Source organism: Lutra lutra, chromosome 5 (assembly GCF_902655055.1).
Source record: "Lutra lutra chromosome 5, mLutLut1.2, whole genome shotgun sequence".
In the NCBI taxonomy this organism is placed as follows: Eukaryota; Metazoa; Chordata; class Mammalia; order Carnivora; family Mustelidae; genus Lutra; species Lutra lutra.
The window spans coordinates 123,859,419-123,931,507 of NC_062282.1; positions in this window are offsets into that span (position 1 = coordinate 123,859,419).

Consider the following 72,089-nt stretch of genomic DNA (forward strand, 5'->3'; position numbering starts at 1 on the left):
AAATCTTGTTTCTGTCATTCATATTATCATATTATCCTTTGCTCTAATGACAAAATGACAAAAGGAAATGTTCGTTTGTTATACCGAAGGTCCTGAAAGATATATCAAGGTCGTTCAAGGGCTATGATGGAGAAAACCTTTGAGTCACATGTTCAAAATTGAAAATGTTATCTCTGTCTGGGCTTAAGTAGTATGAACCCAAATTGAAATATTGCCATTTTTATTAAAATACTTCTCAACTACCAGACATAATATAACCATTTCTTATCTTAACACTATATTATAAATTCTTCTTTCATCACTACTTAATGTTTGCTCTATTGCTCATGTGTCCTTTGAGTAAGGCACCACTCTTTACCTAAGTAATCTAGAATTCTAATAATATTCCATAAGCATACTATTTTACTTCTATAATTCACTGTAAGTACCTTGGTTCTTTATGCAGAAATATAATGCATAAATTTCTCATTTTAGTGCTATAGTAAACAGCTTAATAATGGCATAACTAGATATTTCCATACAAAGCACTCAGAATCCTGAAGATTATGCTTTCCACCTTCTTCCTCTATATGTTCATATGTCTATAGCAATCTTAAATCTTTTCAAACAATCTTAAATAATTGCCTTCTAATCTTTTAAATGCAGGTCTTATAGAGCAGTAGGCTATAGGGCAATTTTATCAGACATCTTAATGATACCATGGTCACTAATAACTTTGTGTCTCCTATTCCTCTTGGAGTCCCAGAACAACAGGGAGAGAACTTTGAATAATCTGAATCATTCCATTTTCCGATCATTAAATGACTCCAGTCTCCATGAAATCTTGGATGGTAATATGAGGATGAGAGAAAAAGACAATAATGTGCTATTTATGGGATACAAAAAGAGCTTGAACTTCTATTATGTCTTCATGATGAGTTGCAGATTCACTATTTAAAGACCTATCTGGCAGTTTCAAAGACGAATAAAATGTTGAACTGTAAAGTAATATTAAAAAAATCTTAATTCGTTTTGCTGAAATAATCTTATATAAATAATATTTTAGGTTGATAGCCTTTTATTTAATTATTGAATGAAACCAGTTTTTATTTCATCTTAACCTCATCTCCCTCAAAATTCTGTTCAAGGATAATCAAATATCATTAGGCATGTCCAGCTCATTTATGTGCCCTACCTTGTTTAAATGATCAATTTTAGAAATATTGTCAGTTAGAGATTGCTTCAAGCCAGCCGACTCATTTTGTGATTGATGATACTAGAAATGCTGATATTTTTATTCACTATTTCACCTCTTCATGCATCACAGAGGTTGTATGAATTCTATAAATCCTCATCACCGGTAGTGGAAACACTTTGAAATCAATGAAGTGTTTCTACAATCTCTTTTCCATTCTCTTACTATTAATAATAGCTTTGTTTTCTAATGGGCTCAAAATGGTGTGTGTTGGACCATGTCATAGAAGTCTTTATCACTGTCAAGTGTTTTTACCTTAGCAAGTAGTTGATTTCCTGGATTTGAACCATGGCTCTCCCTCTTCCTTATTGTGTGATGGTAGAGAAGAATTTCTACCTCTTTGTTTCCCAGTCTGGAATAATGGGAACCATAGTGATACTGATCTTAAAAGGGATTGTGAGGATTAAATAAATGATAGGTAAAAGGGTCTTAGAATACTGCCTTAGAATACTGCCTAATACAGTTCTCAATGATGTATGCTTGGAAGATCGTTTACCAAAAGAAAAAAAAAGAAAAACCCACCAAATAGCAACAAAACCTTCCTTTTCTAAGATTTTATTTATTTATTTTTCATTCATTAATTCATTCATTTATTTGTTTATTTTAGAGAGATAGAGAAAGAGTGCTTATAAACTAGTGAAGGAGCAGAGGGAAAGGGACATGAAGATTGCTGAACATGGAGCCCTTCTGAGATCATGACCTAAGCCAAAATCAAGTCAGATGCTCAACCGACTGAGCCACCCAAGCACCTCCAATATATATTTTTTCCTTATCCAACAACATTAATGAAACAACTAATACGTTATAAGCAAGCACTGAGTAGTACTGGGAATACATCTCAACGTAACACTCATGGCCTTGGCAGTGTGAATATTTAGGGTCAATTGAAAGGTCACAAATAGTACAACAATCACCTAATAGTGTGATCATCTTTTCATAGGGGAAAGTATAAGGTGCTAATTAACAGTGATTGTCTCCAAGTTGAGCATTAAGGGAGGGTTTCCTGGAAGAAACGGGGCAAATTAGAAACTCAGTATTTTTATTCCAAACAAACTAGTGATAAGATTTTTTTAACAATTGTTAATATATTCAGTAAAATTCTTCAAGACTTTGGGGATGGTGAATATCATACAGATTGTTGAAAAACTGCAGTTCTTACTTTTATAGCATGAGATCAGATCACCTCCAACCATTACTGTTGGAATGATCTACCAGTGCTGAGGCACTCTCTAGTTTGTTGAAGATTATAATTCTTGATTCTTTCTATATCTAACTCTATTTCTGTTGTCTTACCGATTTTAACATTCCCCTCTTCTGTCCTCTCCTGTCCTTAATCAATCCCTAAGTGTTCTTTCCTTAAATGATCTTGTCCTTCACCATACCCCAGCCACAAACCTCCATCATCATCATAAAGGCCTTTTTGTTACCAACCCCCAAATAACCTCATTCTCAACTGCTTAAAGCAACAAACCTAAATGGTAACACAAGCTCTGGTGGTCAGAAATCGGTGTACCTTTCACATGAATATCTCTGGCTACAAGTGTCTTATAAAGTTGCAAACAAGATGCTGGACAGGGTTGCAACCTTCTGGGGTTTCACTGGGGAAGCATCTATTTTTTTTTTTTTAAAGATTTTTCTTATTTATTTGACAGACAGAGATCACAAGTAGGCAGAGCAGCAGGCAGAGAGAGAGAGCGGGGGAAGCAGGCTCCCCACTGAGCAGAGAGCCTGATGCGGGACTTGATCCCAGGACCCTGAGACCATGACCTGAGCCGAAGGCAGAGGCTTAACCCACTGAGCCACCCAGGCGCCCCAGGAAGCATCTATTTATCTATTTTTAAACTGAGTCACATGATCGTTAGCAGTCTTCAGGTCCTTAGTGGCTGTGGATGAGAAACATCAGTACTTTACCAGGTGGATCCCTCCAAGGACAGCTCATACTGTGGCAGCTTGTTTTTCCCAGGGTAAGGGCTGAAATGGTTTAAAATCTGTCTCTTTATAACCTCAATTCACAAGTGACACTCCCTCACTTTTGCTGTGTTCTAGTTGTTAGAAGTCAGTAAGTCCTACTCACACTGAAGGGAAGGAAATTATACAAGCAGGTGAATACCAGAAGGCAGAGATCTTTGGTGGATACCTTAGAGATTATCTCCTATACCTTGTATTTTCTCACCAAATTTCTAGAACTTACTTTTTTTTTCCCATTCTCATTCTCCTCTCATGATCTTCATTTCCATTTTATGAAAAATTAGGGACAGTCATAAAAAACCTTCACGTGTTACCCCCATATTATCTACCTGTCTTTATGTCTTGCCAATATTTTCTTTCTTCTTCTTGTTGCTAAGAATGATTTGTCTTTCCACACCTAATCTAAGGCCACGCTCTGCACCTGGGCTCTAGAGCCCAAGCAATATTGCACAATTAAAGATACTGCTCAAAAAAATCTTCTGTTTTTTTCTACATCAAATTTTCTTTCTTGATTGGATCATTCAGGCTACCTTGTAATTTCTTTCTTTCTTTCTTTCTTTCTTTCTTTCTTTCTTTCTTTCTTTCTTTCTTTTTTAAGATTTCATTTATTTACTTAACAGAGAAATCACAAATAGGCAGAGGCAGGCAGAGAGAGAGAGGGAAGCAGGCTCCCCACTGAGTGGGGAGCCTGATGTGGGGCTCAATCCCAGGACCCTGAGACCATGACCTGAGCTGAAGGCAGAGGCTTAACCCGCTGAGCCACCCAGGCGCCCCTCCTTGTAATTTCTTAAACTCTTGATTTCGCATCACTTTGTAGCCACTGCCACATTTCTGTGTTTGCCTTCTTAAACATAACTTGAAAAGATGGGTTCTATTTTGTATTCCAATTCCTCTCTTCCTATACCTTTAATGATAATTATATTGCATTAGGAATTTTTCCTTGTTTTAGGGGTTTTCTTAGTAGGAGAAACTTTGTTTCAATTCTAAATACAGCATACAGAAAACAGATGAATATGGGTTGAGTAAAGAATTTGAAAAAAATAAAAGGTAGGGGTATATAATCTTTCTTAAGTGTGTATGGCTTCTGCACGATAGCAAATTCAGTTCCTAAATTAGAACCCTTTTAGTTAACCAGAGACAAAATATTCTTTGGGTAGTAATCAACCCTGTCCATTGGTGGTTCCAGTCTTTGTATTTCATGATGTAGTAACAATTTTCTTTTTGAAATTTGTTTCATTCTCTCCTGAAAAAGTTATAAAATTACCAACTAGAATTATTTGTGAAAAAGTCAGACCCCTTTTCATCATGGAGTGATGAACGTATTCATTCTTAAATAACACTTTCTAAGCCACAGTGCCATGGTACATCCACATCCTTTATGTTGTGTTGACCAGGAATTGCGATGGAAGTTATTTAAGGCTGGGACTTGGTCTGCTATTTTAAAGGTGTTCAGATAGCTTCATTTCTCACACGATCAAAGCAGTCTGTCTATGGTTCAGACTGATGTTCTTCACTCAATATGCATGACCTCCAGAATTTATATGTCCCAGACGACCTTATAAATTTTCATTTAAATAGTGTTCCAAGGCAACAAAGGCAATTCCCATTACTGTTCTAGCTGTTAAACCTGGGTATTAACAATATAAGTTTCAGTTTATTTCCCCTGTAAAATCACAGATTTCTTATTGTTTAGCTTGCCAAGACATCCTTCATTTCTAAAAGGAGCAGCCCACACCTGAAAGAGTGAAATGGACAATTGAGAACTCGTCAGTTACAATGATCTTCTTTTTATAGCATTCCTCCATGCCAAAGAGTATCTTTCTAGAATTTTGATTTCTCACTGCAGTACTTTCAGTCTTGACCCATATGCTATGGTTTGTGTTGCAGAATTGCTCAAGACTGCTGAGATTTCGGTATTAAGAATTAAATCATTTTTAAAGGCCCAGGAGGATCTGTTCTCCACTGAGAAAAATAAACACTTGAAGGAAAAGCAGAATGCACAAAAACATGGCAAATAGATGTAAAAAAATAAGCACTAAAAAAGAAAATCTAAAATTTACCACCCTTTGCAATTTCCCTTCAACCAACCTCTGTGGACTGGTAACGTTTTCTGCATTTTGAAGGACTATTCTTTGTTTACAATGGAGTTCCCCAAAACATTAGGAGGATTTTGTTTGCTGTGCCATGACTTCCAATAAGTGCACTTGTCTCCCTATTTTTTGTGAATATTGATTTGCTCAGACTCAGCTTCTAAATTCAACTGCTGTATTAAATCCATTACTCAGTTACTTAACTACTAGTCACTCTTAGTATTTGCCAATGGAAACATTAAGGCAACGGGAATAGGAAAGGCTGAGATGATGCTGAATTAAAATGTTGTTTAGTTAGTACTTGAGTAAAGACACCAACTCAGCATTCAAGTAAAATAGAAAATCTTAGCACAGTAAATTTGAGTCTTTTTTAGACACGGGTGTTCGTATGTTCTTCCTTTTGGTATTTGTGTTATGTAATATTAAAATAATACTGTATTCCATAATTATGGTCAGAAATGAACTCCTTGTGTCATCCAAATCAGACTGGTTTACCATATGGGTGGTTTCTTGATAGAGTACTATTGAAAAATAATGACTAAATAAATATTTATTATAAAATTATTTTTCATGAAGCATCATGGGGCATATACAAACAAATTAGTTATAATTAAGAAATTTTTCCTCAAAATGAGACAGACTTGAAAGGTAATCAGGAAATGCAGACTTTTTTTTTTTTAATTACAAAAAGCAGGAAGTGGTGTGTCATAGAGAATAAAGAAGAAAATTTTTTCTGAAGTGGTGTTCAGTTGAAGTTCTGTGAAGATGGTGGGTGATTTTGAGATGGGCCTTCAGTGAGTGGATGGGAGGTGTTGGGAAGGCATTCTAGACATGGAAAATGCCAGAAAATCCTGAAGACACTAAGACTTAGGGCATGCCACAAGATTTATTTGGTCACATCATAAGATGGGAAAATTGATTCTCCATAAGTTAATTCTAGAAAGTTGAGTTGAAGCCACATTTAGTCAGACCCTGAAGACTAAACAGAGAGGTTGGACTTGACTCTGTAAGCAATTTCAACTCTTGAACACTTGCCTTTTCCAGTTTCTTTCCTAGCTTCCTAAGGCAGCATCTGTGAGTGGGCCTAACCTGGGTCCAGACTCCACCTTGCTCAGAGCAGGAGTCTATCAGCTCTGTCTGCCCCCACCTTTTGGTAGGACTGAGGCTCACTCACACTGTGTTGCTGATCAAATCTGGCAACTGATAGGGTTGGTGTGTTCTTGGGCTTGCATAACTCCCAGTTATAGCAGTCCTTCTCTTTCCATGTTGCCTTTGAGCTGAAAAGTTGGAGGTGGTACAGAGCGTCAAAACTCATAAGAAGTCTTTGCAGTTGTCTAGATATTTACCTCACTTTCTGATAATACAGACTTTTTGCTGGATTGCATTATGGATTTGTGATAACCTTAAACTCTCCTGAATGCTGGTAAGGCTCTTTCTCTGGAGAGGTGAGATACTACATCCCATACTTCTGGTGAAGGCAGATGACATCCTATATAAAATCCAAGATTACAAGATATGTTAACATAATTCTGTTGCTTTAGGCAGATAATATTCCCTACCTCTCCAGCCTCTTAAAACATCTGTCTAAACCTTGCTTGAGATTGCAAAATTTCTGGCATTCTCTTTGGGGCTTTCCAGGTACCTATCCTAAAGGCTGTTTGTGGGACTGGCGTTTGCAGGTCCAACCTTTGCTTTTTCCTGGGATTCTTGGCCCCAGCATGCATCATGGTAAAGATGATAGGCACAACATTCTGCATACCTGATTGTGTCATAGTATCTAAATGATTTTAAGTAAGAGTTTTTAAATCATTACTACTAAGAAATTTTAGGTATACAAGCAACAAAGATACACATATATAAATAAGCAAAGGAAACATTTACAAATCTGAGCAAAGGGGATAGTTCCGGGCAAGAAGTAGCACCTGAAAAATGTCAACCTGTGTCAACTATGGTGAGTCATACATATCTACAAGAATTGATCCCCAAAATTACTTTTTATACTCTCTGCAATTGTAAAGAATTATGTAGAAGATGGTTCACTTTTTACATCAAGTATAATTTACTCTCTGGGCAGATTTCCTGACATAGATGTGCCTACTGTTTATATCTCTGAGTTTTAGTTATTCGGAGTTTTTTGTAGTGAATTTACATAATACTATTTTATTTTTTATCAAGAAGGAATGTTTGAGTTCATGGCAATGATCATTCCTCATATGCTCGTTGAGCAAATTCTGTAGAAATGATGGATCAGTCTGGGTAAAAATTTCATATGAGAAAAGTTAACTTTAAATAAGACTCATTCATAAGATGTTAAAATTCCCCTACATACTCTTTACCTTTTTTTAACCTAGGAATCTTTATGGGCATCTTCACATTATCACATAAACTTCTTTCTATAGCATTCCTCCAAATTTAAGTGATTGCTTTTCATGAGGTCTCCTGAATAAATAAGGAGAACACAGAATTTATGCTCCTTTATCAGAAATTGGTTAGACTCAGGGTAAAAAATAGCTGATGCTTTGTCATAGAGCCTTTTTTTTTTTTTAAAGATGTTGTTTATTTATTTGACAGACAGAGATCCCAAGTAGTCAGAGAGGCAGGCAGAGAGAGAGGGGGAAGCAGACTCCCTGCCGAGCAGAAAGCCCGATGCGGGGCTCGATCCAAGGACCCTGGGATCATGACCTGAGCCGAAGGCAGAAGCTTTAACCCACTGAGCCACCCAGGCGCCCCTGTCATAGAGCCTTTTTATTTTTATTTTTTTATTTTATCATGCAGGCCTTATTACCACCTCCAGTAAAATAAGCTATTACGGTGTCATATCACTAGATGAGAAGAGTGTCAGCTCTATTGAATTCCAAGTCACTGAAATTCCTCATTATTAATCAGCTTGTACAGCACTGGAAAAATAACACATTTTGTCAAGACAATTTTAGAGCATTTGTTTTCTGTGTCCATGTACATTACAGCATAGCTTAAACCACTGTCATTTTAGGGGATTTGCTTTTTCAGCACCACAACAGCTACATACCAGAGTAGGATTTAATAATAGCTGTCTGAATCAAGTTTGATGGTGAAAACCTACCAAACAGTAGACCTATAAATTTTGGAGCATATGTGAATCCCAGTAGCTCCTGATTGGTGAGTCAAGAGTGAATAACAATTTCTGAAGGAGAGAATCATTTTATAGATTCATAAATTAATGCTGTGTATTTTCCAGACACGTAACCATGTTAGGTATCAGCATCATATAACTGTTTTGTGTATTGTATAATTGTCCTAAAACTGTTGTGTAAATTAAAAATGGTACTAGTGTGTATGATAGACTGAAAGTTTGTGTTCTCCCCTCTCCCAAATTTCTTTGTGAAATCTTCAAGTCCAGGATGATCATATGGGGAGGACAGACCTTCGGGAGACAATTAGGTCATGAGAGTGGAACCCTCATGAATGGCATTAGTATCTGTTTAAGAGCTACCCACCCCCCAAACTCCCTTTCCCTTTCTGCCATGTGAGGACACAGCTAGAAAATGACCATTTATAAACAATAAGGCCTTCATGGCATACTGACTCTGCTAGTGCCTTGATACCGAACTTCCCAACCTCCAGAACTGGCAGAAGTAAATTTGTATTGTTCGTATATCACCCAGTCCATCATAATTTGTTACAGCAGCCAAAACAGACTAAGACAGTTTGTGATGTAGTCTGTCATCATCTTTTTTTTTTTTAAATCACAGTTTGAGATACCAATTTGCTAATCATGCTTTTAATGTGATTGCTATAGTCATCCAGCCAATATAATTTAGAACCCATAGAGGATTTGTTAGCATAATTTATTCGTACACATCCATTCTTCTAGGACAAATTGAATATTTATTTTGACCACTAATCTAATGCAATATTGTCATGAGCATTTCAACTTTCTTGTACAAAATGAACAATATTTGCCTCACTACTTAAATTTTTTATTTCTGTGAAAATAACAAGGCGCGTAGTAAAAATGTTAAGCAGAACAAAGAAAAAGGAGTCTGTCTCATTCTGACAACATCAGTCCTACTCCCCAGAATTAATGTTGTGTATCCTTTCAGAATTTTTTCAGGCATATACACAGACATATAAATACATCATGTTTTGTACCAGAAGGATAATACATACAAACTCCTCTGTCATTTGCTTTATATTTTAAAGGAGTTTTCCAGATTATCATAACAAATCCATTTGCTTCTTTTTAACAGATGCATATAAGAGTACTTTCTATGGATGTTCATATTTTATTGAACTAATTGTCTACTGAGAAATAAAGTTCCTTAAAGGTCTTCCCCTCTCCCCTACACAAACAATGCTATAAAAATAACCTTGTATACATCTATGTGAGTTAAGGCCAAATATATTTTGGTGAAACACCGCAAATTAAAATTGATGAGTCAAAGGGTTTGTTTGTGTTATATGGGGTTAAATTCCTCTTTAAAAAATTGTTCCAGTAAATCTCAGATAATTTGTGGAAATCTGTTTTTCTTCATACCTTTGATAAAACTGCATATTCTCCATCTTCATTCATTCATTTATTCTTTTATATTTTTAAATTTATTAGAGAGCACACGAGGGGCAGAGCCTGAGGGAGAGGGAAACGTCTTCAAGCATGCTCCCTATTGAATGTGGAGCTGACCTTGGGCCAGTTCAGGACCCTGAGATTATGACCTGAGGCAAAATCAGGAGTTGGACATCCAACCATCTGAACCACCCGGGTGCCTTCTTCTTTTATTCAAAAGTTTATATTAGTGCCATTCTTTTCCTCCTTAATTTTTTTCATAGCATTTATTACCATCTGAGATGATATGTTCACTTATTTATCTATTTCTACTCCTTGAGAAACAACATGGGCAAAAGACTTTGTCTAATTTGTTCATGATCATGTCTCATATGTCTGGAAATGTACCCAGAACACATTCTGTGCACCATACGAGTTTATTCAATGACGGACTGAATGAACCATGATCTGTCTTTAGGACATAAACCTCATATGCGATGGAATTTTGATGAAATAAAAGTATCAGAACTTTCTTCTGTGACTTTGGGATTTGTGCCTCCAGAAGGTAATTCTTGACTACAGAATTACTTTTAACAATTAAAGTTTTTTCTTCTAGTTCTTTCACATTATTTCACAAGAATGCTTTCTTAGAAATATTTTAAGTAAGAATGGAGGTAGACATCCAGCTTCATTTTCCCTAAAAAGTCTCTAAAATAGCTTTTAAAAATCTACTTCCTTCTGATTTAATCACCATCTTTACATGCAAGAATTCTAGATGTCCCTTGTCTATTAGAGCTTTCTCTTTCAGTCCACTGTTCTATTTATCGGTTCTGGGTATTATGCCACATTATTTTCCTATTTTATTACTAATTCTATTACTATTACTAATTCTATACTATTCTATTTTATTACTAATTAAGACTAATTCCTTCTAAATGGCTACTTTCTTTAGGCCTTTGTTGACTAATTTGCTGATATCTTTCAGATTAATATCACATTGCTTAGTTATGTTTTGACAAAAATATTTTGACTAGGCTTATAATTTGTGGGATAATTTTGGGGAAATTCATTTATGGTGTACAGCGTTGAGTTTTTCTATTCTGGAAAATCTTGTATTTTTTCAAGTCTTTTGAAAATTTTACATTAAACATTTCTGAATTTCACTATTAGGTATTTGATGTTGCTTTTGTATATGAAATTTGATGTCCTACAGTTTCTAATAGCTGTTCTTTTGTGTGTGTGGTCTATGTACCAAACTCTCCTAGTTTCTTAGTTGATTCTTTTAGGTTTGCTATGTATAAAATAATTTCTCTGGAAATAGTGATAACTTAATTCCCTGTGCAGTTTCCCTATTTGTTTTTGAATATTTCATTGTACTCTGTAGAAGTACTTTAGAAAACTGAACTCAAAATTGTATGAAAATCAAATTAGTTTTATCTGTGTCCTAAGGTAGACTTCATCTTATCAAATCAGGGTTGATATATTCTTTTAAACTAAATCCATTCAAATATTTTCTAAGTTAGATTTTTTTTTTCAGGTAATGTGTTTTTTTTTTTAATCTTTAAGTAATCAAGAAAATGCAAAATAGTGATTAAAACTATTTGAAAGAAAATGCTGGGAATTCTTAGAAAACAATATCAGAAATTATCTCTGATAGAGATAGGATTCCTAGTAGAAACATAATTTTAATAGGCAACTAAAATTAAAGATAACATAAAAGCAAAGAATAATCACAAAAGAGCCTTCATATATAATTATAAAAAAACAAAAACATAAACATATGCTAGATTTTGTCTTTCACTGGTATTCTCCTCATGGTTACTTTGCCATGAAAGATCAATGGAGATCAATGGTGACTGCAAAACACATGCAAATTTTATAAGTTCAGTTTGGAATTAGGACAAAAAAAAACCCCTTCAAACTTTAATAATTTATTCTGTAATCAATTTATTTTTTACAAAATATTGTCATACAGAAATAAGAAAGTAAGAAACATTTGCATGCAGCATTGAGTTGTAGCTGCCTTTGTTGGATATTGAGATCATTACGATGAAGTTCTAGAATATAGGTGAGGTTCAGTGGGGTGGAGTCTGGAGCTGAGGACTGAGAAAGAATTCTTGAGACGTCTTTGGTCCAAAATGGTGGTTTCTTACAGCATGGAGACAGGACGGTGGGCAGGAAGAGCTGCTGCCAGGGTTTGTGAGGAGTGGTTGACTATATGTACTACGGGGTTGGAGGAGGAAAAGGAAGGTTTCAAAAGAACTTTCACATGCTAAAGAGGACCTACAAGATACTGGAGGCCTGGAGGCATTGCCATTGTCAGGTTAAGGTTGCTTTTCTGCCCTAGCAAGGTATTAACATGAAGATAGTTGGGAGACCTGGGTGGCTCAGTGGGTTAAAGCCTCTGCCTTCAGCTCAGGTCATGATTTCAGGGTCCTGGGATCGAGCCCCGCATCGGGCTCTCTGCTCAGCAGGGAGCCTGCTTCCCCCTCTCTCTCTCTGCCTGCCTCTCTGCCTACTTGTGATCTCAGTCAAATAAATAAATAAAATCTAAAAATAAAAATTAAAAAAAAAAAGATAGTTGGGAGATTCCCGGAAGAATGTCACACTGTCCCACCCAGGAATAGGGGCTGGTGGGGAGGTTGCCGGGTGTCAGCTTCTGCTTTGTCCTCAGCAGCCTTCTGCTACCTCATCAATTACCGTAGTTTCTCACATGTCACTGAATGGTTCTGCATCTGAATTTTAGCATTTTTACAGGCTAGAAAAAGTTCAAGTAATGCTTTGATAAAACATTTGAAAGCTGTGGTTTAGATATAAAATTATAAACTGTATAAGCTAATGTAATTTAAAATTTTTATACTCCAACAAAAATGCAGAGGGTTAATTGCAAGCACATGACGAATTAAAATGACTGGACTTGAGGCCACTTTACCTACTAATGGAGTTGAGAATGCTTCTATGTGCATATTACACGTTGTTTTGATGGCAAATGTGAAAGAAGACATGATGTCGCAAATTCATGGGCCTAAATAGTAAATTTGTGGATAAAATCCACAAACCTTTCATTTACTGATCCAATATCAGATACTTAAGAAATTGCTCACTTAAATATAACATGTGGTACACTTACCTCACTTACCTGTCTGGAAATCTCATTTTCTCTCCAGGGGCTCAGAGAGAAGATAATTTCGTTTGAAATTGTTGAGATTTATTTGCAATATTTCAGATACACTATGGTGTGTGTTTGTGGTGTGTGTGTGTGTGTGTGTGTGTGTGTAGCAGTTTTCTAAAGAGACAATAAATCCTAATAGCTAGTATCTTCAAATTTGCTGTCAGAAGTGGTTTTCCAAATGGATTAGAAAAATTATTCAGCTTCTTGGAAGCCTGAGTTTTATCATATATAAATTGGGTAATGAAGCTAGATTCCCTTTCTAAGGTTGTTAGCAATGCTAAGAGAAATAATACAAGCAAAATTTTTGTCATTTTGTCTCAAATCAAATATATTCTTCTGAGTAATAGCAGTAGCAATTATGAATTTTACCAGTCTTACCGGTAGCTTGTCTGTTAGAACTCAGAAGGAGGTCATTATATTTGCATGTGCTATCCAGGTCCTCTTGTGTGAAATGGCAATGCTTATGGGCACTCATTTGTTTTCTCTACCTAGACACAGGGACAGAACACATCTTCTTTGAATCTATAGAAGGGCTGTTAGCAATAGAATGGGGTTTCCTGAATAGCAGAAATAACTCTCTTATAAACGGTAATTGTCATTATTCTTCATGTTAATATAGTAGGAGGAAAACTACTTGTAATCCCAGTTTTCTGATAAGGCTAAGTAATTTATTCAAGTTCATATAGAAAGCTGTAGCCTTAATTGGGCTGCAGGTCTCTTAGTTTCTCCCATTCCTCTAACACCTGATTGATCGTGATGTTCAGTTTCATATGTTGGAAACTAAAAAATAGGACTCATTCGCTAACAAGGGTCAAACAAAGAAATAGATGCCTGAAAATGAATTGGGGAATCAATGTAAAATGTTGCTCATAGGAAAAAGATAAAAAGGGTTGTGGGGGGCGTTACAAGTGGAAAGAGTTTAAATGCAGAAACTAAAAGGCAGAAATGAGATATTCTGCAAAGAGAAAATATAAGAGTGGTTTAAAACGTTTCAAGAAAAAAAGGGGGGGGCAAAAGTAAAAGACCGTCGTTTAAAGTGAGCCAAGAGAGCAGACATCAGAACAAAGCAAAGGAACAGATTCCTGGCAGAAGGACATTATTAACAGTTACAGGCTCTCACTTCATTGGTTATGTGATAGGTTCTGAGCTTTTTTATACTTTTCATACCATAAACCATGCTTTGATTTCATTTCTTCAAAATCTCAGTTGGGGCCAAATGCATCCAGCAGTGACGAAAGAGATGGTGCAATGCAATCAAGGCATCGTTAAATCCACTCTGGGAGTTGCCAATGCTTTGCATTAGGTTAGATCAGAAGGGAAGTTATTTTGCAGTAGTCAGATGCCTTCACAGCATTTTTTTTTTTCTGTTCTCGTACAAACTAAGACGACTCTGCTTAGGATACAGAATTCCAAATGGATTTTAGTTAAGGAAAGTCAAAATGTAGTGCAGACATAGGGTGTACCAAAATGATGTTTCATGCTAAAATCGAGAAGCTTAGCATTCAACCAGTTAACTTCAGTGGATGGAATTGCAGATAACAGATAACTTGAATGCTCAGTACCAAGGGACACGTGTTGTGTTCACTTTGCACCCTGAGCATAGACTTTGGATATAAGTTGACTATGTCTGAGTCTAAAGGCACTTAATTTTTCTATTATAAAATGGTCCTGGGGCGCCTGGGTGGCTCAGTGGGTTAAAGCCTCTGCCTTTGGCTCAGGTCATGGTCTCAGGGTCCTGGGATTGAGCCCCGCATCGGGTTCTCTGCTTGGCTGGGAGCCTGCTTCCCCTGCCCCCTCTCTGCCTGCCTTTCTGCCTACTTGTGATTTCTGTCAAATAAATAAATAAAATCTTAAAAAAAAAATCCTTCAGGCAGTTTCATTTAGTGTCTGTTTTATAAACAGGTGTCACTAAAGAATTGACAACGCGAGGAGATTTCACACCAAAGTTGCACCTTCTCACTTCCTGAAAGGCTTCGTTTTTAGCTTCAAACTGGAATCTTGGAATAGCTTCTTGCATTGGCTTTACTGGTATTTAATAATTCTAGTGAGTGTGATAGCTTCATAAAAATAGCTCATGCTCCAACTCATCAGAAAAGTTATCTGTTAATAAAATGAAATAAAGAATAAGTAAAGCTTCAATAATTAAAATTTTCCAAATTTAAGAATACAGAATATAAGGAATAATACACTATTATTTTTATCTTTCTGTCTACTCACATAAAATAAACTCTTTGTTGTTCTTTCCTGGTTGCAGGATAATCTAGGAGTGTTTTTTTCTAGCAGGCTTATAATGATTATGTAGTATTTCACATTTGCCCAACAAAATGTTCTTAAATGTAAATACTAGCTTATAGTAGAAAAAGATTTCTAATTCCTTGTAAATATTTGAAGTTTATTGTATGTAATGATTTAAAAGGCTTTAAATTTTCTTAGTGGCTCACTATGTAGTAGAAAAGTATCATGTTTTTCTTTAAGGATTGATGTTTTTGATGAATGGAAAAAATAGAAACAAATCACAATTTTTGTCTCAAAGTTTACTCAAATTTCTTCAATGCAAATTTAATCAGAACATTTGTTTCAAACGACCATATTCTTCTATGAGAATGACTAATCAAAAGATAGTAAAGCATGAACATTGGATAATGAGCGATGAAATGATCTTCCAGGAGTAATTTTTGTCCCTGTGCCTGTGCTTGGCTGGCTGGTGTGTGTAGCAAGAGCCGCTCCAGTGACACCTGTTAGTTTCAGTTGTCTGCAGAACTGTCTTTCAAAGACTGTGTCTCTACAGGGTCTAGGAAATTTCCCAACTGCGTAAGGACAAAACAGACCCAATACTAAAATTCTAAATTTTAAATTTTAATTTTAAAATTCTAAATTCTAAATAAATTTTTGTGGTATTAACAGGATTTTATATACCATTTTCACAAAAATTTCTGTGAAACTTTTAAGCCTGATGATTATACAAAGTTTGAGTTTCTCTGAGGAATTAAAGAAATCCAACAAAACCCATCATAAGTGATGTTTGAAGCTGGGGATGAGAAGGTGAGAGGAGTTGCAGGAAGACCAAGAAACTCCCTGTGTTCTCGTCCTGATTTCACTCCACACTTTAGAACATTCTAATAGGGTTGTTTGAATTAAAGTGCACCTGGAAGTTTAGTCTAATTCCAACTGTTCATATTCTCAAAAATTGCTAATACATTGTCCTCAAATTTATGAATACCTACTGGGCGCCAGACTCTGGACCGTTTTCATTCAATCCTTATAAAAGTCCAACCCTATTGACCCCATATTGTACATTAGAAAACTAGTATGCAGAGGTGGTGAATATTTTGGTCAAGATCATCCAGTTGGTGAAGGAACAGAAATTTTAACTAGCTATATCTAACGCCACTCCTACATAGTTGTAGGAAATTTACTGTGCAATCAGAAGTTACATATATGTACCCTTCCAACATGTTCTATTTTATTTTGTCCCACAGCCATAACTAGTATTGTTGTTCACTGGATGGCTCTATATGCTTTCTAAAAAACAAAATGTTGTTAATCACGGAAAACATAGCTTCCAAATATGCAATTCAAACCACTCACTGAGACTCTCACATAATTCTTTGTTTCATAAGTCATTCAAAATAGATGTGCCACATACTGGAACCTAAAGATTTCCTCCAACAATGTAAAAAGGCAATCTGCTACCCCCTCTTTTTAAAATAAAGCTCTAGCTTCTTTTGAGTGAACTTTAGCCGACTAGTAATTGTATTATTTTATGTTGTCAAAGGCCTCCATGCTTCCTTTTCTAATGTGCCAAGGTCACTTTCTCAATTATTTTCCTTTTTCGGTGGGTCATGATTAAGCAAGTACTACTCATATCCTATGCAACTAAAGTAATAGAAGGCCTGAATCCCCATATGATCTAATTATATAAAAATTTGGCTAGCTGTTATGCTAAATGTGCCCTTTGACCCGAAGAAAATATTTTGAAGATGTTTTGTTCACTGAGAACGATAAATGAGATGCATCAGAAGTTCCTTAACTAATTGAGAAATGCTTGAGTGATCTTGCCTATTTGACTGCTACCTACTGGGACACATTTTACTGATGGTGTGAAGGAAACTTTGGAATCTAATCAGTAAGGTGGAGCCTTTTTAAGCAAGGGATTCAAAGATTAAAGAGTACTGTCATTGAGATGAGCTTCAAAAAAGGAAGAACACAAAAATACATGATCAAAGATTTAAGCCAAAATATACTTTTTAAAAAAGTAGATAAAGTTCATTTAATTAGACCATGTTATTGAGGGAGATAAAATCTCTAGTCTGAAACTGGAGGAAGATAGGCTATTATATTACTTTATCTTTGTTTAAGCATTAAAGCATACAAGTTATAGATAATGGATGTGCTTCTGCCTGTGGTTGGGAGGTGGAGGGCTCTGATTTCATGAGGTCTATGTGGTACAAGTTTACAAGCCAGATGACTCCAGCTGCTTTCACAAAAACCACTCTAGCAAAGATTCATGTGATCATATCCTTCTGGGGCTCAGTGAGATGCAGAAGACCTAGATTTTATAGGATGGATAGTTAGCTTAAATGGTTGCATTATGTTGTAAATGATGGCAGGGGCCATTTAGCTTTGAATAGAGAACCCTAGTCCATGAAAAAAATGTGACCCTGACCTTGGCTAGCCATCTCATAATGTTTGGTTATGACTACAACTGGGCCCATGAGTAAAACCATTCAGGTAGCTAACAGTTCTCATTTACCATTAATAAATGAGGTAGAACTGTGTTGCTTTGTTTTTGTATGAAGAGGAGAGCAAAAGATAGGAGGCAGAGAGAGGCCTGGTAGTTCTTGTAACATGTATATTTACATATTTATACATATGTGCATATATATCTATCTATCAAGTGCATAATATATAATATATAGATTATACATATATAATTATATGTATATCACACATATATGTGGCTTATGTATAATATGTAATGTTATATCATATAGTATGTATAATATCATTATGTATAACCCATGTATTATACATATTATGTATACATGTATAATAGAGTACACACATGAGAGACTGATGACAGAAATGACCTACACAGTTGCTTAGGATAGATGAGCCCAGCATCTCATGGGGTAGTCCATCAGGCTAAAGAGTGAAAAAGAATTTCAGTTCAAGTCCAAAGACCATCTGTGGGCAGAATTCCTATTGCTCCATGGAGGTGAGGCTTCATGCCAGTAAGGCCTTCAACTGATGAGGTGATGCTCACCCACACTGAGGATAATCTGCTTTTTTCAAAATTCACAGATTTAAATGTTAATATCACCCCACAGAAAACTTAACAGAAAAATACAGAATAATGTTTGATTCAATATCTGGTCACTGGTGTCCAGCCAAGCTGACATAAAATTAACCAACACAAGGGATGTCTAAGCAAATCATGGTGCCTTTAGTCTAATAATGGGGAATCCTAGTAAGACCAATGAAATGACCAATGGCAACTTTATCAGCAGATTTGGGTAAAAATCAAATCTTTTTGACTTGTAGCCTGATCATTTTTAAGTCTGTGACTGTCCATTCCAGTATCAATGTAGAAAAATACCTTGGTCCACTGGAAGGGCAGGCATATATGGTTACAGCATATATGCTAGAATGCGTGAGAAGGTAACCTGGGTATAAAAGATAGAGTTTTGATGCTTTGAAGACCTACACTATACCCCAGTCTATTAAGTGTGCAACAGCATCATGTCTATACAAAAGCAGGTATTTTAATTAAAAAATGCTTCATGACTAAAAGATGCTAACCATAATTAGAGTTTATAGCAAGTTGTAATCACTAATCACAGATCACCATAACAAATATAATACTATGAAAACATTTACAATATTTTGAGAATCACCAAAATGTGACAGACACAAAGTAAAATATTGTTGGAAAGAGTACACCAGTAGATTGCTCAATACAGGGTAGCCACAAACATCAATCTGTAAGAAAAAAAAAAAAAAAGAGCCAAAAATACCTACAATATCTGTGAAGCCCCAAAGGAACAAAGCACAATGAAAGGAGGTATGCCTGTACTGTGTATCTAAGAAGATTGATTCCCACCTATAGTACAGTTTGTACTTGAAGGTTAAGGCATGCATTCAGAAACAAGCACATTGTCTTGAACATACCCACAAACTGAAGGTAGAAGAGGCCCACAAGAAACTCCTGGCTGACCAGGCTGAGTTCCATAGACCTCAAACCAAGAAAACATGCAAGCACAGAAGAGTGGTTACAATCCAAGAAGGAGAAAATCAGCAAAACTCTGTCCGAGGCAGAAGAGACCAAAAAATAAATTACCTTTCTCTTGCGTGTTCATACTGGCTTTGGCAATGATTCCGATTAGCCATTTAGTAAATAAGGCTTACTCTGGTTGCCTCCACCACTCCCATCCCCCCCAAAAAGAAAGAATATAGAACAAACGCCTTAGTATTGTAACCTCCACAGAGGATGTCTGTGATGATCCATTAACTGCCTTTAGATACTCATGCTTTCTTCCCTTCCTGACAGATGTCCAGCCCATCACTGTGGATTAAAGACAGTAGAAGAGCTCCCAAAACAGCAGGGTCTAGGGCTTCTAGCCAGAGATTCATAGACCTTATTAGTATACCTTCTCTCTCTGTATCCACACTCTTCTGGCTAAGGTTTCCGGTAAGTGCCAACTGCACACCTCTAATATGCCTACACTGTTTGAAGCAGTGGCCCTCAATTGGAGTGTGGCAGGTCTCACGTGTAGGTACTGATAAGGTACCCTTGCTCGAAGTGGGGTTTAGAATCCTAATTTGTATACACGTGCCCAGGCACAGAATACTACATGCATTTTCTGTGCAGTAAAAACACAGGGTAGAAGGGAACTAATTTTGAGCTATCTTGAGCATTACTCAAGAGAGCCATTGGCTAAGAAGCATATTGTTGTATGCAAAGGCAGAAGCTGTGAAGGCCATGAGAAGATATTTTCCCACATGAGAAAAACAGGCCTTCTTCAGAACCTGGCATATGTTTCATAAGAAAACATCTTAATTCCTAAATACTGTTGAAAATATTAATATGAAATATCCTAGGGAATAGAAACATAATAGCTAGATCCAAGTTGAAACCACAACTATAGTGAAGAATGAAGTGAAGGACATATCCAGGAAGAAAGAATATTCTAGATAATAGATGGTATGATTAAGAAGATAAGTAATCTTAACATTCCAGTGAAATTATCGGCCAATAAAAAGCAATGAAAATTTTAAAAAATCAAAGAAAATCTTGATTAGAATAGGAAATAAAACTATAGTATAATATTACATAATTATTTAAGTAAAAAGTCTCCAAAAGGTAATTGATTTGTCATTTTCTTTTGAAGTGTCAAGTTTTCATTTCTCTATGTGTTCAATTACACCATATAGGTCAAGAAAAATAGTCCTATAAGTAAAATCACTCTTGGTAAGTTTTTAAATTCTCTAAGTAAAATGACAAAAAAAGCATAGAAGTTTTAATGAGTGTTATGGAAAAATGTCAGTAATTTTCCATCCATAGCTTCCATTAGTAGCAAATTGAAATTTGAGATCTTAAATAGCTCAATCTCATTTTTTCAATATAATCAAGAAATAAAATGGTGTCCTAAGTATCTCTGAAAAGTTACTTTTGTGACCAAAACAAACAAAATTAAACCTGAAGGGTATGGGAAGGATTTTTCTAGAGAATATGTAATTTAGGATTAGTTTAACATCCCTATTTGTAAATTTTTAGGTCATAGGATCTTAAGATACAGTAGGTGACAGAATATTATGATTAAAAAGAATTGAAGAGTCTTTGGGAGTTATTTTAAATTGAATTTGTATGGAAAGGCAAGACACACTAATTTTGTAAAACAAAGTCTAGGTTTAGGTAATAGATTAAATCATCATCCTGGAAAGATACACCAGCAACAGTAGGGACATAGAATCTTGGAGTATTTGAGTAGAGGTGACATAATACTGTCCAGGTAAGGGTATGAGGTATGCTATTCTTCTGCTTGTTCTTCCACGGTATTCTTTTTTTTTTTTTTTAATCTTACTTATTCATTTGATAGAGATCACAAGAAAGCAGAGAGGCAGGCAGAGAGAGAAGGGGGAGCGGGCTCCCTGCTGAGCAGAGATCCCTATGTGGGGCTTGATCCCAGGACCCTGAGACCATGACCTGAGCTGAAGGCAGAGGCTTTAACCCACTGAGCTACCCAGGCGCCCCTCCAGGGTATTCTTTATCTGCTCTTCTGCCATTCTGATGAGGACTTAAGCTTTCTTTCTTCTTCTCTGCCTTTCTAGCAATTTGTCTGCATCATTACATGTGAGGTCCTATGACCTAGATATTTACAACTAGGGATGTTAAGCTAATCCTAAATTACATACTCTCTAGAACTCCCCCCCCCATCCAATACCCTTCAGGTGTAATATTTTTAATGTTTTGGTCAGGAAGTAACTTTTCAGACATACTTAGGACAACCTTTTGTTTCTTAATTATATTGAAAGAACAAGATCGAGGTATTAAAAATCTCATATTTCAGTTTGCTACTGATGGAAGCCTAGAGGAATAGTCATAGTGTTTCTTCACTTTTGATCACATAGTTGAAATTGTAACATGGTATAAATACCTTAAGTTGAATCTTCAACTTAAGGTATTTATAGAATGGAATTTTTTTAAAAAGATTTTATTTATTTATTTGACACAGAGAGATCACTAGTAGGTCGAGAGACAGGCAGAGAGACAGGGGGAAGCAGGCCCCTAGCTGAGCAGAGAGCCCAATGCGGGGCACGATCCCAGGACCCTGAGATCATGACCTGAGCTGAAGGCAGAGACTTAACCCTCTGAGCCACCCAGACACCCCTAGAATGGAATTTTTTTAAAAAGGTATCTATTAGATATATGATTCCTTCTTGATTTAGCTGACAAAGGCCAGAGGTTTCAATTGCTTGGTGACTTCGCAGGAGATTCTAGAGTATTATCCAGGTCCCAGTCTTTGAATAGAAGATAATTAGCATTAGGTTCTTTAGGTCAAGGCATTTGGTGTGGGGATTTAAGGTTTTAGTTGGAGGAGCATATTAGAATAATGTAAGTAAATAGGAGCGCAAGGGATTTATTTTGGGACTCGTTCTTTTGAAAAACTTACTGCACGGTGGCTGCAAGCATTTCCAACATGATTAAACATTAGCATAAGGATTTTGTTTACTCTGGATAATGCTAATCATGTTTTCTTTGTGGCTGAATACTAGCCAGTGAAGTTGATTCTTTTCCAAATTACAGACTATGTAAACCTTGCCACCCTCTTCCCAGTAAAACAAAGGGATAAAGTTACAAGGTCTCCATTTTTCAATCAAATAACGTGTGATTGATAACTTGAATCACCATTGAAATCAAAGTATGAAGAGAATCAGACCTGTCAGATACCACCAAAAGCAAGGAAATTTATGGGGAACATTCTAAATCACTACCAGGGCGGATTGCCAGTCTTTGTTACGGAAGTAAATTAACAGGGATTTTTTTGGCTGAAACAGTGAGGAGGCATGTTGAATTCAGTTGCATAGTGCAACAATATCCTATTTAGTTCCAGTTGGATGTATTGGCAACTTCTCCCGTGAGTGTGGGTTTAATACACTATACCTCATTTTGCCATCTGGTCTCTACCATGAGGAGGGTGAAAATTACCTATAATTTAAAATAGGTTGATTCTTTGTTGTCAGGCAGAGATCTTTCTGGACTCTGATGAGTTGAAATTCCTTTGTTCTTTTTACCCTGAATCTCACCTGTCCTTTAGTAATTTAAGCTGGATAAAGATGTACCTGTTGTTTATGCACACGTGCACGCACGCACACGTACACGTGTCTATTTGTGTGTCTATAAAGGAAACTTGGGTTCATCTTTTTTTAAGAAATGGAAATTTTATTTTTTAGGTCTGAAGGTTTTTCTAATATAAGGTCATGAAACATATGTGCTAAGTGTTGAAATGAATTTTTCTTTTCATTGAACAGATTTACGACACTTTTCAATTTCTTCTTAAAAGCCATCCTGATTCAGAAAGAAGAACTTTCCCATGAGGCTTTTAAACTTTCTAGTAGGCTTCTCAGGACATGTCTTACATGTAATAACAAATGCAAGGGCAAATATCAAAAATCCATAGAAAAATAATCTTTTTTGAATAGGATAACATATGTTCATATATTTTTGGTTTTACATATTCAAAATGAGTTCTTCAATTTAAAAGAAATGAAAAATGAGAGGAAAAGTCTTTCCTTTTAACCACATATTTACCCTTTCTGGCATTCTTCATTCCTTTGTGTAGATTCAAATTTGTTTATTTGTTTCTTTGCTTTTAACTAATTAATTCATTTTTTAAATTAAATTCCATTAATTAACATATAATGTATTAGTTGTTTCAGGGGTTCTGGTCTGTGATTCATCAGTCTTATATAATACCCATTGCTTATTACAACACATACCCTTCCCAGTGTCTATCACCCAGTTATCCCATCCGCTCTCCCCTCCTCCCCTTCAGCAACCATCAGTTTGTTTCCTGAGATTAAGTCTTTTATGCTTTGTTTCCCTCTCTGGTTTCATCTTGTTTCATTTTTTCCTCTCTTCCCCTATGAACTTCTGCCTGTTTTTTTAAATTCCACATATGAGTGAGGTCATTTGATAATTGTCTTTCTCTGATTGATTTATTTCACTTAGCCTAATACCCTCTAGTTCCATCCACATCATTGCAAATGACAAGATTTCATTTTTTGATGGCTGAGTAATATATCTATATTTCTATATGTATACAACATCTTCTTTATCCATTCATCTGTTGTTGGACATCTGGGCTCTTTCCATAATTTGGCTATTGTGGAGATTGCTGCTATAAACACTGAGGTGCAGGTGCCCCTTCAGATCACTACATTTGTATCTTTGGGATAAATACCCAGTAGTGCAATTGCTGGGTCATAGGGTAGCTCTATTTTCAACTTTTTGAGGAATCTCCGTATTGTTTTCCAGAGTGGTTGCAGCAACTTGCATTCCCAACAACAGTGTAAGAGGGCTACCTTTTCTCTGCATCCTTGCCAACATCTGTCATTTCCTGACCTGTTTATTTTAGCCATTCTGACTGCTATCAGGTGGTATCTCACTGTGGTTTTGATTTGTATTTTCCTGATGCCAAGTGATGTGGAACATTTTTTCATGTGTCTGTTGGCCATTTGGATGTCTTCTTTGGAGAAGAATCTGTTCATGTCTCCTGTTCATGTCTTTTGCCCATTTCTCGATTGGATTATTTGTTCTTTGGATGTTGAGTTTGATAAGTTCTTTATGGATTTTGGATACTAGCCCTTTATCTGATATGTCATTTATAAATATCTTCTCCCATTCTGTTGGTTGTCTTTTGGTTTTGTCTATTTGGTTTTGACTATTTCCTTTGCTGTGCAAAAGCTTTTGCTCTTTATGAAGTCCCAATAATTCACCTTTGCCTTTGTTTGCCTTGCCTTTGGAGATGTGTTTAGTGAGAAGTTGCTGTGGCCAAGGTCAATGAGGATGCTACCTGTGTTCTTCTCAAGGATTATGATGGATTCCTGTTTCACATTTAGGTCTTTCATCCATTTTGAGTCTATTTATGTTTATGGCATAAGGAAATGGTTTGGTTTCATTCTTCTGCATGTGGCTGTCCAATTTTCCTAACACCATTTACTGAAGAGACCATCTTTTTTCCTTTGGATATTCTTTCCTGATTTGTCAAAGATTAGTTGACCATAGAATTGAGAGTCCATATCTGGGTTCTCTACTCTGTTCCATTGATCTATGTGTCTGTTTTCATGCCAGTACCATACTGTCTTGATGATTACAGCTTTGTAATAAAACTTAAAGTCCATCATTGTGATGCTGCCAGCTTTGGTTTTCTTTTTCAATATTCCTTTGGCTATTCGGGGTCTTTTCTGGTTCCATACAAATTTTAGGATTCTTTGGTCCAGTTCTGTGAAATATTTGATGGTATTTTGGTGGGGATTGCATTAAATGTGTAGATTGCTCTAGGTGCCATAGATATTTTAACAATATTTGTTCTTCCAGTCCATGAGCATGGAACATTTTTCCATTTCTTTGTGTCTTCCTCAGTTTCTTTCACGAGTATTCTATAGTTTTCTGAGTACAGGTCCTTTGCCTCTTTGGTTAGTTTATTCTTAGGTATCTTATGGTTTTGGGTACAATTGTAAATGGGATCAACTCCTTAATTTCTCTTTCTTCTATCTCATTGTTGGTGTGATCCAAGTTTTTATTATATGTTTTCCTTCTACCTGAAGAACTTCATCCAACATTTTCTACAGCACAGGTCTGCTTATACAAAGTCTTCTCTGCTTATCTGAACATATCACTATTTTTAATGACATAGAAATATGTTTATTGTTTAATAAAAATTTATATGTAGTATATGATTCCATTTTTATTAATCCTACAAATGTACAGAAAAACGATCTTGCATTGAAATGTCAAAGTAGGTTAGTTTTCCATGAAGGGATTATAAATGATTTTTTAACTTCTCCTCTTCATCTAACTTGTTTTATTTTAATAAACTCTTTTATTATTGTGGTAAAATACACGTAATATCATTTTTACTACTCTTAAGTGTAGAATGGTGTGAGAAAGAAAGGCAGAAGAAAAATTATTAATTTTCCTTACTGTGTAAAGCTTACTGACAAGTCCTTGAAATAGCCTGAGTGGCATTCCTCTAGGGACTCAGCTGCCTTGGTGTCAATACTTTGCTTAGGGCAAAAGGCAATCCTAAACAACCCCCAAGATCCCGTAAGTCTACTTTAACATATGAAAATTACTTTGGAGACTACCTTGATCTCTATCCCCCAAGACACACATTTGCAATCATCCCCCAAGCGTATGACCCACCCATATACATCTGAAGGGTCTTGTGACTCAGGTTTTATTAGACAGTATTAAATGACCCTTTCCCAACAGTAGCTAGCTCTCCCAAGGTCTTGGAAATCTTGCTTCCAAAATTCCTTACAGACTTACACTATCCCTAAACCCCTCCCAACTTGAAAGTATATAAATGGCCACTCCTTAAGACCCCAGTACTGCTCTTTCTGCCCACAAGTCCTCTGTCTTGGTGCTTTAATGAAACCACCTTTTTGCATCAAAGACATTTCAAAAATTCTGTCTTGGCCATCGTCTTCAAACCCTAATGTCTTTTCCTATATCCTAGAATTCATTGGCATTAAATACATTTACAGTGTTGTGTAACTGTTATTGTTATTTGTATCCAAACCATTTTTATCACCCCCCCAAAATCCGTACTTACTAAACAATAGCTCTCTCTTCCCACTTTGCTGCAGACCCTGGTATTTGCCTTTTTTAGGTTCTTCATATAAATGGAATAAGACAATATTTAGCCTTCTGTGTTGGCCTTCTTTCACTAAGGATAATGTTCTCAAGGTCCATTCGTGTTGTAGCATATATCAAAATTTCATCCCTTTTTATAGTTGAGAAAATACTCTGAGAAAATATTCAAAAGTATTTTTTTTTAATTTTTTAAATTTTTTTATTTTTTCAGCATAACAATATTCATTATTTTTGCACCACACCCAGTGCTCCATGCAATCCGTGCCCTCTACAATACCCACCACCTGGTGCCCCCAACCTCCCACCCCCCACCCCTTCAAAATTCTCAGATCGTTTTTCAGAGTCCATAGTCTCTCATGGTTCACCTCCCCTTCCAATTTCCCTCAACTCCCTTCTCCTCTCCATCTCCCCTTGTCCTCCATGCTATTTGTTATGCTCCACAAATAAGTGAAACCATATGATAATTGACTCTCTCTGCTTGACTTATTTCACTCAGCATAATCTCTTCCAGTCCCGTCCATGTTGCTACAAAACTTGGGTATTCATCCTTTCTTTTTTCTTTTTTTTTAATTAATATTTTATAAATGTTTAAGTAAACATTTGTAAATTAAATGTTTGTGGACATTTCAGTAATAACTAAAGGAAAATGAAACCTGAAAATAGCTTATTAGTAAAGGCTTTGTCTCTGAACCCTATCTGTCATTATTCAATTTAAGGTAAAGACATATGTGTGTTCTTATAATTTAGTAAATAGTGTTCTATTTATTTGGCTATATACAAAACTAACTCTGTCCTTGTATTCTCCTCCAATGCTAGTGCATGCAGTCTGAAGCACCCATACATTAGGAATTAACTTTTTTAAATGCTGTAGTTTTCTTGCTAAATTGAGTAAATATGATTTTTTTAACAAAAGATTATATAGCTACTATATACTAGGCACTGACAGTTAAAAAAAAAAGTGTTATAAGCCACAAGCCATGCTCTCCAAATACTCATTGTTTAGTGGAGGAGAGAAATCAATGAGCAATTCTAATACAATGGAAAATCAGTGCTATAGTTATGTCAGAAAGTGCTGTGGAAGTAGACAGTAGGGTGTGGCAAGCTGTCTAAGGAACAGGAAAGACTTCCTACAGAGGTAACCTATAAGCTACTTCTAGAAGTATAAATAGTATTTCTGCAATTGAAGAAGACAGAAGGGCCATTCTAGGCAGAGAATCACGCATGCAGAGCTCTTAGCATAGCATGAAGAAAGAATGGTTAGAAATTTAGTGTAGTAGGAGATGGAAATGTGTAGAGGAAAGGAATAATACAGAGGAGACATTAGTTTTCAATTTGAAATCTTAAAGGTACTAGGTCTTGTTTAAACTATAAACAGTGACAAAATTTCTCTCTTAATAGATTAAGCTGTATTAAGTGCTTTGAATTTAAACAGTGATGCTTTATATTAATTATGTTTTATTCTAATAAAAGTAGAAAACCTCTGCTTTTTTTTTCTTGGAAGTCAATGGAGTCTCATAGAAAGATCTTAAGCTTTGGAGTTTTTAACTTTAATTCTTTTCCCCCCACATTTTCCAGAATTTGGCTGTACTTGAAAGAACTACTCTTGAGAAGGTACTGTGTTTGCACACTCATGCTGCAACAGAGAACCCCAGAATGGGTTATGCCCTACCCAAAATACACAGGTGCACACATGCATACACATACATCCTCTCAGTCTATTAGTGCGCTGTAAGTGTAAACTGAAGTTTGGGGCTTACAGCCACAGCTCAGACATTGAAGGTAAACCTTTGGGGAAAAAAAAAAAAGAAAAGGAGAAAACGGCGGGGGGGAACCCCAAAGTTTTCCAACTCCTCTTTTCTTCCAGAGAGAACGGGCACAGAGATGGGAGTGGAGATGAGAAGACACAGGGCCACCACACTGTCCAATTGCAGCAGCCCCAGTTCCACTGAACCATGTGGCTCATGGCCCTTTGAGTTGTGCATTGCCCAGCTCTAAGCTGCTACCCTGAGAGTAGTTCCCTCAGGCAGGTTGCAATGAGATCTGACCAACGTCCAATGACTAAAACTGAGTTTAAAAGCTTTAAGCTACATCAGGCAGTACTTCCCTGGTGCTCACACTGTATGTCCCACTAGACAAGGTGAAGCAGTGGAGAATCTTGGAAAGCAGATAGCTTACCTGCCCAATCACTCATTTGAGTCCCAGGGTCCCCCAGGGGAGGAGCTCACGGAAAATGAGGAGCCTGTGGTACTGACATACACAAATCTTGTGTCTCCTGCTCTGAAATGGGACGTTGAGTACCTGCAGGAGAACATGGGCAATGGAGACTTCTCTCCCACAGATGCTTGTACTATGAGAAGGAGGTAACTAATTTCCAGAACTTTAAGCCCAGGTCCAACAGGGAGGAAAGGAAATTTCATGAGGTTTTTTTGAGAAGCTGCAGGATATACCTTTAATTCTATCACTAATGAGTTTGATGTCTTCAGTAAGTAGATGAAAATTTTTTTTTTTTTTTTAAGATTTTATTTATTTATTTGAGAAAGAGACAGTGAGAGAGAGAGCATGAGCTAGGAGAAGGTCAGAGAGAGAAGCAGACTCCCCGTGGAGCTGGGAGCCCGATGCGGGACTTGATCCCGGGACTCCAGGATCATGACCTGAGCCGAAGGCAGTCGTCCAACCAACTGAGCCACCCAGGCGTCCCAGTAGATGAAAATTTGACAAGATGAGAATAGATGCCTCTGAAAATCACTCATAGTCACAAAGTCTTCAGTGTTTTCTAATAAATGTTTTATTTTTAGCTGCTGTATTTAGGTCTATAAACCATTCAGATTTATTCTTTACATACAGTGTGCATATGTATGAGTCCAGCTTCATTTTTTTTTTAAACAAATGTGAATATCCACTTGTCCCACTTGTTTCCTTTAATTCCTTATACACTTCTACTTTTATTGAACAGACTATTCTTTTTTCTATTTAGTTGACTTGGCAACCTTGTTAAGAATCATTTGAGTGTAAATGTAAGGGTTCTGGACTCTGAATTCTACCCCATTGGTCTTTAGTATATACTAATACTGCAGTATTTCTGTTGATTTCTGTAATTTTGTAGTAAGTTTTGACATATATGATAATTTTTGATTTCATTTATTACTTCCATTCATTTTTGTTTTTTTTTTAATTTCAGTTATTTTTACTCTAATAGTCAGTCAGTCACCATACAACACTATTCCAGTATCATGAACTATATTCCCTATGTTGTGCCTTTTATCTCCGTGACTGATTGCATAACTGGATGCCTATATCTTCCATTCCACATCACCAGTTTTGCCCATTGCCTCACCCTGATGCCTTTCTTAATGTAAACATTTATGTTTATCAATGTAACCATTGCTTTAGCTGCAACCACTACGTGCTGGTATGTTGTATTTTCATTTTAATTCATCTCAAAGTATTTTCTAACTTTTCTTGTGATTATTCTTTTACCTATAGTTATTTAGGAATGTATTGTTTATATACATTAATGAAATTTCCCAAATTCCTTTTATTATTGATTTTATTTTGATTACTGTGTGGTTCAGAGAATATACTGTTCATGATTTAAATCTTTTCAATTTGGGTTTGTGTTATGACCTATTCTGGAGGACATTCTGTGTGTACTGGAGAAGAATGTGTGTTGTGATTTTGTTTCTGTTTTTCTTTTAGGTGGAGTGTTACATAGATGTGTGTGAGATCTAATTGGTTCTTAATGTTGTTAAAGTGTTATAATTCATGGAAATTTCTGAATGGGTAGGTTATTTTGTACCAATTTGGGGAGATTTTGACCACTATTTCTTCAATAATTCTTTTTGTCCCTTTTCTCCCTGTTCTTTCATTCTGGAATTCTCTGTATGCATATGTTGGCATGCTTGATGATATATCACTGAACTTTTGGGCTCTGATCATTTTTCTTCATTCCCCCCCCAACTTTTTTTTTTTTTTTTTTTTTTTTTTTTTGGTTCTTTAGCCTGGATAATCTCAACTGACTTTTTTTCCCCCCTCAATTTTCTCTTTTTATTATTTTTATAATAGTTTTTGCATCTGGAATTTAGATTTTTTTTCTTTTGCATAATTTCTACCTCTTTATTGATACTGTTTACTTCATGAGATATTTTTCTCATAGTTTCCTTTAACTCCTTATACACTTTTACTTTTTAATATACTGAGTGTATTTATATTTCTTTTAAATATATTTGGAATATATTTAGTTTTGAATCTATTTATAATAGCTGCTTCAAAGTCCTTGTCTTTCAAGTACACATCTGGACTTCCTCAGGGACAGTTTCTTTTGACTCCTTTTTCCCCTGTAAATGGCCCACATTTTCCTGTTTCTTAACATGTCTCATTATTATGTTGTATGTGAACATTGGACACTGAAAAACAACAGAAGTCTAGGGTTTTCTCATTGCTTCTAATCGTTGTTGTTGTTGTTGCTCTTTTTTGGTGAGTTTCTAATTAGTGAGTACACTAATTTCTTAAAGTTTGTGTTCTTGGTTATGTGTGGACCCTCTAGTCTCTAAGTTAACTTCGTGTTTCCTAATGACTGGATAGAAGTTTTCTTTTTTTTTTTTTTTTTAAGATTTTATTTATTTATTTGACAGAGATCACAAGTAGGCAGAGAGGCAGGCAGAGAGAAAACGGGAAGCAGGCTCCCTGCGGAGCAGAGAGCCCAACGCGGGGCTCGATCCCAGGACCCTGAGATCATGACCTGAGCCGAAGGCAGAGGCCTTAATGGCCTTAACCCACTGAGCCACCCAGGAGCCCCTGGATAGAAGTTTTCTTAAGTGGATTCAATTGAGTAAGTCTTTTACCTTTTCCCAAAAGTCTCTGTGTTGGAGCATGGTTTAATGCCACTGAGACCTGCTCATGGTAGGCTTTCTCAGCTGAGACAATGAGTGAATCGGTCATCATGGGAAAATGGATGTGGAAATAGTGGTGCCAGAATGGTTTGGAATGCCATAAGATCCACATTGAAGGAACCATCAAAATGAGGAATGGCAGTGCTGGAGAATACCATCTGGCCAATGGGCTGTTTAAGCTTGGTGTAGGTAGGGTACTCAGTGTCCACATCATAACAGCAGATTTCCTAAGGGATTCCATTGTCTACCATGAAGGTACAATTAAGTGCTCTAGGATGGTATAGTTGGTAAAGATGGAGTTGTCAGATTCTACAACTGCTGTGGACACTTGAGTCCTGAGAAGCTAGCAAATTCCAACTTGAATTTCTTGCTGGAATCAAAAGCAAGATGCTCTATAAGGAGGCAGGTAAAACCTGAGCTGGTACCATTCATCAGAGCTATAGAAATCAGGAAACTCTGAAGCCAGGCATACTGGTCAACTCTACCTTAGCTTTCATAACCTGCTTGCACAGAGTCTCAATGTCAGCCAGTGGTTTGGGATTACAGGCTTTTCAGGTCTTTCTCAGGCATGTTCCCTACCCTACATTTGCACATGGTCTTTTACATTTCCACAAAAATGTTGCATCTTTTCAAAGGTTAGACATTTCAATTTTCAGGTACCCCTTTGAAGTTTTTGTTGTTTTTGGACAGCCTCTTGTTTGCCTCTTGTTGCCTGGTACCGCTGCTTAAGGCAGCTGTGATGGGAAATAATTTCCATAGATTGTTTTCCACAGTGCCTTGAGGCCTAAATTTTCCTCACTAAGTCCAGAGTCAGGTCAAAGAAAAGCCCTATGAATGAGGCTTTTCCAAGGGTTTTTGGACAGTTCAAATAATGATAATTCTCTTTGGGATTTTTTTTTTAGGGAAGAGGCTTTAGTCCATTCTGCCCCCTCCATTTGTTGCTTGAAGGCTGTTTTTCACACCCGCTGTGATACTAAGGCTGCTACTTTTTGAGAATCTGTGAAGCTGGGAAGAGAGAAATGAGAACAGTGCAACTTAAAACTGGGCAGAGTGTGTTCTTAGTGAGAATTAGGCATTTTTCTAGAGTAAGCACTCGGGATTGTTGTAAGCCTTTGGTTAATTTCCGTAGTTCAGAAAAAGTCCACTTTCACCAATTTTTTTTTGTCATCTTTATCAATTTTTATAAAGGAGCTGGTTTTGGGACGTCCTTATTCCTTCATCCTGAAAATGCTCCTTTTAACATAGATTTTTGAACATCTGCTGTGTACCAAGTTCTTAAATATGCAAAGGGGATATCATGATGAACAAAGTCCCATTCCTTACCTTCAAATTGAATCAAATTATTTTGTGCTATGGAAACTGATACTGAACTCATTTATTTCTATTGATCCTGCTGGAAAACAAGATACAATCTATAGTAAATAGCAAATACAGCACCAGTTTGGTTACCTCTTCCTCTTACTTTTTCTAGATTAATTCCTTTCCAGTGATAGATGTGTTTTTTGCTTTTTTGTCCCCCCCCCCCCCCGCCCTGGGCAAATGAAGCTGTCAGTATTCACTTAATGTCTATTTAATGTCAGGAGTATGTCTGTGATGTTTATGACATATCACTGATGTCTAGTGAAGTCTAACACACTGCCTGTCACATAGAAGGAAATAAGTTCATTGGATGATGTAAAAACTATGTTCAATTAAAAAAAGGAGGGAGAGAGAAGAGCTGTGGAACCAATAATCTGATTTCTAGTAACTTATTACAAAGATGATGAGGCAGCAGTGTGTTTAATTATAGTTTATCTCCAGGTAATAAGTCTTGAAGTCCATGTTATCCTTAAGCAAAGGTCAACCTTTTTCCTTTGAGAACTCATGAGTGGTAGCAGATGGAGCACAACTGAGGGGATACCATGCTGTCTGTTCCTGGCCATAACTTGACTGAGAAGTTAATTCTAGGTTGCAAATTAATTAGAAAATTTCCTTCTGCCATGAGTATGAAACCACTGAACATCACCAAAAATAGTTCTGTTTCTTTTTATGTCACACAGATTAGAAATGTGTTCTGTCATGTCATTTTCCTAAATATGTTAAATGAGTCATCTAACTCTTATCTAACTTCATTTAGCTCAATGAGAAGTCACACATCCCTTTTCATTTACATGTGCTTTTCAGAGGAATGAAAGGATACTTTTAAAATGCCAGGTTTAATAACATTCCATAGTAGTTACACATATAATTATCATTTTTGTAGCTGTTCCTTAGTTGGTTAGGACTGAGTGAGCCGAGTGCACAGACTAATACCTTATTATATTATCTTTACCAAGTTATTTTCTTCCACCTCTGAAAGATCATAAACATATCAATTTCTTTTCCTCCTTTGTACTTGGTCTTTTAAAGGTAGCATATCTTTATAACTGCTGTCCTGAAAAAGCCATTTTCCTCCTGGGACTCTTGTATCTATTGGCCATAAAGGCAGTGCTAAGTGATGAATATACTCTTGGCATTCAAGGAGGAGGCATATATTTAGGTCATACATTTCCACAGAGATGAATTCAAGTGCATTCTTGACTTAAATGCCATTTCCCTTTGATTTTCTTTGACTAATCAGTGAAGACTAAGATGTTTTGCTAGTTAAAATTAGTCCTATTTAAATGAGACAAAATTCCAAATATGTGGAAATAATTGATTTTCACTCTATGATGTGTAGAACATGATACTGTGTACAAAGTCAAAGAGAAGGGCAGAAAAAGATGTAGAGGACAGTTTTTACCCTGAGGTGATTGCAGCAGAGCCTGATGATTGGAAAAGACCATGACTGGGAATTGGGAAATTCTAGTCTTGGATTATACAACTAAATTAGTATGGTTTATAAAACATACCTGGTCATTTAATTGCTTTGGGTTTCAATGACTTGTTTGTAAAATATCAGTATGTGACTAATGGATTACTAAAGACCATTTTGTTCTATTGTTGGTGAGTCTGTTTTTGCTTTTATTTGGAGCTTTGGTTTAGAGATTTTTAGATGTATTTATAAGTTATATAATAAGTAGTTAAACTTCTTATTAGTATTCTGGAGACCATAATACAAGAGGTTTGTAATCATATGTTTTATTTGGGAATGAGTTACAGTTACCTTCATGAGAATTGATAAAATTCAAAATGATAATGATGAGCAAAAATCATGAAATTAAATAAAAACAAGTAATAGAAGTATGATTTCATGTATGTAAAACTTAAAAATACATGGAAAATTTGAAAAACATCATATTTAGATATGTCCTTCTCTGTAGCATGAAAAGAAAATAAATGATTTATGAAAAAATCAAGATAATGGTTACCTTTGGGGGAAAGAAGAGAGAGGAAGAAGGGCAACACCTGAAAGGAATAAATGGGTTTCCAAGATAATATGGTGCTGTATTTCTTAAACCAGGTTGAGAATGTGGGGTGTTCATTTATTATAATTACTGATGTCTCACATCTGTGTTACACCTATTATTTTGAATGTTGGAAATATTCCATGATACAAATCTGAAAATGGAATATGTGTTTGCAAAGAAAATTGCTACAACTGTTTTGTAGAGCAATTTGACAATATTCAGTAAAGTTGAAGATACATATAGTCTACAAAACAGCAATTTGACTTAAATGTGCATATTTTAGAGTAGAGGTTTTCATCAGGACCAATTTTGTCTCCCATTGGGGCTACTATTGGCTTCTAGTGAGTAGAGACCATGAATATGATGAAACATCCTATGATACTTAGGACAGTTCCCTCACTCCCAGCTCCAACAACAAAGAATTACAGAGCACACAAGGTCCATAGTACAAAGTTAGAGAAACCCTGTGCTGGAGAATCTTAAATTCTTGTACACAAGAGAGCATATGTAACAATGTTCAGTATAGCCTTAATTATAATAGTGAATAAATAAAAATGCTCTAAATGTCTACAAATTGGGGCATGCATGAATTGATTTTGTTACATTCAACCAATGAAACTGGAGAGTAATGAAAATGATTAAAGTACAGCTAATGTATCAATTTGGACAACACTTATTTTGGTGAATAAAAATAAATGGAAGAATATACATGATATAGTTCCTATAAAGTTGAAAAAACATGTGAACATTATAGTTAAAATATAAAATATGCACGGGGTTAGTAAGTATTGAATTATATTAATGGTTAATTCTTGCAGGGGGGAAGCAAGAGGGAAAGACTAAAAAGAGGGGAAACAGATTAAGGAGTATTATGTAGTACAGTTAAATTCTATCTGTAATGCTATAATTTTAAAAAGTTGATGCCAATATTACAAAATACTATGAAGTTGGGAGCTTAGTTTTAATGGGAGTTTGTTGTATCATCTTAAAATTTTTTTTGATTTAAGTTATGGGGATTCCTGAAAAGTTTATTCTGAAGGAAACCCACATTTTTAGAACACTGAATTTTATTAACATGATTTTATTTCAACTTAAGTCATGATAATCTGAAATCTGCTTCCTGGGAAACATACTCAAGTTCTTCAGGGAAAAAACAAAGCAAAACAAAACAACCTAAAAAAGATCTCAGAAAATTGAGATCAATGACTATTTACTAATCTAAGTGATTTTTATTCTTCTATTTACCAAATAGAAATGGATCATCTCCATTCAATAAGACCATTTTTAAAATTCACTATCTGTTCAAATTTACTTCCTCTTAGACTGTTTAAGTCATTCCATTGCTATTATAGACTTTGGTTGAAGAAATAATTTTTCAGAAAAAGAATGTACAGTAGCCAAGTCATGCCAAGCCGTATCTTACAGTTTTCAGATCTTTTCATTGTCCCAGTTACTTTAATGCAATTCCAAACAAAATCCCAAATGATTTTTTTGGGAACTTTGTAAGTTTGATCTCTTTACATGATGACACAAGACAATCGTCCTTAAATTTTATTATGGAATAAGGCATTGGATTATATAATTTGTGCTACAGTCATGGGCAAGACTTTTTCTCCAAAACCATTCATTTTATATAGTTCCAAATGGAGGTTGATTATGTTTCATACCAGTATCAGTTATGCTGTAAGAATAGCAAAACCTTCTGTGATCCTTTTCCAGATGATCTTGGCCTAAGGAAGTCATGTTCTTACCATAGTCCCTGTCCATAGGAGCTCTGAGCAGAAGGGCTTGCCTGGACCCCAGTGTGGGTAGTTGGATCCCTGAAGTACTGATTGGTGGCAAGGGAGAAATTTCCCAGCAGTATGCTACTTTTTTCTGGGCTTCAGCGGACCTTTCCCAGTCATGTCCACTCCCTATATCACTATGACCTTACCCTGAGGACTAGAACACTCCCAAATTTCAACTTTTGATGTGTTTTCAATATTTTATTTCTGTCCCAGTCACCTATAAAATGTAGATCTGAGAACAGACTGTCTGGTCAGCACAGTATTTTTTAACATTCGTTTTCCATTTTGTGTGTGGTAATAGTGTACTACCTCACTGAATAGGGAATTAATTAATGCTTTGGGTTAATGTTGAGTTTGAAGTCAAATACCTAGGGTCAGAAACAAATGAATTAGTTTGAAGTATTTTTACTACTTTGGATAGAGTTTGACATGTTGAGTATTATTTGTATGCAGCCCTGCAAAATTTTAAATATGAATGTAGCCTACATTTAAAATATTCTCATCTTATTTGATGAACTATCAAGATTTTTGATTAAACATGGTAGAATAAAAAATAAAAGGATAAATAAGCAGAGTTGATAAAGTTAAGAATAACTTTCAGGAATAGTTAGCCCACTTTAGGTATTCATAAATGTGGAAACAAGATGCTTATTAGGAATCCTAGAGTAGCTAAATCATGTCCATTAAGCATCTTCTAGCACAGTGGTTAAGAACGCGGATTTCAGAGGCAACTGACTTAGTTTTAGTCCTCGGTTTGCATTTGCTGTCTTTGTGACCTTGGGCAATTTACTTAATTTTTCCTTAGCATCAGTTTTCTTGTCTGTAAAATGGAGAAAATCCAATGTCTATCCCATAAGAATGTTTGAGGTATAATACAATGTAATATTCGTGAAGTACTTAAAACAATGTTGGCTCAAGGTAAGTGCTGTTCATTAAAAAAAAAAAGAGTGAGAGAAGGTTCATCTAGATGAGCAATGTCAACATTTTAAACACTGGAACAAAGATTAAAAATTGCAGTCAAATTAACAAAATTAAGATAGTTGAAGATAGTTTATATTTCAGAATATATAGTAAACTCATAAATTAGAAGCACCAAATACCAATGAATGTAAGAGTATAGGGTGTTTTGAGGACAGAACTAGTAATTTTGGAGTTCTATATAGGAAGACTCATTAGTTTTCTCTGCAACAACCTATCGTTTGGTAACTCCTCTTCCCCAGTCCAAAAGAAGAAGAAAAGATTACTGTGGAGAGACTGAAGAGAAGTCTCTTCAGACTCCCAGACAAGAAGTACAATGGAGGTCAGGGGTGCCTTACTGAATATAGGAATTAACTCCTTATACAAAACAGAGAGAAAGACTTTTGCCTTCCTGCATTCTTCCCAATGCTGTATCAGCCAGTTTTATAGCTCCTGGGAAGATTATCTCTGGGAAAGTGGGTTATTTAAAGAGAAAGGGTAACTGAGAGGTGGGAATGCCCCAACATAACAGGCAGAAAAAAATTCTAACTGTATGACATGATAGCTGTTAAATAATTTATTATGGTAATCATTTTGAAATATATATATCAAATCATTATGTTGTACACCTAAAATTGAGACAATATTCTGTGTCAGTTATAACTCATTAAAACTGGAACAAAAAGAAATGAGAAAACATGGTATTCAGAAAAGAGACAAAATTTCCAGGATGTTGATAAGTGTAATTTCTACAAAAACAGTTATAGTGTAACTGTTAGCCTGTTAATCAGGTATGAGATCATCCAATCCAGTTTAAAGGTGGAAAACAGCAGACTCCAGAATGGTTATCCCCAAGAGAAAATTAGTTTCCTTGATGACTTTGCATGAGTTCATAAGAGATTCACACTCCTGCCAGAAATCTTGGGGAAGAATTAGTCTTAAGAATATAGAAGATTAAGCAAATGGCAAGAAAGATGCAAACAAATACATAGGACACAGATACATTCAAATGATACAGAGTATCCAAGGAATGCCCTATTTTTGTTGATTACTTTAAGCCTAGGCAACAGCTTTGGTGTTTTTGTTTCAATCTGCTACACTTAACTTGGGCACTCTGAAAACCACAATTAAGAGATTTTCAGTAGTTTATGGCTTCACTTTTAAAATTCATGGTGAGAAGGAATGCTTAATTTCCATTTGTTTTGGGTCTACCATCTTCTCAGATGTGTTTGTGTAGATGAATGAAGATCAGTTATCTTTGCTTTTTCATCCTACCTTAGTAGTACAACACATTTTTGTTTTACCTGCACTTGGCTTTGTATTTTTGCAGCTTTTACCATATCCAGAATGTTCTTGAGGAGGCAAAGCAGTCTTATATAAAATTTCATAATAAGTCTCTCTTGTGGGCTTATCCTTTTGTACACCTTATCAATATTTACTTCCTCAGTATTCTATTCTAGATCTTCTGTCCATGTTCACCATACTGTTTGCCAGGTACATGCCTATGAGCCCAGTTTCTATCTCTTGCCCAAATTTACTTTCTAAGCTTTAGATTTATATATTCGAATACATCTCTTGGATGTCTCAAAGGAAAATTAATATCATTATGTTCAAATTTGAGCTCACTATCTTACAAAACTATATTTCCCTCAGACATTTTTTTAAAAAATTTTAGCAAATTACACCACTATCATCTAGTTGTATGAGACAGAAACTTGCCTTTCTCTGCAACTTCTATTTTTCATTTATCCTTCACTAAATTCTGTCCACACTACCTCTTGAATATTTCTTTTCTTTTTTCTTTTTTTTTATTTGACAGAGAGAGATCACAAGCAGGCAGAGAAGCAGGCAGAGAGAGAGAGAGGGAAGCAGGCTCCCCACCGAGCAGAGAGCCCGATGTGGGACTCGATCCCAGAACCCTGAGATCATGACCTGAGCCAAAGGCAGCGGCTCAACCCACTGAGCCACCCAGGCGCCCCACCTCTTGAATATTTCTTAAGTCTTTTCATATTTTCCCAGTTTGGCATTGCCATTAAAGTGGAAGCTACCCTCCCTTCCTTTGAGTTAATACAATAGCTTTTACATTAATTTTCTCATTATGACTCTGGTTCAGTTTTCATCCATTCTCCATGCCGAAGCCAGAGTTATGTTATCATGAATTGGTGTTAATGCCATACCCTGATTAAAACATTTTAATAATTTTTCAGTGACTTTAGGATTGAAAACATTTTCTCTAGCATGGCGTAATAAGTTCTCCTTGATTTGTTTTTTGCCTATATTTTCCTCTTCATCTTCTACAGTTCTCCTCATAGTCCATTCTCCAGGCATCATGATCTTCTTTCATTGCCTCAGATGTACCACACTCTCCCCATATGGGTCCTCTTCCCATAGTGCTCTGCTTCCAACTTTTAACCCACCATGTAGCTGCCCCTCCCCACCCCTGCCCCAGCTTTCAGAACTTGCTCTGATAACACTGCCTCAGGAATGTCTTTCCTGATTTCCCAGACTGCATTAGGATCTCTTTTGCTCTCAAAGCACCTTGTAATTTTCCCTATGGCACTAAATGTACATCATAATTACATTTTTATTAAGACTATTTTGTTACTAATACTTATTGGCTTATCTAAATTGTAAAGTTCAAAGAAGCTCACTGTCTCATTTAGAGAACCTAGCACAGTGTTCGTTTCACAAGAGATTAAATACTCAGTACATGAAAATAATCACTTGAATCAGGCCATTCCAAGGTATTTCCATTACCAAAACTTCTTATATTTCATATATGCGTTAATTTTAATACTAGAGCTTAATATCTCTACAACAGTCACATTCAACTACACAATACAGAGAATACTAAATTACAAATAAAGGAATAAAGAAAAGCTTTTTTTTTTAAATTAACAATGAAGGCCAGACGGTCCTACAATATAATAAGCTTTGTTTTTGTACCATGTAGCTCCACTTCAGAAATTGCTCTGTATTATTCTTTAAACAGAAATACTAACACTGAGCCCACCAATATGAACACCATTACCTCAACTGACATCTTTTAACATTTCATGAATGGGATTTTAACTGATCCATGTGACTTCAGATTCCACTGTCATAACAAACTGAAATGAGTTTTATTTGAAAGGCTTTATTACTTTAAAAAAAAAAAAAAGAATGTCTTATGCAATGAGAATTAACCTCAGTGAGCTTTTACCTCACGGGCATTTTAGAAGAAACTCCAAGAACAGGATAGAATTGTATACTATTGCAGCAATTAAAACACTTTTTTGTGTGTACTGTTATTGTTGAAAGACATATGTGCAAGAAAGTTTTAAAGCAAAAATGTTTTTCATTAAAATCTCTTCCTCCATCTCACCCACTCACCCTATTACCGTGTCAGGGACACATCCTGTATACCCAGGCCAGTTTAAATTAAACACATCAATCATCCTAAATCTCAAGAATTACCTAACACTGTGATGAACGACTCCTGTGACTTAGCCTCTTAGGGTTTGCTGTTAAGATTTGCTACCAAGTGCATTTATTTTCTAGACTGGGGCAATCAGTCTGATGCAAGGTTGGAACAGGCAGTCACCGATGTTTTGTTCAGAATATCTCTAGAGTGGTCTGCCATAGTACTTGGCATGCCCACAGTCAGGATTATTTTCTTTGAACGGAGACACCATCAATGGAAAGTCACTGTTCTGACTTACATACAATTTCTTGGAGGGGTGATAAGCAAAACAGCAAACCAAAACAAATAATTCTGGTAACTAAGGTGCCTTTCATAGAGCAAATCTGAACAAATAAAGCCAAAGATTGGTGTATTTTGATGGTAGGGTGGACAGAAGGATCTGAAGCATGAGGTCATGGGATATATTCTAATCTATTAACATCCTAGCATAAAAGAGGGAATGGGAGGTCACTGAGAATATAGGGTAGATGTGCAGGTTGGTTTTAAGTGGAGGTGAGGGGACCCCAGGCAAAAAACCTTTTTCTTAAGGCTGGTCTTGTTTTAATACCCTAAATTACTCTAAAAATATTAAGCAGCCCTAGTTTTTTTTTTTTTTAATCTAATCAAGGTGTAGGTAATATATTTTTTTAAACCGAGAGAACCTGAGACTAAATAAAAACAGAAAGTTGCTTTTTGAAATAATTGTGTTTGCAAAAAGGTTTTAAATGGATTTTTAGAATTAGAATAGACATGGTAATTATACATTTTCTGCAATCTGACTAGTTCAGCTTGCATACATAACTAAACAAAGGATGAAGTGAATTCATTTAAATGAATGACTTGGAATTCATACCCCAATCTCAAGCATGGAGTGTCTAAACGTTTTTTTTTTTTTTTAATTTGTTTTTGGTGAGGGGAAATTGATGTATCATTTTCTTTATTGTTGTCAGTCATACTTTGTTTAAAATAAAAAACAAAAGTATGCTAGCACACTACCTAAGAAAATGGTAGGCTGCTTAAATGCAGCTCAAAAGAGAGAAAGCCTGTGAAAAAAAGCATAGGATATGCCTGTAGGTGTTGAATACAGTTATTTTGTAAACATTTGGAATCGTTCCCAGTTTGGTTAATGAGGTAGCCCTTACTTGACTGAATGGTCTTTGAAAAACCTTCTGTTTAGTGAAAGATATTTCTTGTTGCTGCCAGGTAATTCCTATCACCAAGTGTGTTTGGACACAACAGACCAGTCTGGATGGCTGGAAGGACAGAGTTTTTTTAATCATCTAAATTGATTTTTTTTCTTTGCTCATCAATCCATATAAAAGATGGACACAAAAGAGAACCAAAGACCATTCTTAACATGTTTCTATTCTTTATTCTACGTAAACATTTTCCAGTCAGCTTTTGAGCAGCATGTGGACTTCTATCAGTTATTCTCTTAACCAAACCTACGGGCTGCCAAGCCTCAGAGCCAGCATCTTCCACCTGCCCTGGTTTAAGACCTTTATACTTAGAGACTTCAGTCCTGCTTGGTTATAATAATTTCTTGAAACTGCAGTTAAATCATCACTTTGACCTCTGCTTTAATCTGGCCACCTGGCTCCTTTGCACTATACAAGTGACTTTGCAAATTTCCTGCAAATTTGGACCAAGATTTTGGTTTAAATCTGTTGATCCAGGTGTCCATGGTTCTTCCACTTTCCTTTTTGTTTGCTTGAGATGACCTAAGTTTGGCTTTCCTCCTAGACGGCTGCTTTTCAAGCCTGACAAACCTTCTGCCTTCTATCATTTCAGTGGTTAATCTCCCAGACTCAAGAATGTTTTCTCCAGGGGCACCTGGGTGGCTCAGTGCGTTAAAGCCTCTGCCTTTGGCTCAGGTCTTGGGATGGAGCCCTGCATCTGGCTCTCTGCTCAGTGGGGAGCCTGCTTCCCCCTCTTTCTCTGCCTGCCTCTGTGCCTACTTGGGATCACTGTCAAATAAATAGATAAAAATCCTTAAAAAAATGTTATCTCCAACCAGTGAAAAATAGAATGACCATTTCCTGAGATAGAACTGCCAAGATTTTTAAATGATCAATTGTTGTACCTGTATGCACATAATAAGCATTATATTCCAATTATATTAGCATGTATCAAGTTTAGTTTTATGTCTATAATTTCACTTAGCCAAGATTTGTGCCTTTATGTTTTCTATTGTATACTTCAAATGGGTTAATTTCATGATATGCAAGTTATGTCTCAATATGACGTAAAACTTCGCCTTTCCATACATTTCCCTCCAGTTGCATGGTTCTATGCCCTGGAATCTAGGTGTCACCCTAAGAAGGAAGGGTAAGAAAAGTTCTTTACTGATGGATTTTGGATGCAAAACTTAGACTGTGGAGAGAGAAGGTGAATAATATTAATTGAGAAGTCTAAAATGGTGTGTAGCTATTGTGGAAAACAATTAGGCAGCTCCTCAAAATATTCAATATAGAGTTGCGTTATGATTGCTCAGTTCCACCCCTAGGTATATCTTCAAGAGAAATAGAAGGATATCCATGCAAAAACATGTACACAGGTGTTTATAACAGCATTACTCATTGTCACCCAGAAAAGTGGAAATCACCCAAATGTTCATAATAGATGAAAAACAAAATGTGGTATTCATACAATGGAATATCATTTGGCTATAAAAGGAATGACGTACTGATACTAAGTGTGGATGAACCTTGAAAGCATTATGCTAAGGGGAAGAAGCTGGGCACAAAAAGCCATATAGTGTAGGATTTCATTTATATGAATTGTTCAGAATAAGCAAATTCATAGATACAAAAAGTAAACTAACCCTAGGCCTGGGGAAGGCATAGAGAAGGGAGAAAATGTCAAGAGACTGCTAATGGGTGAGGAAAATATTCTAAAACTGGATTATGCTGATGATTGCCAACCTCTGTAAATATGCTAAAAACCATTGTATTATATACTTCAAATGGGTATTTCATGATATGCAAGTTATATCTCAATAAGACTTAAAACTGGAAGAAGAGGCTGAAAATGACAAATTAAATAATTGTTGAAAAATTGAGGAAGATGGACATTTTTTAATTGAAGTGAATTCGCATGACTTAAAATTACCCCTTTTAGAGTGAACACTTCAGAAGTATTTAGTTCATTCACAATGTTGTCTGATCACTACCTCTAACCAGTTTCAGAACATACATAAATATTTGGAAGTACCTCTGCGTAGTTTCAAAATGCGTGTGTGCGTGTGTGTGTGTGTGTGTGTGTGTATAACCATAAAATATGTAAACTTTGTATCTGATTTTGTTTATGCATTCATCCATCAATGGACATTTGGGTAGCGTCTAACTTTTGGCTATTGTGACTGTTGCTTCTATGAACATTTATATATATGCATTTATTTGAGTATCTGTTTTTAATTCTTTTGGGTGTATAACTAGAAATGGAATTGTAACATCACATATTCTATGTTTAATCTTTTTAAGGAACTGTTTAATGTCTCCCACAGTGGCCGAACCATTTCATATTCATACCAGCGATGTATGAGAGTTCATATTTCCCCACATACTCACCAGCATCGGCTATTTTCTTTTTATTTTTTTGGTATAGTTGACACAAAATGTAGTATTAGCTCCAGGCGTACAACTTAGTGATCTGACAAGTTTATACATTATGCTATGCTCACAAGTATAGCTACTATCTGTCTCATTACACTGCTATTAAAATATCACTGTTTTCCATATGCTTTGATTTTCATTTCCATGGCTAATCTCAAACTAGAAGCCTGTATGTTTCTCTCCCCTTCACCCATTTTGCCTAGCCCCCCACTTCTGTCCCCTCAATTTGTTCTCTCTATGTATAGTTCTGATTCTGCTTTCTGTTTATTCATTTTTTAAAATTTAATTTACAAGGGGAAATCATATGACATTTGTCTTTCCCAGTCTGATTTATTTCACTTAGCATAATATCTTTTGGGTCCAGAAAGAAAGAAAAGAAAAAGAAAGAAAAGGAGTAGGGAAAAAAAAAGAAAAGAAAAGAACAAGAAAGAACAAAACCAAAAAGAAAAAATAAAAAACCAAACAAGGAGAGACAAATTTTAAAAAGTTAAAAAAAAAATTGAAAACAAAGAGAAAAAAATTCCACAAAACTGCAGCTTGTTTTTTGTGTGTCATTACTACAGGGCGGCTGATGTGGGTTTGGGAACCCTGTGCTGACTAAAGTTACAAACTCATTGTGAATCAGACGCTGCTGTGGTCTAGGTTTTTAAGGTGCGGGGCGGGGGGGGGGAGCGTTCCCACAGCTCTGTGGCCCTTTCAAAGTACAGCTGATTTTTCTGTGCCCCAATGTGACTAGGGCTAGGAAAGCTCACTGAAGCTGCAAGCTCACTGAGATGAGCAGACCCAACCATTATGGTATTCAGAGACACCTCTTGTTTAGGCTTTTAAGATGGAGTGGGAATGTAAAACATGTGCTTCTCCAGACCTTCCCATCTGGAGCGCTCCTGTAGTTCTTCCACCACTTGGCCGAGCTCTAGTGTTGTCTCTTTTAAAAATGCTAGTTGCTTGTTTGTTTGTTTGTTTATTTATTTATTATTGTGTTACGTTAGTCACCATATAGTACATCACTAGTTTTTGATGCAGTGTTCCATGATTCATTATTTGCATATAACACCCAGTGCTCCATGCAATCCATGCCCTCCTTAATACCCACCACCAGGCTCACTCATCGCTCTACCTCCCTCCCTTCTAAGACTCTGTTTCCCAGAGTGCATAGTCTCTCTCAGTTCATCTCCTACTCCACTTTCTTCCCCTTCATTTTTTCCTTTCTCCTCCTAATGTCCTCCATGCTATTCCTATACTATTAACATATAATGTAGTATTTGTTTCAGGGACACAGGTCTGTGATTCACCAGTCTTACATAATTCACAGTGCTTACCATAGCACATACCCTCCCCAATGTCCATCACCCAGTCACCCCATCCCTCCCGGAGCTCTCACCCCCGAGCAACCCTCAGTTTGTTTCCAGAGATTAAGGGTCTCTTATGGTTTGTCTCCCTCTCTGGTTTCATCCAGTTTCATTTTTCCCTCTCTTCCCCTATGATATTCTGCCTTTCTTCTCAAATTCCACATACCAGTGAGATGTGATCATACGATATTGTGTTTCTCTGACTGACTTATTTCACTTAGCATAATACCCTCTAATTCCATCCATGTCATTGCAAAAGGCAAGATTTCATTTTTTGATAGCTGCATTTTATATATATATATATATCCATCCCACATCTTCTTTATCCACTCATCTGTTGATGGACATAAAGGTTCTTTCCATAGTTTGGCTATTGTGGACGTTGATGCTATAAACATTCAGGTGCATGTGTCCCTTTGGATCGCTACATTTGTATCTTCAGGGTAAATACTCAGTAGTGCAGTTGCTGGGTCATAGGGTAACTCTCTTTTCAACATTTTGAGGAACCTCTTTACTGTTTTCCAAAGTGGCTGCACCAGCTTGCATTCCCACCAATAAGGTTGGAGGTTTCCTCTTTCTCAGCATCCTTGCTAACATCTGTTGTTTTCTGGCTTGTTAAATTTAGCCATTCTGACTGGTGTGAGGTGGTGTCTCATTGTGGTTTTGATTTGTATTTCCCTGATGCTGAGTGATGAGCATTTTTTCATGTGTCTGTTGGCCATTTGTTTGTGTCTAGAGAAATATCTGTTCATGTCTTCTGTCCATTTCTTGACAGGATGATGATGATGACTTGGGTATTGAGTTTGATAAGTTCTTTATGGATTTTGGATAATAGTCTTTTATCGATATGTCATTTGCAATAATCTTCTCCCATCCTGTCAGTTGTCTTTTGGTTTTGTTGACTCTTTCCTTTGCTGTGCAAAAGATTTTAATCTTGATTAAGTCCCAATAATTCATTTTTGTCCTTGCTTCCCTTGCCTTTGGTGATGTTTCTAGGAAGAAGTTGCTACAGCTGAGGTTGAAGAGGTTGCTGCCTGTGTTCTTCTCAAGGATTTTGATGGATTCCTATCTCACATTTAGGTCTTTCATCCATTTTGAGTCCATTTTTGTGTGTGGTGTAAGGAAATGGTCCAGTTTCATTCTTCTGCATGTGGCTGTCCAATTTTCCCAGCACCACTAAATGTCCCATCTTAAGATATAAATTGCAGTTCATGGCCTTTGACTCAAACCAATTAATTTATTTTCAAAACTATATTTCAATTCAGTTGGCCACTTACAATAAAGGTAATTAAGAACTTTTGGGTCACCTTACATTTAAAAACTATCATTAGACTATAGGTTTGACATGCATTAAAAAAGTGATTTCTTTCCTGAGGTAGGTCAGCTCTTCTCTACTGTCTGAGGATCTCCATTAGTTTTCTGAGTATGAATACCTTATCTTATTGTAGTATGATAATTCTGAGATACTGTGTGGAGAAAAGATAAAAAAAATAATCGGTTGCAGACAGTGTACAAAGTGCCATTTTTTCCATTTTTAAAAAGGCAGAGAATCAATAATTTATGACTGCATGTCTCTGTTTCTCCTTGAGGAATTGATGAGAGAAAGGCAACTTGTTTTGTTTTATTACAAGAATTTTAGATCAATGAAGGTTAAAAGTTGAACAGGATAAGGGGTTCGGTGAATCCCTGAAGCACCACACTGACATTCCAAGACAGAGCTAGTAAAGGTCTCCTTTTCTTGATGTCCCTTTGAAAAGAGTGTATTATCAAAATGTCAGCTGTTTGCAATGTGCATCTCTACTCTGTATCCATCTGTGGGTCTCCTAGAGCTCCGTGGAGGTTCACAACTGGATTTCTGTATTTCCAGTGATTGTTTACCTTCCCGGAGGTCAGCCAGATGCATTACAAACTGTCAGGGACTGACTTTAATAACAAGCACCTACTGTTTAAATTCCTTCCTGTGTTATTTGCCATAACACACATATACACGCTAAACACAAGCACACACAATGAATCTAAGTTTATTTTCCAAGTTAAACTGATCTTGATCAAGTAAGTGGTCTAGAGACTTTGGATTTATTTACTTAATACTTGCCTTGGGTCAAATAAATATTGTTTCATGTTTTTCTGTCTTTAACTTGAAGATTATAAAAATCTCAAAATCCTACAGTTTTATTGAATTCTAGCAACCACCCAGTTCAATAATTTTGTCTTCTAGCTGATTCTTCCATACTCCACTGAGGGAACTCCCCATATCTTGGGAGAGATAAATTTTTAGCTACCTCAAGTGGGTTGATATAAACATACACGTGTGTGTGTGTGTGTGTGTGTGTACATGAAACCACTTTTTTTTTTAAGATTTTATTTATTTATTTGACAGAGAGAAATCACAAGTAGGCAGAGAGGCAGGCAGAGAGAGAGGAGGAAGCAGGCTCCCTGCTGAGCAGAAAGCCCGATGTGGGGCTCGAACCCAGAACCTGGGATCATGACCTGAGCCGAAGGCAGCGGCTTAACCCACTGAGCCACCCAGGCGCCCCGAAACCACTTTTTAAATAAGTAGTATTTCTCTTTCTCCTCATTTCCTCCTCCTTCTCATTATTAATTTCCCCCCTATTTCAGGTGAAGTAACTGAGGCTAGATTAAGAAATCTGCTCAAGAAAAAGATTCAGTCCTAGGAAATGTAGTTGTAGAATCCAATCTATTAAACTCCTTTGATGAGCCAAGTCACAAAGATGTGATTTACCTATTTACAAACCTACATGCACATAATTCATCCATTTGCCTGATTCTTCCCCCCGCATTAGAACTATATAATTGCCAAGTTTAAAAAAAGCCTCACCCTTAACAAAGATCAATGAGATCTCTTCTTCTAAAAGAAACTATTTTTCTTTGTGGAAGATTTGGGTAGTTTTCTTGTCCAAATGAATTGACCTTGCATCATCATTCTAATGATGAGGGTATTGTCGGGGGAATGACTTACCAATTTTAGAACAGGATCACTATTCAAACAGCATCCCTGAGGAATATTTGTTCCATACTATATATTGTCTTAACACTGAAGCTGTTTTTTAAAAATTGTGTGGGAGGACTTCAGCTGTTCTTACATAATTAATTGAAAGAGAGGTGTACTCCTATGATCTCTCACTTCCTAACCTATCATTTATTTTAGTGCTCTGAATTTTCTAGCTCTGAAACAAGAGCCAAGGATTTCAGAAATAGAAGAGGGTTACTTTTTTCTGTCAATGCGATCTCCTTAGCTGTGTTTGAATTGCTATTACTCCCTATCTCTTCTGAAACCTTCTGTCACTCTTCTTTCCTCATCTCTCTCCTCTCTTTTTTACCTTCCTTTACCCTTCATGGCTTCCCCATCATAAAATTATGTTTAGTCCCATTTAAAAGAAATCCTTCTCAGCCATTTTCTTTAGCTCTTGACTTACATTATTCTTTATAAATTTATTTTGCAAGAATGTGGTCAAAATTTGCGTTTTCATTTTCCTTCCACCCTTTGGTCTCCCCAGTTGTAACAAATAGGGTTATGTCAGCCCCATGTCACTGACAGTCCTCCCACATTGATTACTAATGGATTTTTTATTACCAAGTACCATTGATTAAGTCCTGTCTTACTTACCTTGATCACATATACCTTCAAAATCTTTTTTTAGTTTGTTCAGTAGTTCAGTCTTACAATTTTACATTTCATACCTACTCCTTGGTTTTCCTTAAAGGTGCTTCTTTCTCCGTCTGTTGTGTAAATGTTAAAATCCTATAGAATTTTATCCCAAGTTTAACCTGATTCTACAAATTCCATCCGGAATAATGAAATGATCTCTTAGCCAAAGGATCTTAAATCTATAATTCCCTCAGCTTTCTTAAATATTCTATCTGTATGGTGCTCAAGTTTTCCTGAATTCACCAGGTTTTCTTTCATCCTATTTAATATTCATTTAAATATAGGCTGCACCTTTATTCTGTCTGATTTTAGGAAGCCTATGCCTTCCCAAGTTGTTTTAAGTATCTTCAGAGGGAACTTAAATTGGTGCTCATTATTTACTGTTGTGAACTTGTGCTTTGTTAATTCCAGCTACCAAATCACGGCTTCTCTGTATTTCATAGTTGTATCCATGCCCCTCCACCCCAACCGTGACATGTATCATGCTTTTTATTGATATACCACCCTACTGGTTCTTTCTCTGTTCAGGACTGATCAGATCCCATATTGCAGGGACCCACTCATCTTTTTTAAATTCTTGTTTCAGTGATCCTTAGAAACAGCTAAAAATCTCTTAGTATCAAAATACCTGTTTAGGACAAAGTATCTTCCCTTCAATATGTGAGAAAGTCTTTCACTTTATTATTCCTAGTATTTTTTTCCCCTCAACTTTCACTTTACAGAGTACGCTCTGAGCATGAGACCCTCCTTTGTTTAAATAAAATACCCATTAAAGTGCTCCCATTTCAAAGAATATCTCCACCAAAGATAGGTTCTTCCTTTCTACATTAAAGTGTGGAGAGAGCTACAGAGTTTTAAATTATGCCAACTATTTCCTCACTTCAATTAGGGATGATGTGTAAGTAGTATGTACCTTGTAGACATACTAGTTGCTAAAATTTTAAAACACCTTAATACCACTTACTTAATAGTTACTGCCTGAGCCCTACCTCCCACCCCTCTAGTCTCCACAATGCTTAGCCAAATTCCACAACTTAGTAAATAAAGACCTGACACCTGACACAATAGGGAGGCTCCAGGACTCTGCACTAGCACTTCCACCACCAGGTGGCCTTGATTGAATCGTGTTGAACTGACAAGTATTTTGAAAATCATCACCACATATACACATTTCTGTCTGACTACTGGACATCACTGAACTTAACATTTTTCCTTTCCTTTCACTCTCAGAACAAATAACAATAACAAAGGAAGAATGACCAAAAAAATAAAAAATAAAAAAATACATCTTGGTCTTCTATAATTTTTTAGTAAATTGAAATCAACCTCATAAATCAAAGTGTTCCTCTGTGTACTTTACAGCTTTCAAATCCAAACTGTACCTACTTTCTATTTTACCTCCTCTGGCTTCTTTACATCTGTCCATTCTCTCTGTTCTTCCAGTTTCCTTTGGATTACACAGTGATGGATACCTAACATTGTTGTAATAAATCATAACTCCTAACCCTGCCTCCAGTCTTGTCCCTTTGAAATTCTGCTTCTACAGAGCCACCAAAGGGGTCCAGCAGAATCCCAGATCCTTTGCTTGTTTAAATCCTGCAATGGTGTTCCATCTCCTACAAACTTCTTTGACTTGATACTCAATACCTTTCATAATCTGGCCTGTATGCCAGACTCCCTCTTTTGCCTTTCTGTCATATTTACACTGAATTTTACTTTTGCTAAACTACTTTTGATAAAACAAACAAAAACAAACCAAAAAACAACTTGTTGTCCTGGAAATCACTTCTTTGTTTCTCCATTATCCCTCTGCTGTTGATCCTTGAAGATCAGCTTAGGGATTGCTTTTTATGTGCAGACTTCCTCTAATTCCCTGCCCACCCCCGACTTCACTGGCTTTTTCTTTTGGGGGGGGGGCGGATATTTTTACACCACAGTTATCAAATGTGAAGTACAGTTTTGTATGCTGTTCACTTGTCTTTCTCTCCCACTTGGCTTAGAATTCTTGGAGGGCAGTGATTTTATCTTAATCTTTATTTCAGTGGTACCTAGTATATTGCCTTGAATTTATTAAGTTACTGAATGAATGGACATAAATACATAATAGCTTCTTTTTTCTCGGGATTTGTACATGAAGGGCAATATTTATCAATTAGTTTTCTAGAGACTAAAAGTAAATCGAGTCTTTTCTCTTGGGTATTGTGAATAATCACCTCAATCTTGTTTCCTTGTTTAGGTGAAAATATAGATAATAGTGTTAGAAAAGTGAAGTTGCCAAATGACAAAATAGGTGAATATAGAGATATACATGAATAATTCTCTCCTGTGTTGTAAATTTTCTAACTCAATTTTCTTCTTAATTTTTTTTTACATAGGCAAAGTCTTATACACTAATGAAATGAAAAAACATTTGTATTTTATTTCGTTTTTAAGAAATGATTTATTGTAAATATAATATGATCGAGACAAATTTAGCAAGGCAAAAAATTTAAAAGTGGACAAAGGCAAAGAAGGTTATGCCTAGAAACTAGGCTTAGAAGCCAAAAGTATTTGCTAAAAGAAAAAAGAATATTATTCATATTTTGACAGGGGCTACATTGAATCTGTAGACTATTTAGGGTGGTATGGATATTTAAAAAATAGTAATTCCTCCAATACATGAGCATAGAATATGTTTCTATCTGTGTCTTCAGTTTCCTTCATGAATGTCTCACAGTCTTCAGAGTACATGTCTTTGACCTCTTGTTGAAAATTTTTTCGAGGTATTTTATTCTTTTTGACAGAATTGTAAATAGAATTATTTTATTTCTCTTTCTGATAGTTTGTTATTGGTGTATAAAAACACAACAGATTTTTGTATATTGATCTTGTATCCTGCACTTTACTGAACTAATTTATTAGTTTGGACAACTTTTTGGTGGAGTCTTTGGGTTTTTTTTCATACAGTGCCATGCCATCTGCAAATAGTGACAGTTTTCCTTTTCCTTTTCCAATTTGGATGCCTTCCCCCCCCCCTTTTTTTTTTCCTGCCTAACTGCTCTAACAAGGACTTTGAATAATATGTTGAATAAAAGCAATGAGAGCAGGCATTCTTATCTTGTTCCTGACTTTAAAGGAAAGGATTTCAGCTTTTCACCATTGAATATGGGGTTAGCTATTGATTAGTTATATATGGCCTTTGTTATGCTGGGATTTGTTTGCCCAATCCCCAGTGTGTTGAGAGTTTTTATCACGAATGTATGTATGTTGAATGTTGTTAATTGCTTTTTCTACATCTATTGAAATGTTCATGGACTGCTTTACAGATATTGAGCCATCCTGGAATCCTTAGAGTAAATCCCACTTGATCATGGATTGTAATGTATTGTTGAATTCAGTTTACTAATGTTTTTTTAAGAATTTTGGCATCTGTGTTCATCAGAAATATTGGCCTGTAATTTTCTTGTGGTGTCCTTGTCTGGTTTTGGTATCAGTGCAATACTGGCCTCATAAAATGAGTTTGGAAGAATTTCCTCGTCTGTATTTTTTTTTTTTTTTAAAGAACTAGAGAAGGATTGGTCCTCTTTGAAAGTTTGGTAGAACTTCCCAATGAAGCTCTCTGGTTCTGGATTTATTTCTTCAGAGGTTTTTGATTACTCTTTCAATCTCCTTAATAATCAGGCAATTTAGATTTTCTATTTTGTCATGATTCACTCGTGGTAAATTGTATATTTCTAGAAATTAATCTGTTTCTTTGAGGTTCTCCAATTTGTTGACATATAACTGTTCTAAGTAGTTTCTTACAATTCTTTGTGTATCTGTGGTATCAGTTGTAATGTTTCCCCTTTAATAGCTGATTATTTCTGAATCTTCTTTCTTTTTTTTTCTTGACGAGTTTAGCTAAAGGTTTGTCAATTTTATCTTTTCAAAGAACCAGCTCTTAGTTTTTTAAAATCTCTATTGTCTTTTCAGTCTCTCTGACATTTATTTCTGCTCCAATCTTTTTCTTCCCCTTTCTTTCTAACTTGGAGCTTCATTTGTGTTTCTTTTTCCAGTTCTTTCGGGGGGGCAGTATAAAGCTGGTTGTTTGATATTTTTCTTGTTTATTTATGCACTTATTTCTATGAACTTCCTTTTTAGAATTGTTTTTGCTATAACCGACAAATTTTGGTATATCTGTGTCTTTTGAAATGTAGGCTAATAAAACAAACATATATATATACATACATATATATATAACACATATATACACATATATGTATACATATATGAAAGGACTGTCCTTTTTCATGTTTGAGTTACATATTAGAATAATTTCTTATATTAGTGTCCACCAAGTAAAAACTTCCTTGATTTACATCTCATGTTCTAAAAATTAGGGCAAAATTATTTTTCCTGCTATGCATTGTTTATGTAAGCTTTTCACTAGTATTTATAGTGATTTCTTACTGTCCTCAAACTTAAATATTTTAATAATTAATTAGTCCTTGGATCCTATAAAGTAACTTGAAGCAAAAACAAATGAAAAGTGTGTGTAGGGGGAAGCTAAAAAAAAGTGTGCTTCAATATATTACTATTTACTGTGAGGCAAAAGATGACAATGCTATTTGGCTTTTAAGAATAAAATGAGAGTTTTGAATAATTTTTAACTGAATTTCTCCTTTAATAGATGAATGATAAATACTTCCTCATAATTTTTAAAATCCTTGATACACATTTTCTTCTTTAGTTTGTAAAATATTATTCCGTATTATGAATATTGATTTTTAGATCATATTACTGATTAGAGTAAGAGAAGAAAAGCTTTATGGCATGATATATCAAATTGATCCTTTTAAATTGGAATTCTACTTGATGACATTTTGCCTTGTGATAATCTTCTCTTCAAATTTGATAATCTTTGATATAGGTAAGCTTTGTAATGCTAAAATGCTGTTTATAAAATAAAAATGAAAGTTTATTGGAAATTTAAGGACTTTGTAAAATACATTATTCAGCACTATCAAATACCAATGAAATCATTCTGCATGGTTTTATTTGCAGATCATGAGAAACAATGCTTTTTGACTTCTGGACATCCATATTTCTCTTAACAAAACCTTTGTTTTATCTGTGTGTACATTTTCCTCTGAATACGTATGCTTCAGGGGATGTTGGTGTCAACTCGACCCCCTGGTTATGGGTCTTGATTATTGTAAGCCAAACCATGGTATTTCTATTTTCCTTGCCAACAATTTAGCTTAACTATGAGCATGTGATGGAATTCTGCCCAATGAGATATGAGAAAGTCTGCTGGAAGGTTTCATCTGGATATGATAACTAGAACTGCTGTAGCCATATGCTACCAGCATTAGAATGATACCAATACACGAGATAAGAACCAGGGGATTTGAAAATAAGATGAGCCAGAGTGTGGCTCCAAAGGACTTGGCCTACCTATGGAATTCTTGGATATTGATATTATAAAATCCTTTAGTATTTAAACTACTTTAGGTCAGAGTTTCCTGTTGCTTGAAGCTGAACACATCTTAATTGATGGAATGTTCTGTAATAATGGCCTTTTCAACTTGTATTAAAACAGGTTCATTTAAGTTCGATTTCTGGTCAAGCACATGAATGCCATTGTATTTCCTGCTCATGAAGAACTTACACTCTAGTTATTTAAAGTTCACAAGAAAATTACAGCACATTTGACAATTAAGTAAATAAAGTATGTTTAAATAACATAAGGCATTATGAGTAAAGAGCTGTTTATCCTGTTAAAGTGGAAAAATTTTAGGGTCCTTTTAAACCAGAAAAGAGCATGCTTTAAGGTTTCAAAGGTGAATGAGTTAAGATTTTGTTTGATTGTAAGGAGAAGATGAGGGCTGGAAATAAATCAGTATCTGAGAATATGACCACTGAGGAATAGATTCTTGAGATTAAAAGGGGAAAACCTAGAATCCTTGAAAATTGGTGGGATGTGACAAATGAGAAAGAAAAGTTAAGAATGACCCTTAGATTTGAATTAGACAAACAGGAAAGTCCAGTAATAAAATTAATCCTAGAAGAGGAAGCATAAGATTTGTGACAAGGAGATAGTGCTCTCTTTGTGATATGCTGAGTTATTCTCTCATAATTTTGAAAGAATCTTTTTAAGACAAAATGGGACATATAAGGACAAAGTTTTTATGAACTGGACCCTGGTTAAAATTCTTTAATATTTTTGACAACCTTAATCCAGATCATCCCATACTCTATCTCCTTGTTATCTTTGTCTCTTTCAGCAAGGATGAGGGTTAGCAACTGCTTGAGTGACCCTTCAGTATATCTAAAGGCCAGATGGCATGATCCAAGAAATAAGTGGGTAATTGGGTTCTAGTGCCAGAGATCTCAGTTTAGGAGAATAACCTGGGTGAGGAGGTGTTTTTCTGGCAAGGGTATGAGTGATAATGAGACCTGAATATAACGTTTATCGTGTTTGCGTGTCCTACAGATGGCATAACTCAAAGCTTCATGAAACAGACAAAAGTAACTCAGATGAGAGAGTCCCTAGTATGAATCCAGACCAGATCATGTGCACAACTGTTCCATCCTTTTGTACATAGAGCTGGTTTGGAGGGGTATATAAGCTTCTAGATGGTCTAATGAGACATTCATTTAATCAGGCAAGTTATCTACAACCACGTGAATGTAAGAATAACCATTTTTACAAAGACCCTAAGTTTACACTTTGTACTGGTTTAGATAAAGTTAATAATCCCTCTTTCGTATATAGTGACTGCTTGCTTATTTCTGTATCCTTTATATCTCTAGCCCTTGTTTAATCTCTCAGGTGGGATCTATGAATCAATCTACTATGGCATCTTTTAATATAGTAGTCATCCTGCCATCAGCCAATTGCTAAGAGGATATTGAGAGATAAATACTCTAGTTTCCTTGCTCCCTGTTTGGATATTTCTAAGATGTGTCCTTCATTGTTTCCTAGGGTTCTCCAGTAGTACTGAATTCTAATGACTCACAGTAGTTAGGTTTGATAACATACTTTATAACATACTGATTTCCTTCTTGTCCTTGTTTCATTTTACCATTCTGTCACTGCTATTTTCTGGAATGACCTTACAAAGAAACTACTTATACTTCACTCCTTACTTCAAAGTTTGCTTCCAGAACATCTCAAAATATGACTACCAAAAGTACATTTTTTTCTTTATATACTGTAATTATGACATATAATTATGACAGTATTAAACTTGCTAATGGAAATCTTAGAAAATTCTATCCAAGCTACATTTATTGAAAAAAATTTGTAGGAGGATGGTATTTACAAAAGAATTAAATTCCTAAGTATACTACTTATATAAGAAAGGTTGAACCCTATTTCTTCCATCTGTCACATTGCAGGAAATATAGTAATTACGTATATTTTTAAAAAATAATCATTAAAAAAAAGCAAGAGCAAACATCAACAACCCTGTTTGTTATACCTGGACCTACTTGCTTTTTGTACCAAAGGTCCAGGGCTTCCTGATTTCTCTTCTCTGATGACTCTGGGAAGTATTTATCAAAATGTTTAGACAAGGGCGCCTGGGTGGCTCCCTGGGTTAACTCTCTGCTTTCGGCTCTGGTCATGATCTCAGGGTCCTGGAATCGTGCCCCACACCGGGCTTTCTGCACGGGCGGGGAGCCTGCTTCCTCCTCTCTCTCTGCCTGCCTCTCTGCCTACTTGTGATCTCTCTCTCTCTCTCTCTCTCTCTGTTAAATAAATAAATAAATAATCTTAAAAAAAAAATGCCTAGACAAGTTGTTGACCATTAAGGTTTTATCACTAAGGTCTCTTAGCCTTTTAAGTAGGAGCTTAGAAAATGCAGGTACTGTATTCAAGTCCAGAACAAGTTCTAGAGTGCAGAAAATGATCTTTCCTTGTTGAAAATCATCACTCATCACTGCCTGGACAGTGATACCTTCTCAGGAGAAAATCATTAATGAATTAGCAATAGATAGCGCAATTAGAAATAGATCAAATTGGAACTCTCACCTCAGAATAAGCATAGATTACAAAGTGACAAGGGGTTTAATTATATTTTAAATGAAAAATCTTAGTCTAACAGAAGACATTGAATAAATGCTGACACTTAGGTATGTCTGACTGTAAACAGCTCTATTTTAACTTGAAAGTTAGTATCTGCTTAATAGATGAAATAATTTTTCCTCTAAAAAAATAGAATGAAATGGAAGTGATAGAATTTAAATGTGCTGTAATTGTAAAAACGAGAATATTTTATACATCATTTATAGTAGGATTAGTCTATGTAATCTTGAAGATAAATGAATTACAATTTTTCTACCTGAATTTTTGGATAGTTTAAAGTATAATTACTGACAAATTTTTCTTCTAGATTTAAAAAAAAATTAATTATAATTTTTTTTAAAAGATTTTATTTATTTATTTATTTGACAGAGAGAGATCACAAGTAGACAGGCAGGCAGAGAGAGAGAGAGAGAGGGAAGCAGGCTCCCTGCTGAGCAGAGAGCCCGATGCGGGACTTGATCCCAGGACCCTGAGATCATGACCTGAGCCGAAGGCAGCAGCTTAACCCACTGAGCCACCCAGGCGCCCCTTAATTATAATTTATTTGATGAACATTTGTTGTATTTCTTAACCTCCCTAATGGCATTAAGGAATTTTAATTTATATGGGTAAGATGATAGATGTACTTAAACAAAGTTCTTTTAAAATAGGAGATTTGCTCTAACTTTGTTAGAAATTAAGGGGTATTTTTTATATATAAAGTCAAGTCTCTTTATATATCTTTTTTATATATAAAGTCTCTACTAACAAAGTTAGTAATTAAGGGGTATTTTTTTAAAATTTTATTTTTTTTATAAACATATATTTTTATCCCCAGGGGTACAGGTCTGCGAATCGCCAGGTTTACACACTTCACAGCACTCACCATAGCACAAACCCTCCCCAATATCCATAACCCCACCCCCCCTCTCCCAACCCCCCTCCCCCCATCAACCCTCAGTTTGTTTTGTGAGATTAAGAGTCACTTATGGTTTGTCTCCCTCCCAATCCCATCTTGTTTCATTTATTCTTCTCCTACCCCCTTAACCCCCCATGTTGCATCTCCTCTCCCTCATATCAGGGAGATCATATGATAGTTGTCTTTCTCTGATTGACTTATTTCGCTAAGCATGATACCCTCTAGTTCCATCCACGTCGTCGCAAATGGCAAGATTTCATTTCTTTTGATGGCTGCATAGTATTCCATTGTGTATATATACCACATCTTCTTTATCCATTCGTCTGTTGATGGACATCTAGGTTCTTTCCATAGTTTGGCTATTGTAGACATTGTTGCTATAAACATTTGGGTGCATGTGCCCCTTCGGATCACTTAAGGGGTATTTTTTATATATAAAGTAAAGTCTCATTATAATCATGAGTCAAAAGAAAACTTCACAAAAATATCAAATGCCTGTAATTATTGGTAATCAAATGGGATTTGAACACTATTCATACATTCTTATCAACCCTGCGGGAAAATTAAAGTCTATGACTATTGTTGAATGAATATTTAGATTTATGTGAGGTAAATTTTTGATTTGAAACTACATAGTATATTATGTTGGTTAAAAAAAATACTCATTATAAAATGAAGAACTTGTACCTCAGGTAAAGAAGCCAGATAAATTCAGAAGCTTTAAGACCAGGGCATTCAGTAAAGTTAATTATGTGGGCATACATGTATTTAGTAATACTGAAAATTAGACACACGAGAGGTAGATATGGCTTGTCCATGTAGATATCATATATACTAATCTTGGACCTAAAACTATATAGGAAGTCATTATAGATGGACCAGGTAATGACAATAACATGAACAATGAAACGAAATTTGGAGATTGATTCGCTGACTTCATGACAAAGAATAAAAAGTTATTTTCTCTTATTTCACTCAACATAATACCCTCTAGTTCCATCCACATCGTCACAAGTGGCAAGATTTCATTTCTTTTGATGGCTGCATAGTATTCCATTGTATATATATATACCACAACTTCTTTATCCATTCACCTAAGACAATTATCATATGATCTCCCTGATATGAGGAAGTTGAGAGGCAAAGTGGGGGATTGGGGTGGTAGGGAAGAAAAAAAAAATGAAACAAGATGGGATCGAGAGGGAGATAAACAATAAGAGACTCTTAATCTCACAAAACAAACTGAGGGTTGCCAGGGGGAGGGGGGGTAGGGAGAGGGTGGTGGGGTTATAGACATTGGGGAGGGTATGTGCTATGGTGAGTGCTGTGAAGTGTATATACCTGGTGATTCACAGACCTGTGCACCTGGGGCTAACAATACATTATATGTTAATAAAAAATTAAAAAATTTTAAAAAACGTTCTTTTCTTTAGATATTTCTACTCCCAAGAAAATACTAGTGACTAGAGGCCTGCCTCTTTTCTTTAGAAGAAAACCAATACTTTGAAATTGGAAGTGAACTAAGAAATAGAATCAAACTGACCATCAAATAGTGTTTAAATAACCACACGGAATGAGAGATTAAGAGCAACTCTTGAACAAAGTAATTTGATAAAATACCATTAGATAGCTACATTCCTAAGAACAAAGGAAACAGTGTAGAAAAAATTTTGAACTTTGTTGAGTTATTTTATTGTTTGCTTTAATGTCATACAGTTTTAGATTTATTTTCTTGGATTATCAGATAAAGCAAATAATGACTTTTAGTTCAATAAAAATTTTTTTTAGGATTAAAGGAAAGGTACAAATACAATACGGGATTAAAAATCTAAGTGGTAATTATGTATTACTAAAATTTAACTGGAAGTATCAATATAGGTGCATTTCTTTCAGAGAAAAAAATTCATCTTTTTGACTTAGTCCACTAAAAGAGTTTGCCTTAATGTTCAGATTCTGATTGTTAATTGTATTTTTCTAATAAAATGATCCTGAGTTCCTTGGAGATGTTAGGGGCAGGGAGGTATAAATGGGGCTGGAAAATCATGTTGTGTCTGAAAGCAAGGAGGCTTTTAAATATTAATGGAATGTCAAGGGGTCACAGAAGCCAAGGTTAATGGGGCTCTCTCAGGCCAAATTGTGAGAATTAGAACTTCAAAAGGGGAGAAATTGCTATGGTCCATTGAAACAAATTAAATCTAAAAAGCCATGAATCACTGAGTATTCTAAAATTAAGTCATTTAATCATCTTGTCAATTCATTTTATTGCATAAAGAAAATAGAAACTGTAACTATTAACTTAGTTAAGTTTTATTTTCTAAATCATGGGAAATACCGGTTAAGACATACACATGGGACCTGGAGACAGACAACATCAAGTGAAATGTAGAAAATTCACTGGATAAAATATTAATTATCCTAAGAATTATGTGGACTCAAGAATATATTAAAAAATGAGAGTGAATCTATTCAAAAGGAAATGCAGTTAGGTTTCTGAAGATCCTAGCAGTGATTCAAATGATTCATTTAGGTTTTGATTTTTGAAGTGAAATCTTAATAAATTATTTTCAGTATTAAAACATCTAAGATAACTTTAAATTTGTGGCACTTATAAGTTTAGTATATTAAATTTATAAGAATTATTTTATATTCACAAAGGTTGTATTTGTAAAATCATATAAATACATACATACAATATAAATATAACTATATAAATAATTACAAAGGTAATATTTGACAGGATCTACTTAAATCTACTTCGTATGCGGACCGTTAACTTTTTTTTTTTTAAGATTTTGTTTATTTATCTGACAGAGAGAGAGAGTGATCACCAGTAGGCAGAGAGGCAGGCAGAGAGACAGGCAGAGAGAGAGGGAGAAGCAGGCTCCCTACTGAGCATAGAACGGATGTGGGGCTTGATCCCAGGACCCTGAGATCATGACCTGAGCTGAAGGCAGAGGCTTAATCCACTGAGCCACGCTGGTGTCCCCAGACTGTTAACTTTTAACATTGGCATGTATGTTCCATTCCCTCACCCTTAACTGCTTGCAGACCGACGCCAACAAGGAAAAATCTGCCTCACCATCCATAAGCTCCTTTCTCTGTGTATTCATATTCTCTAACCCCATCTGGAAGGAATCCTTGTGTCTCCTAAATCCCATTTCCCTGGCCTAATAAAGGAATTACCCAATTTCATGCATAAGTTAAAGGGTGAGGATAGGATAAAACTTGCCTAGTTTATACTCCATTTTATACCAGAGCAGTTTCTCATTCTGTGCACTGTGCTCTTTGTGATACTTGCAGTGCAGGAAAAAGTCCGGGCCCCATGTAGAACAACATCAGGAGTTTTGGCCCTTTACCCACCTCCAAAATGATTTTCCAATTTAATTTTCTACTCCAGTATGTTAATGGGAATATATCTGTTTTTTTAGATGGCCCAAGATTTTCTCCTTCAGGATAGTAAGTTCTATTTTAGCATGTCCTTTAAGGTACACATTTCTGAATACATTTGTGAAGTGCTAAACAGTTTCAATTATATACCTTCAGCTACTTTTAAAAGAGAGTGACCATGGCATTAATATATGCCCCTCAGGAAGGCCTCTTCCCTGCCTATCTCCCTCAAGGGTTTCCGGGAATCACTGAGAAGGCGTCTACTAGTATAATGAATATGTAGATATAAGTCTGTGATGAAGGATGCTAGTCCATCACCCACAGTAATTCATGTCATACATTTTAAAAGTTGAACATTTAATTTGTACAGAGATTGCTAATGTTTTCGTACTCTGGCCATAGGGGTTATTTTATAATCTTCAGTGTAACCTCCTTTATGGATAGGAAACATTTTCCTAGACAAATGCAATGCTTTCATTTAAATAAAAGCTTATCGGTACTCCTCTCAGTGAGCCCTTTAAATGTTTTCTGAGTTGTGTCTCCCTTTCCTCCCCTACCTGAGCGATAAGAAGCTTTTTCTCCCCTGATGACCGTGGTGTCATTCTTAGAAGGCTAGGAATCTGAATGACCAATTTAAAGAATACTTATCGAGCAATGTGAAGATGTGCATTCTCCACAGCCCTTAATTGCACTGGTGGGCGCATGTCCTGGAAGCATTGCTTTTGTACCAGCTCCCAGTGAAAGGATGCTGGGGATAGTGCTATTGATGGTAACTAAACACTAGAAGGGCAATAAACATTGGAATATTATATGGCAACAAGGATCACTCTACTGAAGTTCGTATAAATAGAGAAATGACTTTCAGGAACATAACACTGAATCAAAAACTCAAGTAACGTGGAGTGGCTACTATTAAATAACACCGGACAAGGCTAGCTGATAAATTGTTTAGTTACTTAGCATTATCTTTGTAAAATTAAAAACAAAGACAACAAAATGATAAATTTAAAAATGTGGTTTCAGAGGGAGAAGAGGCTTTGTTTTTTTTTTTAAATGGGTGACAGGTGGACTTAACATTTCGTTTTTTTTTTTTCCCACAAAATTTCTCTCGACCATCTTCCTCCAGTTTCTCCATCCCCGATTCCTCATCTCTTGTAACCAGAAATCTGATTTCTCTTTCTATTAATTTTCTGTTTCTTTCGTTTTTTTATATGCTGTATATAATAAATGAGATCCTGTAGTATTTGTCTTTGAATAATGCCCACAAGTTCCATCCATGTTGTTGTAAATGATAGGATCTCCTTTTCTATGGCTGAATAATATTTCATTGTTTACATATACAGCAGTTTCTTTCTCTGTTCATGTATCTATGGATATATAGGTTGTTTCCACGTCTTGGCATTACAGATCATGCTGCTATGAACATGGGAGTACAGTTGTTTTTCACGTAGTGTTTTCTTTTCCTTTGGATATATTTCCAAATAGGAATGACTGTATCATAAGGTAATTCTATTTTTAATTTTTTTTTTTAGGAACACTCACACTGTTTTGTATAATGGCTATGGCAGTTTACAATCCCACCAAGAGCTCATAAGGGTTCCTTTTCTCCATAATATCCTTGGGAATACTTTTCTCTCTCTCTCTCTCTCTCTCTCTCTTTTTTTTTTTAATGATAACCATTCTAACAGTCATGATGCAATATCTCATGATGGTTTTAACTAACATTTCCTTAGTTATTAGTGATAGCTGGTGTGTTTTCATGTACCATCACTATCATTATTATTATTTTTTGGCTATGGGTTTTTTTTTAATATATATATGTTGGATATTAACCATTATCAGCGATGTGGTTTGCAAATATTTTTTCCCACTTTGTACATTGTCTTTTCACTTTGTTGATTGTTTCTTTTGTGAGGTGGAAGCTTTTCAGTCTGAAGTAGTCCTTCTTATTTTTTATTTTGTTGGTGTCATATCCCAAAAATGTCATATCCCAAAACATTGCCAAGGCTAATATCAAGGAGCTTTTTCCTTATGTTTTCTTCCAGGAGTTTTATGGTTTCTGGATTTACATTTAAGTTTTTAGCCTATTTAAAGTTAATTTTTGTGAGTGATCTGAGGTGTCTAGTTTCATTCTTGTACACGAGATTATCCACTATTCCCAGAACCATTTCTTTTTTAAGTGTCTTTTCTCTATTGCGTATTCTTTGCTGTCCTGTTCAATATTATTTAATAGTCCATGCATAGTTTTATTTCTGGGATCTTGGTTCTGCTTATGTTTCTATTTTTAAGCATTTCCCATTTGTTGTGAATTTTTGTGTGTTTAGAATTTTTATGTATAATAAAAAGATTTAAAAATAGAAAGAAAACTCTTGTTTGAAATAAGTGTCTTAAAAAAATAACTTTGAGGCTTGGCAAAATTTTGGCTAAGCTAATCCTCTAAAGGGGCACCTGAGTGGCTTAGTTGGTTAAACAGCAGACTCTTGATTTTGGTTCAGGTCACGATCTATGGGTCCTGATACTGAGCCCTCCATCAGGCTCATTGTTCAGTGGGAAGGTCTGCCTGAGTACTCTTTCCCTCTTCTCCTTCCCCCGTGCTTGCCCTCTCTCATGTGTATCCTCTCTATCTCTAAAATAAATAAATCTTTAAAAAATAATGCTCTTAGAGAAAAGGAACAACAATGTAAAAGAATAATACAAGGAGAAGAATGTGGTTGAAATGATAGCCCTATGAGAGTTCTGGTCATTGGTGAGGGTGGGGTCAGATCACAGAAGAGAAACAGTCTATTTCACAATTTTTCTAGACTTTTTTCAATTTCATGCAGATTTTTTGTCTATTATGTCTATCATGAAATTGAATCTTTAGAAGCAATCCTTCTCATTCAGTGGAGCCATGTAATTCTTTTAAGAGTATATTTGGTGGATTGGGTTAAATTTATAAACAAATAATTAAAAGGAATCACCAAAAAGTTACTAGTTTAAATAGAAGGCTAATTATGTACCAGGAAATGGCCAAATTATTATTTTTCAGACTATAAGGAGCATATAAATTATTTAAGGATTTTTGTCAAAATTCAGATTCTAAATCAGTGTTTGGGGTGCCTTTCTCACTTGTAACGGTTCAACAAAATGACTATGCTTCTTGTCCTTGCTTTACACTTTGAGTAACAAGGAGTCAAAGTTTTTCCCAGAAGCAGTATTTAAAATTTTTAATAACCTAAGTTGTGGAATTTTCAGGGATACACAAGTTTAAATAAGAAGTAATTTTACCATAATGTTAAAAGTAGAAACATAGGCAATGGAGATGAATTTTTAACAACTACAGATATTGAACTTAAAATTCCAGAGGAGTATATTCTATTTCATGGTATAAAGATTACATCTCGTTTTTGACTAAGGTTCTGCTTATAATGCCAGAAAATAGTGTTCTTATAGAAAATAAATTGAAAGGCGATTCTCAAATAAACCTTGTATCTTAGTATTTCTTAATTTTCAGTGTTTTTTCCTTTAGAAAAAAGATGTATTAAAAACAAAGAAAAATGGGGCACCTGGGCAGCTCAGTGGGTTAAAGCCTCTGCCTTCAGCTTGGGTCATGATCCCAGAGTCCTGGGATCGAGCCCCGCACCCTAGCACTGGGCTCTCTGCTCAGCAGGAAGCCTGCTTCTCTTCCTCTCTCTGCCTGCCTCTCTGCCTACTTGTGATCTCTGTCTGTTAAATAAATAAATAAATAAAATCTTTAAAAAAAAAAAAAACCACGAAGAAAAAAAGGGTGTGTCATTTTCAGAATCTAAGAACTTATGTTTTGGGTTTATTTCCATTTAATGCACAGTATATTCAACTTGAAAAAAAAATCCTGTTCTGCGTATTATATTTTTATTATATGATCTGCTTTGAAGATATAAAAGATGATTCTTGTCCCATCTTGTTTGATAAGATATAGGTAATTCTGTTTAATCTAAGTTTTTTTAATCTTTTGTCCCTGGGTAAGGTAGACAAATTGAGTTTCACTTTTAGTTTATTTATTCTGTCAGAGATTCTGAATCAGGAGTTTAAAGTCTGTGTCTGACAAGAAAAAGTCAACATCTGTTGAGTTGATTTATTATTTATGTATTAGATTTTATGGCACTTTTCCTCTGAAGAGCCAAAAGCATCCTACACATAATTCTTACACTTTTCAAATACCTTTCACAAGAAACACCTATAAACATCCCAACATGAAAAGCGACAGAAAAGGAATTGAAAGAGAAAAACAAGGAAGAAGAGGCCCGCAGGGCAAATGATCACAGCCTCAAATAGGAGGTGTGCCTAATAATTTAAGCATTCACGTTGCAAGGCCACTGGGGATACACTTGTCTCTGCCAAAGCTTTCCCCTGCACATCTGCTGTCATTGCATGCTACCTGGCTCCCAGATGCTTCTCTTCTCTGTGGCTGCCTTTTCTACACCGTAAGCATCCAGTATTTTGTTAATTAGGGCAATCTCGGAATTTAGTATAATGAGATCTCAGGTTCCTCAAATGGTGTTTGTTCTCTACTCCTGAAGATAGTGGGATTTCTGTGAAGGTGGATTTGTGGTGGGAAAGAAAGTAAAGGTTGTTAAAATCTGTTGTACACTACTTCCTGATCTATATGGGACCACTTAAAATGATTTAATTAAATAACAAAATAATTGATTTTAATTATTTTGAACTAATAAGTTAAGGTTGAACAAACTTGGAAGGATTTTATGAAGACTCTAGAGATATGAAAACATAGTTTGCATGTTTTAGATTTCACTTACAGTTAAAACCATTGCTAAAAAAAAACAAATTGAAAATAAGTTCAGATTATATGATCACATGGACATCTACGATTTTATGTAATGCTTAAATACTTCATGTTTTCAATATTTTTCATATGGAAAAAACAATTAGAATGTTGCTGATGAAATGCCCTTTCTGTAATTTTATTTTGTTTGAGAAGTATGTCCATTTCGTTTGATAGCTGAGGCAAAGGGACATAACTTCTGTAATTCTTTCAGGATTGCATAGTATGAAATATCATACATTTTAAAATGTATTAAATATTTTTTTGGAAATGGAAACTTGCTGAGATAATAAGCATATAATTTTAAGGTTCATGATATTTCATAATTATATATTGAACTCATTTTCTTGACTCATGTTAACTGTCTTCATTTTTCTAAAAGAAAATAGAACCACAAAACACAAAGTTATTGAACAAAAAGCAGGAAAATATGGCATGGCACCATATTTCTAAAACAAAAGTTACTAAAGTGACTCAAAATTTATTACTTTCTGAAATTTATCTAATGATCTGAGAGTTCTGAGCGCCTTAACCAACACCCACCATAGGCAAAGAGCAGCACAGAACTTGACTGACAAGAGAAAAGTGAGCATTTTCCCATAGAAGATGTAAAATAAAAAGTCCAACTTTTTATTTTATTAATAAGAGTGAAAATAAAAATACCTCTACTTGGTCTTCTAAGAGCATGAGAACAGAGGGACAGAGAGACAAGAGACTTCTCTGTATAGTTTTCTGTCTTTGCCTCTGATGCAAGCTGTTTCCACAAAGCCACCATATGAATTATTTGTCCCCAATATTAGGCCTCAGTAGTCTTGTTTGTGTTGAGTTGTATATCAAAGCAGTGACTGAAATGAGCAGGTGCTAGAGATAAGCATGTTTCTGAAACAGAATATTCATTGTATTTTATGGTCTCTTTAAACACATGGAGTAAGGAACTTGGGATAATACTTCTTGTTTTCACTTATCCTTGACACGAAGTTTGAGTTTCAACACTTTCCTGAGAAAAGCACATTTATTTGAAACCGTATCTTGAAACAGTTCCTAAGATAGATCTTATTCTCAATTACCAAAAGGCTATTTATACCATGTTAGTACTTTGCAACACATTTATTACCATGTAGACCCTAGCTTTTATGTAGTTTGTTTAAATCACTTAGTGTTTTTCAGTGTCTTCCTCTGTTAAGAAGGTTAGTAAGTTTCTCTTCTTGCATCTTGATGGTGTTAACAATACCCTCCTTGATTGCCTAGACTTCATTGGTAGAAACATTATGATCTGTATTATCGAAGGTTTCATGCTTAGACCTTAGAGAAGCTAACATTTGAATTAGGCTCTGAGGAGCACATAGAACTTAACTGACCAGACAGGTATTAAATACATGGAAAATGGGAGAGTGGAGCTTGGCTCCAGTGAGGTAAGTAGTGGCACTGAGACCAAAACAGTTTGTTGGACTAGGTTGGGGCAGGAAGTGAAGCTTTAATACCTGAATGAAAACCCAATAGGCACTAGAGAGTATATGAGCATTTGTGACCATGGGGATGACATGGTGGAGCCCGTGCTTTAACATAATTTTTGCGAACTGTGTATGAAATGCGTCTAATGCATACCTGACACCAACCTGGCAAGGGCATGAAACAAAGTGATGACATTTGGAATGAAAAGAAAGGGGGTACATGTGGCAGATAATTGAAAGGAAATTTCCATAAGAATTAAAGATTGGCGGAATGTCCAGGGATAAAGTTTTTCCTTTAGAATTGTCCTAATGCTTTTGCCTCAAGCAAATGCATTGAGGAAAATGACTGACAGTAGGGAAATTGAGACAGATGAAACAGAGATTTTAAAAAATGTCGATTTTGGTTTTAGACATGCTGATTTTGAAAAAAGAATGTTTCCAGAAGAGAACAGATTTCCTGAGGAGATAAAGAGACCAGTATAGATTTGGGAATACCTTTTTATATTTAAAACAAAAGCCTCCCAAAAAGAGAAACAGGTTTGAGTTTGGATAAAATAAGTAGTGATCTTTAATAAAATTCAGTAAGTAAGTAAGTAAGTAAATAAATAAATAAATAAAATTGAAGTGCTAGGATTACACCAATTGAAATTGATCTGGGTGAATATAATCTAAAGGCATTGGATCAATTGTTCTACATTTGTTCATGGTTACGGAAGTAATGAATGTCATTGTAGTAAGTTTTTTAAAATTTGGAAAAATAGAAATTAGGAAGAAAATAAAACAGCCTAAAAATCACCATGCACAGTAATGACTATTAACATTTCAACAAATCTGTCACCTTTTTATATGCAATTTCATGGTTGATTCTGTATTTTTATGCTAAATTTAGTATCTATTTTGGCTTTAAATAAACTTTTGCCATACCCTTAAGAATTTTAAACTTCATATATTGATGCCTATCAAGTGGCAAAGAGGCCACCTTTTGAATCAGACAGCTTTGTTTTAAATTCTAGAATCGTTATCAACTTGTTGCATGATGTTATGTAAATCATTTAACTTTTCTAAGCCTGAATAATTTTATCCAAAAATATGACAATTTTTTAAAGGCATTGGGAAGATTAAAGATATAATGTATATTACACATTAAAGATTAAAGATATAATGTATATTAACCATTTATCACAGAGCCTTTTAATATTGTAAGCACAGCATCCATAAATTTTACAGGTCTATCTGGAGTTACATATTTCTCTCTTGCCTTTTTTCTATATTTCTCCTTTAAGGACTTTGTCCATATTTATCTTTTTTTTCCCCTCCATTTTTTTTTCCTCCCCCTCCTCCACCTCCCTTCCCTCTTCTCTTCTTAGTAGTAAACTACATTTTCAACTTGAGATTGGGAAAGAGGAAAATTAAAACAAACAAACAAACAAACAAAACTTGTGATGGTCTGCCTTCAGCACAATTGTAACATCACTTCCTTGTTCCCAACCTTTGTTAGGAAACAGGTCACCAGTTATGTCACTTGTAAGTGCCTCTGCATCCAGTCTATTTATTGTCTTAGTGGCCTCTCTGGAGCTAAGCAACACCTTCCTTGCCTGGAAATGAGAACCAGCTAATTTGGGGCATATTTGGGTGTACCCTACCTTTCAACTTGACTCCCGCCTTACCCTGCTCAGAACTTTTTGGTCCAGCACATATCTGTCTACCTTTTAATTCTGACCCTTCCAGTAGGCTCCACTTCCTCTTAAAAGTCACCCATCCTAACTTCTCTTAAACTAGGACACCTAATGGCAACTGTTTGCTACAGTAAAGACCTATGTGAACAGAATACAAAGGGGAAAACAGAAGACTTGTCAAAAATACAGATTCTCGGGGCGCCTGGGTGGCTCAGTGGGTTAAGCCGCTGCCTTCGGCTCGGGTCATGATCTCAGGGTCCTGGGATGGAGCCCCGCATCGGGCTCTCTGCTCAGCGGGGAGCCTGCTTCCTCCTCTCTCTCTCTACCTGCCTCTCTGCCTGCTTGTGATCTCTCTCTGTCAAATAAATAAATAAAATCTTTAAAAAAAAAAATACAGATTCTCCTAGAAGTAGCAAGACCAAAATGTCATTACCCCTACATGGCCCATTTCCCAAGGGGTTTCAGCAGTACACTGAGTAAGCACCATGTTTTTCTTTAGCTATTATTATATTTATTATCTTGAAAGAAAATAATCTTGGAGGAGTCATTCTTTTTGCTTTTAGAGGGTGGTATAGGGGATGTGTATATGTGTGTGACTTGAGGTCACAGGAAATTAGAAAGAGTTTGACTTAAAACACAATTGTGACTGTCTCTCAGAATGATAGATGGAAAATACAGAATAGCGTGTTGACTCAGGTCACTTGAGGGAGAGACAGGAGGACATTTCTTGGCATTTCTGCCAATAATTTATGGAATTGACTGACCAAGCACCTTTTACATCCATAATTATGATGAGCTGTTGTGAAAATGACACAGGGTGAACCGCAGTCTGCCTTGCTGTGGCCTCTGTGCCCATTAAAATTTTCTAACAGTTCCAATCCCTCTTAACAAGCCCCAGAGTTACACTTCTTTGAGGTTGGTATAACAAGCTAGCTTTAAAATGCATGTTGTATTTCAGATGCATTCAATACCTTTTCTCCTATAGGAGTAAAGCTTAAAACAAATGTTTGTGCCTCATACACAGCTTTGGTATTTATAATAACTCTGAGGTAATTCTCAGAGCTACAAATAGGTACTTTGGGAAATAACGGAGCTTAAATGCAACAAGTAAAACTGTTGCTACCCATGATGCTTGTTTCTCTTCTTGATTCAAGCCATTTGTTACGTTTAACATGAAGTAGAAAGCAACTCTAAAATTTGAGTAATTTTAAAATACACTTGTGATTTTTAAACTTTTATAAAACAACACTTCGATTTTAGGTTTAATGTTCAATTTTGTCGTAAGTGATCATAACATGGCCTTAAGTTTCCATGCTTCTGGTTTTCTACTGATATAAGAGGTAGTGTTAACATTTTACATAACATGCAGGGTTGTATTAAGTTTGATGTCAGATGCCAAAGATCTGCAGTCGGTGGACTTTGGTTAAGGTATAATGAGGGCCAGCCTTAATTGGGAGCCTATGAAATAACCACCTTCTAAACGCAGCATCTACGTTTATAGGAGCTATTCGGTCATGGCAGGTAAGTTATCCAGATGAGAGGGTTAATCATCTATTCCAACACTAATATTTATCTTACTAAAATTTTCAAACATATACAAATCCAGCAATAATAGTATAATGAACTCACAGGTGCCCATTGCACCCAAGTTTAAGCAATTACCAACTCTTGGCCAGTCTTATTTCATATCCATCCTTTCACTCTCCCTCTCCCTGTTCTATTTTGAAGCAAATGTTTAGATTATATCTAAAAGTTAAAAAGCATTAAAGAAATGGCCAATAATACTATCATCTCACTTAAAACATGGTTAGGTTCTTAATATTATTAAATATAAGAAGCTCAAATTTCTGTCTCTCTTTTTTTTTTTTTTACTTTCTTTGATTATGATTACAGTAAGGTCAATGCACTGAAATTGGGCCATGCAATTGCTCTGTATTAACCTAAAGCTTCCTTCCTCCTCTTTATTTATTTATTTTTTGCAGTTCAATACTGAAATAACAGAACTGCTTGGTAGAATTTTTTTCTTACATTCTGTGTGCATCCTTCTTGTGTTATTTAAAATGTTATGCTGTCCCTGAATGTTCTATAAAATGCTCATTTAAAGACTTGATTATGCAGGGGGTTTTAGATTTTTAAAACTTCCTTCATAGGTGATATTGATTACTTGCATCATGAAGCACCCACTGTGTGATTTTTTTCCTTTTTTGCGGCTGTTAGTATTTCATCAATGATTACAAAATCGTGATGACCTAATTCTAATCTTTTTCTTCATTGCAACACATTTATGAAGAGAAAATCTCCCTCATTAATTTTTTGTTACTTTGAGTTATACTCCATTAAAAAAAATTAATGCTTGATATTTTTCCTTCATGCAATTTTATAT